The 69,566-nt window shown below is 49.0% G+C and overlaps 2 protein-coding genes across 2 annotated transcripts in view; both read left to right on the forward strand.

The window, feature by feature from the left end:
• Positions 1-3,607: 3,607 nt before the first annotated feature.
• Positions 3,608-48,357, forward strand: LOC127025368 (tetraspanin-15-like). Its single transcript, XM_050910300.1, has 8 exons — positions 3,608-3,694; positions 10,839-11,024; positions 25,202-25,276; positions 27,837-27,932; positions 32,516-32,629; positions 37,486-37,539; positions 38,108-38,224; positions 47,896-48,357. The coding sequence occupies exons 1-8, from the start codon at positions 3,608-3,610 to the stop codon at positions 48,127-48,129; spliced, it is 963 nt and encodes a 320-aa protein (XP_050766257.1). The 3' UTR covers positions 48,130-48,357.
• A 10,056-nt stretch (positions 48,358-58,413) lies between these two features.
• Positions 58,414-69,566, forward strand: part of SLC4A5 (solute carrier family 4 member 5) — a 22,432-nt gene continuing 11,279 nt past the window's right edge. The window contains exons 1-12 of the mRNA XM_050910306.1: positions 58,414-58,481; positions 61,031-61,191; positions 61,442-61,597; positions 63,213-63,308; positions 63,664-63,719; positions 65,686-65,843; positions 65,940-66,027; positions 66,199-66,353; positions 66,724-66,867; positions 67,029-67,203; positions 67,539-67,672; positions 67,788-68,059. Coding sequence (XP_050766263.1) covers positions 58,429-58,481; positions 61,031-61,191; positions 61,442-61,597; positions 63,213-63,308; positions 63,664-63,719; positions 65,686-65,843; positions 65,940-66,027; positions 66,199-66,353; positions 66,724-66,867; positions 67,029-67,203; positions 67,539-67,672; positions 67,788-68,059 — 1,648 coding nt within the window. The 5' untranslated portion in view covers positions 58,414-58,428. The remainder of the gene's footprint in view (positions 58,482-61,030; positions 61,192-61,441; positions 61,598-63,212; positions 63,309-63,663; positions 63,720-65,685; positions 65,844-65,939; positions 66,028-66,198; positions 66,354-66,723; positions 66,868-67,028; positions 67,204-67,538; positions 67,673-67,787; positions 68,060-69,566) is intronic.

Raw genomic sequence — 69,566 nt, forward strand, 5'->3', positions numbered from 1 at the left:
GTCGGGTGCCTGGGCTTGTCAAGCTCGCTGTGCCAGTGATTTGCAATTAATATGCTGGGGAGCCCCGCTCGGGGGAAGAAGTAGCATCTTTATTGAAGGTGCTTGGTATGCCGGCTGCATGCAGAGCCGACCGAAGCGCCACCCAGGGCACATTAATATCACGGCTTGGTCCCTCGGAGGGTTTAGCATGTTTTCCTGCAGCCTCAGTTTTTAGTTTTACTGGGTTATTATAGGAAACTTTCTGCCTGTAAAGCCTGGGGTGTTTTGTGGGGTGGGAAGGGAATCCCCATCCTCTGGGCATTGGAGGGGGACAGGGCTCTGCCGGTGGACAATCTCCCTCCAGCAGCAGCGTCACCCCCTCAAATGGCCGCAAACCCCCAAACTTTGGCTGCTGGTTGACGTCCAGTGGTTTGAACGGTCCCTCTTGGTCCCGAGCGTTAAACGCCCGCTGAGTCACTTCTTCCTGCAGTTAATGATTGCCTGGGCCTGATGCTGCCAGAAGCGGTGTCGTGTTAATGATTAAAACCCATAAATAAAGGCTCGCTCATTCCCCATGTGCGAAGCCGCTCTACGACCTTCCCCTAGCTTCAGCAGCATTGCCAGAGGGGAAAAAAATATTCAGGAATAAACCCCACCCTGTTCCTATCGCCCTTCTTGGTCCCTCCGTACCCCGAGAGCATCGCGCTGAAGCAATGTTAAACAGAGCAAAGTTTCAAGTCCTGTTTAAATTTGGACCGCAGAATTTATTCAATGCCATGTTAAGCTTTTTAAAAGCTGTGCCTGCCTCTCCCTCATGTCCAGCAGGGCTTGTGCATTATCTATCCATTACGGTAATGTTAGTATAAATAAATGGATGATTTAAGGTTGACTCCTGTCTGCTCATCTCTGAGTGCATCTCTATAGATGCAAGCAGCAGAGCATCCGTATGCATTTGCGCCGCCGGAAAAGCGCTTATTCTTTATCATCTCTTTTGCAGAAAGGAAAGCACAGTATAACATTTTATTCGCTTGGGAAAAAAAAAAAAGGAAAATTTAAAGATCTCTGGACGTCTAGTGAAGGGGTTTGAGCTTGCTGGGGAAAATGCTGAATTCCTGCTGGTGCACACGAGGGTGGGAGCTGGGAGAGGGACCTGCCGCTGCTTTTGCAGATGTGCTTTCGTTCGAATTAAGGAATTTTTAAGGGGAATAAAAATCATTCCCGATTCACATGTGGGACTGCTGTGTCCCTGCGCCAGCAATCCTCCCGGGCCAAGGTCCGAGTGACAGCGAAAATCAGCGCCATGGAAAGTAAATCTCTCTTTTCTTGAGTGCGTTAACGGTGGTGTATAGAAGTAGCCGGAGAGTTTTATTGCTGTTCCCATCCCTGCAGGCACAAATCCGTTTTTTTAGCAATGAGTTGTATGGCATAATTAACCGCTTGTGGAATATCGGGTGTTAATTACTGGCTGATGGGGAAATGGTGCTGGGGAAGAGCCTGCAACATGCTCGCAGTGTTCTGGCCTGATTTATACTGCCGAAGGTTTGGGGTTTGCCTGTGATTCAGTGGAGAAGGGGAGAGAGCCTGAAATTACTGGTAAAACCTAGGATGAACCAAAGTTTTACAGTGAATCATTCTCTTAAATGTGGCTTCGAATTAAAGTGGAAATTTTAGGCAACGTTGAGCGTTATCTATGGACCTGATGGTTTAAGTCTGGTTTAAATCTGCTGCTTCAGACATCTCTTAGCTGTGTCACAGCCTGATTTTGTAGGGGAATACTGCTTCTCCCTTGCTCTTTTGCACGCTACGTTGACTTCTGAATTAAAGCAAAGAAAGCATATTATATAAATAGGTGAATGCACAGAGGGTTAGTCACCAAGTGCCAAGATTTCTCTGTGCCACAAGTTGAAAATAAGCCCTGCGATCCCTGTGCCGGTGCACAGTCAAACCTGATAGAGGTTAGAAAACCAAGAGAAAAGTCATGGGGGCAAGGGGGTATTTTTTTTGTTTTTTTAATTGACTGTTCTCCTGGCTGCAGCATCCTTCAAAAAGGAAAGAAAGGGTGGAGGAAATACATCATACATCTCCCCAAATGTCTCTTGCTCAATGCTGGGTTTTGGGGTTTCTTATTCCAAGCGAAGGCTGGTAAAAAGAAATGCTCTGTGCTGGCGATGCTATTGCTGTTTTCTTCCTTTGCACGGGTGTTCACAGTGCCAGCTTCGTTGGGTGTTAGCAAAATGGAAAGCGCTGGTATAAACCAGGCTCCAACACACTAAAAGTTCATTTTTGTAAAAAAATCAGGAGAAAAGTTGACTGCTCTCTTTGCTTGTTCAGCCTGATCACAGCCAGACCGTTATCATATCCTGAAGCGTAATATCCTCAGCGTTTGGGATCTGCTGGCCATTGATAATCATATAACTCTCATCCCATCTCTGCTCTCACCCTTGCAGCTTATATACTAAAAGGAAAGGGATACGATCTCTTCTGCTGCGCCGAATTACTCTATGTCTGCTAAGAGCCGGGTAAATACAGCTCCCACGTCTTTGGGTGCAGCCCTGAGTCGCTGTTATTTCTTCAAACCTTGCTTTAAATTCTCCATTTGGCTGCCCCAGAGAGAAGCAGCATCTTCCTCCCAAGAGCTGGGGTTTTTAAACATTTCCCAGGCCACGAGCCGCATCGCAGGCGATGCCCCTTTTTCTTCCCATCTCTGATCTGCAACGAGTCAAGCTGCAGAAATGAAGGGTGCTCCTCTTTGCTGGGTGCTCCTCTTTGCTGGTGCTCTTTGCTGGGTGCTTCTCTGCATCATCGGAGACTGACTGCAGACACAGCTTTTCCAAGCTTCTCTTTTTGCTCTTTTTATTAAACATCAGGTTTACGCTCTCTACTACTACCACGTTTGTACGGCCGCACAAATGCTTCCAGGAGCCATGCGGTCTCCCGGTGCCAGTTTCTTGCTCCCCATGCCTTTTCCTTCAAGCGTTAAACCTCACCGAGTCTAGGTGTAATAATTTCTCTTTCCTTCTTCCTATTCACACAAGCTCCGGGCAGCTCAAGGTGGTATTGAAAGGGAGGTGTTGCTCGCAGTAGCAAGCTACGACAGGTAAATCTGGACATCGCTCTCCGGTCCTGGGCTCCGAGCGACCGCCCTGGGGGTCATCTGTCCCTGTTCTTGCTAGATTTTGGGGCTGCCGCTTTGCCCTTTGCTGCTGCAGGAGAGCTCCCGGGATGGCTGCAGGATTGCAACGAGCTCTTTCAGCAAGCCGGCAAGGGCAGGAGGCCCTGATTGCAACACGTTTGCTGTTAAAAATTTGCTAGAGATCCACCCGTGCACCAATTTTGGGAATAATAGTTGGAGCAAATCCACTTCAACAGAGCTTTGCTGTTGCTCTCGGCAGCAAAACCAAGCAAGAAACTCAGTAAAGGGTTAACGCCGGCCGCTTGTGCCGCTGCTGCCTTCCCTCTAATTGCTCTCTGCTCCTGCCAGGCGGAAGTTGGAGCGAGCAGTTCAAGTTCAAGGCTTGCCTGTGTGCATGTGTACGCTTTTTCGGCTCGGCGGCGGAGGGCAGGAGCCGGCCGGAGCAGGGAGGGTCCGGCGGGCAGCGAGCAAACCCCTCTCACCGGAGCTACGAGGATGGCTCAAGCCTCCGAGTGCCGAAATTCCCACCTCTATTACTACAGCATCAAATTTGCTCTGTCCACCTATGCCACCCTCTTCTCGGTAGGTGCTCCGGTTGCTTTTCTGACCTTCCCGGTGTTTCCCCCCCCCCACCGTACCACCCCTGTGGGTTGGATTTTACTTTTCAGTGTCAAAATTTCCCCTTCCAAGGCATCAAATCCTTGCGGTAAAACCTGGTGCCGCGAAGCCCCTCGTGCTTGGCGCTAGCTGGGTCCAAAATGGGCAATCTTGGGCAAAACGGCGGGTTTTGGTGGGTTTAAGAGCACCTCCCTGGGACTGCCCTTCCCCAGAACCGCTCTTGCAAATCCCTCATGGCAGCGAGTCGCATTTTGAGGCATTTGGAGCATAAACATGGAAATTTAATGTTTTCACTGCACAAGTGCCCGTCGGGCAATGTTGCCAGCCGGATCCTGCCCGCCCGTCTCGGCTCTTGCCTTTACGTCGTTCAATAGGGACAAGCCATGAAAGCAGACAGCGAGTGGCAGGTATTTTAGCCAGGTTGGTTATTTTAAGAGTTAAAAATAAAGCTTGTTTTTAAGCAGTTTTGAATCGTTGAGGCAGCTACGATCGGGGCGAGGCTTCCCCGGCACCTGGGAGGTGCAAGCACGTGTCGGAGCAGGGGAGGGGGAAGCAAGAAATTCCCCATCCCTTTAGGGTCTGTGCATCCTCAATTAATGCACGAGATACGAAGTGAGCACCTTCCTGGGGTTAATCTTGCATAATCCAGTCCATGTTTACAGATATTTCCTCCTGAGGTTTAAATAATCCTCTTTGCCCTGTGCACGGCTGCCTGCTGGGCGTGTATAGTGGTATGCATATCTAATTGTATAGGTGTAATTGCGGAAATATCTGCGCGAGTTCCCCGGCAGGCTGTGAACGGTAAACGGGGTTACAAGCAGAGTTTGAAAATGCTTTTCGGTTCCTTATTTTTTTTGTTTTTAATGAACGAGCTCATTGGGAGGGCAGCGCTCACCCTTGCTAGCTAGGGACGGTGAAGCCTGTTGTCTCACTGCGCCGAATGACTTGTGCCCACCCCAGGGCATGAATGAAAATAAGAAAAAGGGTTTTTTTTTTGTAGAATATCTCACTGGTTTCCTTGTGGCCTGCTGGGTAGGAAGGCTCCCGAGGGGGAGAGGAAACTCGGGGTGGCTGGGACCCTCCCACTGCACCCAGCGAGACCAAAAAAATCCAGATTTCTTAACCCCTTTGTGGCTGCGGTTTGAGGTTTTGGGTAAGGAGAGTGCAATATTTGTGCTTGCAAAATTAATCTGCGGGAAAACTTAAAGAGCTGAGTTTTGCTCGCTTTGAGGTTTCCCCAAATGTCTTTGAGCAGCTGGAGGGATGGGGAGGAGGTGCAGGTTTCTTTCTCCCAATTAATCTGAACCTAGGTCGGGGCCGCGCTTTGCAAACGTAGATTAACGATGGGATGAACCAGCACAATCTCGATGCCGGATGCTTATTAATTGCTAGGGCACTTTGTGGGGCTTAGTGGGGCATCCTGGCAAGTCCGCCAGCAAGAAGAGACTCGGTAATTTCCCGGCGAGTGGAAAATAGCTGCAAAAAAAGCCACTTTGAATCGCTCCGACCCAGCCTGCCTTCAGCCCTGGGACGGTCCTTACGCGGGGACGTTGCCCCATCGAATCCATACAGATCGCGTGGCTCCTGCGAGCTTTTCAGCCGCCTGACCTACTTCTGGCCTCATTTGCACATCTCGCCGCCGTATTAATTCAACGATGCTGCCGGACCCTTCAAAGCCTCGTTAACCAGACGTGACCGGGGCTGGGTTTCACTGTGGCCGACTGCGCTCTGTAAAAAACGATTGTGTAGGAACTTCTTGCTCCCATTGCGTGAAGGCTTTGAAAATTTAACCGCCCTGAGTAAAAATTCAGTGGAATAAGATTTGAGTTGGTTCACCATGAAGGATTGAGATGGTTTGGGGTGAGAAGTATCACCGTTTTCTAGCGTAGGGTTGTCCCAGCCTGCAGAAAACTGGATCTAGTGCTGCTAGATCCTTTCCAGTGCTTTCCTGTAATGAAAGCACTTATTTATAGGTGGGAAAATCAGTAAAGGAACGTGGCATAAGCTGGAGAGTGGCTTTAAACCAAACATGGAGCAAAGGGCAGAGGTTTGAGCATCGCAGATTGGAGCGGCTGGTTTTATGCAGATAGACTTAATCCTCGTTGTCGAGGATTCAGCGGAGCATAGATTTGAAGTTTTGTTCTCAAAAAGAAACGCTTCCTTCCTTTTCTTTCTTTTCCCATAAAATTGAAAACTGCTATTTTAATTGACCCTTATAAAAGCGTATTTTTTTACATTCCTATGTACCGTTGGCAGTTAAGCATTATACGACGTATTTAATTGCTATATTATTAATCCCGTGATTCTATCTCTTAATGACTGAAAGCATTCAGCACTTTGTATATCACGGTTTCTCTCCTGCACATTACAATAAAACCTTCTGAGGAGGACCTGACAGGTCTTCAAAAGCTGGGAAGAACGATTCTGCTGTGAGCTGGGGATTTGAAAAACAAGAGTTTTGCCCTTAGTTTTGCACCTCTGGTCATCTTGGATGGAGAATGAAGTGATGCCCCGTTCCCTTTGCTCCTCCCCGGACCAGTGCTCTGACTCACGTAATCTGGCTGCTGGGGTCTGCGTGGGCTTGAAGCCACCGTCATCGTGACTTTTCGGTGTTCCCGAATGAGGAGAAATTACTGCCTTGCGTTAGCGCGGTGTTGACTCATCCAATTAATGCCGTTCACCCTGGAACGAGCCCTGTCTGCTGCTTGGCCCTTGGCAGTCTTCGAGGTCGCGCTGCTTCGGCCGTGTTAACGTCCCCTTGGATTCGTGGTACCCGTTTGCTCTGCATGTGGCTGAGAGTAACTCCTGTTACTTGGGTCTTTTGGGTCTTGGACAAGGAGAATGTGGCATCTTTTAGGTGTTTAGTGGGATTTTTAGGACAGGGTAGGACCTTGTGTGTCTCTTAGCACTGGTAGGACTACGCACGTCTCTTGTTAGCATCGGGTGGCTGCCTCTGTGCCAAAGCCAAGTCATGCAAGGATGGAGAAGCAATCACAAGCACCAGAGAGCCCGTGGCTCAAAGAGAGCTTTGCAAACTCCCTGTCTCACCTGTGGGTTAGCTGCGAGCTCAAGCCACCCGTTTGGCACCCCCCAAAGCCTGCCAGCATCGTCAGAGCTGTGTGTTATATTATTTTCTGTTCATTAATTGCCTTTCATCCCACTTCTTGACCTCCAGGTCTCTAAATGACTCCGCGATCAGTGGGACAGTGATTTCCACCAGGGATTTCTACCTTTAGCTCTTCTCCCTCCCAGGTCCCCACCTCGCCCCCAGCTCTTTCCTTGCCCATTAGATGGAGCAATGCCTGGAGAGGAAAACCCTGTTATCCCACTAAGAAGACGCGAGGTTGGAGTGAAACAGCTTTGGAAATGGGCTGCAACGGTGGGGAAGGAGCTCAGACAGATCTGCAGCTCCTCGTCACCCGGAGAAAAGCGCTCTTCAGATTGTCAGGTTTTGTAGCATCCCCCCAAGGATTGAACTTCCCTGGTTTGTGCTCCGTCGAGTTGTTTGCTTCTTGGTGTCAGAGCCGATTCGAGGGGGCCGCACAAAAGCCTTATCACAGCATGGTGCAACGTGTCAGGTCTTCCCATCTCCGTCGGGCAACAGCCCCATGTTTAACTGTGGTTTCGGAGGCTGCTAAAATCCTGGCTGGGGGAAAGGGTTGGTCATAGCAACTTGTATTGGGCTGAGAAATTCAAGTTTGCAATTTTATCTATCCAGGAGTGTGGGAGGGAAGGAGGAGAGCACGTCACGGGGGTCCTTTTTGGGGTGGCGATGGAGGTTGGACACCCCGGAGCGGCTGCTCACTGCCCTCCATCCCCTGCCCACTCAGCTCCTACAAACTCCAAGAAGCACTAAAATCAAGCAGGGCTGAAATTAAAACCGAAGGTGATTTCTTCCCAGCTTGTAAGAGGAGAATTGATGCAGGACGCCTTCACCGCAAGGTCTGGCGGAGTTACAGCTACCCCCTTGGCTTTCCCCGTGGTGGTGGTTTGATCGCGTGGTTGTTATCATATAGAAACGGGGTAATCATCTTCTCGTTAGAGGGTAAGTGCAGATTTGCTTTTTCTCTTAGATGCATTGCAGAGCAGTTGTAATTACCAGCTGCTGTCTATCCTGGTGTTTGCACTGTTATTAAGGTGATCACCGGGCAATTAATATGTAACTACAGAGGATTTACCAGGAAAGCTTCATTATGTGCCTTACCGTGTCATCGAGTGTGGGTGGTAGAAAAGGGTTGTGATGCCAGGAATCAAAAATATCTGTGCTGATTGAGTTCGTATGGCAAAACCATCCCCCCCCCCAGACACACACAGTGATGGAAACCAGGGCAGCCAGGCTTTGCAAGGGGTGATGCAAACTTTTCCTGCTGCTTTTGATGCTCATCTCCGGCCGAAGAGGGATGGGATGATCAGGTTTTTGATGAAATACATGATCGTTCCCCTTGCAGTTTTTTACGGTGCTGCATAGGTCCTGGCAAAGACTTTGATGTCGCCGGTTTGCTCCGAATCCAGCATTTTTTCCCAGAAATGACGCTTTTCAGGGAATGCTGCTCTTTCTCCCCAGCTATTTTCCATCCAAATCCCTCTGCCACCCATCTTGCAAAAGCATCACTCCCTGCTGATCCTTCCAAAACTCGTTATATTCCAGCGAGCCTTCCTTTGCAATCTGCCTTTGCTGGGAGATGTGCCAATATATCCGTTCCCTTCCTCGAGGTGTGTGTTGCTTTGCAAGATGCTTTCTTGTGCTTTAAGCTGCTTTGAGTAGAAGCAACTCTGTTTGTTTGTTTGTTTGTTTTAAATTGGAGGGTGCTTTTTAGCCGGTGGGCTGTGGAGACGGGCTGGGGTCCGGCCTGCAGCACTAACCCTGAGCAAAGCAGGTTGCAAGGGGCTGGGTGACCTTTTAAACTAGGAGCTAAGCAAGGAGAGAACCAAGAAATTCAGGTGGATCGACTCAATATTGGCTTGTTAGTCCCAGGGACTAGTTTGAGTTGCTTGGGCATACGTAGCACGCAGCCTTTTTAAGCCGTGAAACCCCAAAAAAGCCATGAAACCCCCAAAAAGCCATGAAACCCCAAAAAAGCCATGCAGCATGGCTTGGGCTGCCAGCAGTATCTCCCCATGCCGTGCAGCGCCTTTTCCCCGTTGCACTTGCATTTCCCCGTTGCATTTGCATGGCAAATAAGCGGTGCATGCCCCCCCTGCAAAAAAGAGGGGTGTTATGCATGGCACTGGTGGGGGTTTTCCCTGCCAAAGGGATGGCCGTGGCGGTGCTGGGAGGAAGGACCAGCATCGCTCTGCAGCAGCCTCGTGCGTGCCACGTGCTTTACATTTTTCAAGGATGCTTTGCAGCCCTGGAAAAGCTATTTTTAAGCAATGCACATATCCATCCTGAAAACCTTCCTCGATTTCTCTCCCTTGCTAGCAGGTGAAGCCCATCCTATGCACACTGCTTCCTCAGCCCCTCGAGCATCCAGCCCTCGAACCCCCTCCCGGATTTGCTCCGTGCACTTTCCGCGATCTCTTCCCTCACTCGTATCGCGGATGGATTAATTAAAATGGAGAAAGTGGTTCTGATTGGCACGCGGGAGGAACGGCGGGGATTCGCGGGGGACGCATGGTGTGCGTTAATGTCTACCCCCCGCCTTCGAAGCCAAATGTATTTCCTGGGACACCGTATAAGAGATAAACATTAAATCAAACCTAATCCCAGCGCACCAACCTGACGCTTAAAATAGAGTATAAAGATGAAACTGTGATTAAAAGCCTGTTATCAGAAATAGGCCTGCCTGTTTAATCTCAAATAACTAAAGTATCTGTAAAATAGCAGGAGTCTAAATTTCACTTTCCGAGAGATTTCAATTCCTTTATAGATGAGATGGAGCCTGGAAGCAGACAGTGATTGATAGACATAAACTAGCTACAGAAATGCACCAGAAATAGTGTCCAGGCAGAGTAGAGAAGAAAAAAATCAACACCCCAAAAAAGCAAAGACTGTGCTTGAAAATTCAGGATTGAATTGTCGGCGTGAATTAGCAGGAAGAGTTTGAGTGAACTCATTAGGAGCAATGAAGCCTCTTGGAAAGGTGAAAGTGATGGAAAAGGAGTGAAAAAAGGAGGGTTTTTTCTCCTCTTTGGAGATGTAGGTTTTTGAGCGTGGGGGTTTTCCCCCAGGAGCCTCCTGCAGTGATTTGGGATGGGGAGGGCTGCAAAAAACAACGTGAAAAGGGCTCCGGATGCTCCTCGGTTTCCTCACTGACCTTTTCAGGTGTCAGCTCGGTGCTGGCTGAGAAGCCACTCGCCTCTGGCTGCGCCGCGGGGCCGACGGGCACGATGCGAACGGCTCCTGACAGCACAAAACGCTTGGGATCGCGTTGCTGGCTTTGATGTTGAAGGAGCTGAAGGGATGCAAACAGCCCTTTTCGGAGCCCTGCTTTATCCCGGCATCATTAGGCTCTCTTTTTCAATTAGAGCTGTTTCATTGAAGGAGGAAAGAGGGGAGGAAGGTTGTCATAAATAATCCGTTGCTTTTCTTTATGGCACTTTTCATCCAGGGATCAAAAGCGCTTTGTAAGGGTGCAGTGAGCTTCATTTCTAATCGTCGGTGCTGGCGTGCAAAGAGAGGGCAAGTGGCTCGCCGTGGGTTTGGGTGCAAGTCGGTGCTTGTGTAAAAATGATGGAGTGCAAGGAGTCGTTTTGGGGATCGTGCTGTCTAAGGGTGGAGTTTGGGAGGGTGGGCTGCTGGTGTTAATGACTGTCAGCCTCTGGATCTATCAAACCCAAGGCAAGGGCCAAGCTGAGCATCCAGACAGACCGTAAAGATACAAGCAGGGAGGGGAGAGGAAAAAACCTAGCAAAACCTAGCTTAAAGCTGTCCAACTAGATTGATCACGCTGCAATTATACGTCCCCTTCCCAGCCAGAGGAAGAGCAGCCCAGCCTTGAGCAAAGGGGATGTGCCGAGCGCTGACGGCACTGTTTGGGATTGGATGTGAAATGTCCCGGAGTTGGGTGGGTTTTCCTTGGCCGTCTAGGACGTCTTCCACCTCTCCCTCAAAGCCTATGCTTTTTCCCCGTTGGCATCTGAATCCCATCCCGTGCTTCCCTTGCAGATCCTCGGCCTCGTGATCCTGTGCGTTGGGATTTACGCCGAAGTGGAGAGGCAAAAGCACAAAACCTTGGAAGGGATCTTCCTGGCTCCGGCCATCATCCTCCTCCTGCTGGGCTTCACCATGTTTGGCGTCTCCTTCGTTGGCATGGTGGGGAGCCTCAGGGACAACCGGACGCTGCTGAAGACGGTAAGGCCGTTACCGCGCTCTCCGTGCAGCCCTCGGGTGGTCTGGGTGATCTCAAGGAAGAAAATTAATGTGTTAATTGTAATAATTGACTAACGGGTCATCACCACGACTTACAGCAATGGTGTGCGCCTTCCTGGATTTAAATGCTTGCATGATGTGACTGCTCGGCGTTTTCAGCTCAGCCATGAAGTCAGTGGAGGGGTAATGGGGAGAGGATTTATTTAAATTGCAGAGCTGGCACCCTGATTTCCCTGTTGTCCACGGCTGAATGCCTCCCAACATCTGCGGGAAGCACTGCTGCCTTCCTCCTAGGATAACAAGGGAGTTATTTTGGGGGCTGAGATCCCATCTCTGGTGGAGCAAAATCTCCACCGTTAAGTTTGTTTGAGCCGTGATGATGTCAATAGAAAATAGCTTCGTTTCCTTTTGCAAGGGAGTTCTTAGCAGAGGGAAAAATTACCTTTGAAGTCCAAACGGGAGGAGATCCAGGACGCTAGGGCAAAGCTGTTCGTTCCTAACCTGCTTTCCAGGGGTTTTGTCGGTGTGTTGAGCATCCGACCACCCGTCCTCCCTGCAGCTCATCGCCTGCCCTTGCTCTGGGGTAACACCTCTGCCTCCAGTGAGGAGCAGGAGGCTGCAGGGGTTTATAAGCTGAATTATGAGCCATTCCCTCCATTCAGATGGGGGCGAAGCTCTTCCATCACCCTCGGCCAGGGCCAACGTCTATCGGTGAGCTCCGTGACAGCTCTGTCGGCTCTTCGGCTGCGTCCGATGCTCCTTCAGTGAAGAAGTTGCTTTCGGATGAATAATCCGTGCTGGTCCACGGAGCTTTCCTGCTGGCGCGCGTGCGTGCCTTGCATGCTAACGATTTGCATAACACCTTCATCTCCCACTGGTTTGGGTTGATTGGTTTATTAAAATCAAACGCTCTGGGTAGCTAGCGCTCACTTGTACTGGGTTGCAATGTTGCTTTTAAAAATTGCTCAGCGTTCGCATTTCCAATTAATACAGATGGGAGCCTGGATCAGAAAGCCAATACTGTCTTTGCTTCTGCACGAGCAGATGAAATTGTCATTGCTTTTCGATACGTCTGGGTTTGTGCCGCCTGCGATAGGTGGTTGTTTGCGTTGCACTTAAAAAGGTTGCAGGGATCAAAGCTGTGCAGCGAGTGAGCAGAAGAGGAGGTTTCCCATCAGATCTCTATTGCGGTGAGATACCGTCTGCTCTGTTTGAGAGCTGCCTCCTAACCCCGGGTGCTCGGAGGAGTCTCTGAGTGGCCAGAGACATCCCGTCAAGTGATATCGTGGTGTTTAAATAGCCCTGATAGCTTGCTTGCTTAAAAATTAATTTTTAATTAATTCCCTATCAACTGACTTTTTTCTTTCTGTTTGGATGCTAAATGATAACAGTGGGCATTTGCCTGGACTCGGTTATACCTCTAACGTATAACCCTCTTCTTCCTGTCCATCAAAGCAGCTGGGAAAGCTCTGTATTTCTTTACAATCTAAGCTTAGAAAACATTTTCCTGCCAAAGCTGAAGTTGTGGAGGACATGTCATCTTTTTCGTTTGTCTGCTTTTAAAGCTATACAGTATTGTGTTCATTCCATCTAGGCTTATTCCAAAGAAGGATAAGTACTTCACATTTCTGATAATGTTTTCCTTTCTGTGCTAATACTCGTGAATCACGGTTAATACTCTGTTTCCACAACCCGGACCGAATTTGGAAGTGGAAAATTGACACATCAGAGGGTAGGAAATCTCATCCTTGGAGCGACCCAGAGCAACAGAAACCCCAGTTCATTAACTGTATTTCACAGGTTGTCGGCTGAATCAATTCTGCAATGGGCACAGCTGAGAAAAAGAAATAATCCTGCCCATTTGGGCTGGCTTTGTCTCCCCGTGGATATAAGCAGCTTCACGCCTGCCATGTGGAATAAATAAAGCAATACCCGTGCAAGTCATCAAGCACGATAACACTTGCATCCCTTTTGGCTAGGATATAAGAAAGGGGATGTTTGTCTCGTGTGTTGAAATACGTTGTATTTCTGGGTGGTGGGTTTTTAAGGTTACTCAAGGCTCCTCGCCTGCCTTTAGTTGGCTGCAGAGCAGCACAATTGGCCCAATACTGCATATAATTATCTATTTTTCCGGGAGCAGATGAATGAAGTGATATTTCATAGAATCGTTTAGGTTGGAAAGGACCTTTAAGATCATCGAGACCAACTGTTAACACTGCCAAGTCCACCACTAAACCATGGATCCACTAAACCGCTATCCATTTCTGATAATGGATCCAGCCTAATTCCCAGTCCTGGACCTGAAACGCTGTCTCCCCCACGGATATATTCAGCTTGATGGGCATCAGCACGAGGAGGAGAGTACAACAGCAGTGAGGCATTTTGGAAATACTCTCGATGACGAGAGGAATAAGGGTGTTCCTTGCGCACGCGTTGCACAGTCGCACAAATACGGGAGGTATTTGTGGTCTGCACGGAGGCGAAAATCGTAATGCCGCCTCTTCTTGTAAGAAATAGGATTGCAGGCTCATAGTGGACAAAAAATGCGCTTAAAGAGCATCTCTAAGAGCCCAGGCCACGAGCATGGGTTTGCATGTCCACCTCCGGCTTGCTCTGCCACCTTGGATGAGCCATGGAGGACTTGCCCACTCAAAGGGGTTGCAGGTCTGTATGGGAGCAACCTTGGATTAGTGTTTTCCTGGTGGAGATGCAGCTTATCCCAGCAAAAATGCTTTATCCTTGTGTCTTAAAACAGTTCCTCAGTGAGACTGGGCTGCACTGGAAAGACCGTTGCTGCTGGCGTGGTTTTATGGCGCTGAATTACTTGATACTTTGGTCATATTGGCAAAACCATGCGGCCAAGCCTGGACTTCTCCATTGTGTTTACGTTGGAATTGTCTGCGAAATGCATTAGCATTTCCATCCGTCACCCAAAAGTGGGTGCTCGTACCAGGAATTCATAGAGGGTTTTACTGCGGGATGTCCTCTCTTGTGCGGCAGCCTCTCCAGGCATGGGAGACTGGGGGTTACTTTCATTTGTAGAATTTGTTTCACACCGGTTTTCTGGTGAATTTTACCGGGAAAACTCTTGAAAAGACATTATTAGGTAGTGGGTTTTGTAATCTCTTCACCTTGAGGGGGAATCTGGTGGTGCAGGGACCACAGAGGAGGAAGCTCTGCCTTATGAGCCCCAAAACCAGGCTCAGGACAGACCCTGGAGATTGTATCATGAGACGGCATAAAAATGCATATATTGATGCTGATGGAAAATCAGTGCATGAATCCCTTTGGGCTCTGAGGAGCTTGTGTGTGCAGATGTGCTGCAGCTGCTCGAACGCCTGCACATGCGTTTTCAGGGAACCCGAGCTAACGATGAGCACAAAACCGCCCCGAACTTCAAATCACTAATAAAAATTGACTTGTCTCTTCATCTCAAAATATGTCTTGTTAATCTGGAGAGCGGGCAATAAATTCCTCTCTATTTAGGAGAAAATATTTCAATGCCCTGCAAAAATTCATCAGATAGCACTTGACATTAATAACCATTTTTCTTTACACGAAATGCGGTGGGTGTAGGTGAGGGTGAGTACGTGCTCGTTAAATCCTCATTCATCTCAGTCGCTTACTGCTGACAGATGGATTTTTATTTTCCTTAGCCCCCTGGAGAAAAAAGTCAACCAACATTTCTCTTAGGCAAAACAGTTAGGGAAGCCACCCAGCTCCTAAATCTGCTACTTGATATATTATACCAATAACCCCCTTGCAAGGTACCACAAATTACATTTTGGTTTTAATCTTTTCCTTATCACTCTTATTCTCTCCAGTCATTACCTGTAATTGTCATGCACAACCACACAACTCTTACCCATGTGTAAGCCAGATTATCGTGTCTTTAATGACTTCTCTAATAACCCGAGCAAAGTCTATTCAATAAAGCCACCGCCTGCTTGCAATTCTCAGCTCAAGTTTATTAGAAAAATTACAGGCAAGACTTGGGGATTTTAGCTGCTGGCGTGTGTAATCGGTGTTATGAAGACTTGTATTTAATAGATGGGTTAAGAGTTTCTATTTGGAAATCATGTTTCTTCTGTCACCATTAACATTTGCAAGGCTTGAAGAACTGCAGGTTGCCTGATGAAGATGGCTTGCCTTTGCTTTGAGGGAGTTCAGGGTGATTTAGCGAATAGGCTGTAAAAATCAATATTTCTCTTGCTCGGTTAGAGGGCTGGGGGGAGCTGGGATGGTTTGCTTTAGGAACTGGAAATGCAATGGGACAGGCTGCTCCGGCAGTCGGGTTTTGCAGTTGAATATGCCCAAATTGGCTCCTCTTCATGGCTTTTTTAGAGCTGTTTTTGCTAGAAACGTATCATATCTTACTCAGCGTCTCCTACCTGGGGGCTTGGGACCCGTGCGTTCATCCCACGGATATTTTACCTTCCAAAAAGTCAGTAAAGCCCTGAATTTTCAGAGGCGGTTTCGATACAGTTGCATTTATTTTATGCAGAACGAGAGAGAGATGAGGGTCCAGACAGGCCAAGAAATTCAACTTTCCCATTTTTCTTTTCCATTTGGTGAGCTTTTTGGGTTCCTCCTTTCCTGCCTTGGCTTTGCCAAAATTTGTCACCCAAGGCAGGATTTGACCTTGGGTTTGTGGCGGCGAGAGATCAGCTGCTGCCGCAGCTCTTTTGGCCTTTTACGGGTGTTTTACATATATAAAAATATATAACGAGCATAAATATTTATGTATATAAATACTTTTATATATATATATCTAAATGTATATTTATATCTATACTACTATTTCCAAATGTCAGCAACAGCAAGATGTGAAAAGCAAACTCCGGCGACCACCACCAGCTTCGCCATTTATTTTATTTGCAATTTTGTATTTTTACTCTCAAGGTCGACCCACGATGCGACTTCCCGAGCTGGGCTTGAAATGTGCCTTCCCTCTCCCTCTCCAGCCCCTGATTGCACGCGTAAATAGAGAGATTGAATGCTGGAAAATGGCAGATATGTCAGGTTTGAAGAGGGGAGCGAGTACGGCTGCGGGGAAATGGTTGGCAATCACAGAGCTATTGTGTGGATGGAGAATTGTCCTTCTCCTGGGAAGATAAATTCCCCCTCGAAGAGAGTCAGCTACTACAGTGATTTGAAGCTTGGGGGCCCTGAATAAAAGCAATCAGAATAACGCACGTGTGAAGGAGCACTTCGAGGTCTGAGCGCGTCCAAGCAGCTGGGGTTTTTTCCGATCGTGCGGAGAAAGGGGCAAAAATTAACGCGAAAAACCTCTATTACAGCCGTGACGTATAAAGCATCCCTCTGCCGCATCGCCAGCGCTAATTCATTACCCTATAGCAGCCACTTAAAATCAGTTGTAAGTCAGAGGAGGTGAAAATACCAGTAAGTAGCACCTTCCCCTTATTTTTCTTCTGCGATGGAAGAATTGGGTGAAATAGCTTAAAAGAGTTAATGTTTTGTGGGTGCATTGCTTGCAGTTAAAGCACCTGGATGTTCGACTCGGGTGAATTCCTCGTGGTTTCATGGTGCTGGAAAAGCTCTTGGTTGAGAGCAGAGGATTTGGACAGGGTAACCAGCTTATCCATTTACCCCAGGGTACGCTCGCCTCCAGGCCAGCCAAAAGAAATAGTCCCTTGAATATTTGCAGTAGAGAGGCAAATTTTCAAGACCAGAGGGCTTGGAAAAGGCGTTGGGATGAACCGAAAGGCTCGGCGTGATCCCCTGAGCATGGTGACCTCGGTGGTTGGAGGAATTTGGGGTGAATTTGGCCTGGCCTGGGTTTGCGAAGTTTGCAGCTGATGGCTGGAGGTGGGTTTTTCTGGCCCTGCAAAATGCAGGAGGGAGAACCGGGCGGTTTAGTACGCAGTGAAAAAAATGGGCTATTTATGGGCAATATGGAGATTCCCTTCCAGAAAAAATTAAACCAATGTCCAGCTGAAATGGGATTTGACCAGCATCTCCTTTAGGCTGGTTTTTGGCTATTTCTGCCCTCTTAGAGGATGAGGAAGGGGAAACAGTTGCCCCTTCTGCTCTAGCCACAGCAGGAGACCCTGCCGTGTGGTTTTTCCCATCGGTGAGATGCAGCTTTTGGAGAAGCGGTCGCAGGTTTTGGTTGCAAAAGATGCAGGCTTTGGAGGTCAGGTCATCCGACCTCCACCAAAGCGTGCCGTATTATAAACCGGGGCAGCATCGATGGCTGGGATGTGGCAGCTCTCGGTGGCTCTGGCAGTGTGGTGTGATGGATATCGCACATCAAGTGCGGCAGAAAACGTGATGGATAAAAGGCTCCTTCTGGTTACAGGTTTGCATGAGAAATGAAGCTGCATTTCTGTGTTTGAACTCATCTAGGGTTATAACTGCTGCTGCGAGGGAGGTCACCAGGCTTTTTTCCGCTTGCTTTTGTCTGCTTGCAGGGAAATTTTAGGTTAATTAGAGGCTGCTTTGTGCAAAGCGTCACTGCAAAACCCCATTTCTTTTTATGCTTCCTGGGGTCCGGGGTCCGCTGCCCCGGGGGGGCAGCTCCCTGCATCCGCAATGAAGAGTTTTCTCTGGATATTCCAATATCAGCAGGTTTCGACGGTGCTGCTTTAACTCTCCAAAAAACAAATTCCTGATAATTAGCACACAAATAGAGCCCGCTGGAAAAAAGCGATTGAAGAAACTCCTTCCTGCCGAGGTTTGCTCGGGGATCTGCATATATTTCTTTTTTCTTCTTAAGCCCGCTGATTATATAGCACGCTCTGATTACAGGCTCTCTAAACAAAAACACCACTTTCTTGATTTTTTTTTTTCTGCTTAGCCGCGCCAAGGGGTGGATAAATGAGGAGGGCCTGACATTTGCGCAGCGGCAAGCGTTTGGGATTGCCGGGGGAGCCGAAAACATCCCGGACTCAGGAGCAAAGGCTTCGAGCCAAAGGAGGAGAGTCCCAGCTTTGTGCTAGGGACCGGATCCGATGCGAAAGGGCTTTGGAGCGGGCAGGTACCGATGCTTCCCGTGGGCAGCCTTTCATGCTCCCTATTTGCATAACGAGCATCCGCAGCCTTCTCCGGGGTGGGACGGACCTGCAAACCCTCTGAACACCCAAATCCCCCCAAAATACAGTGAGAAAAAGCCTTGCAGGGACCCTCCAGCACTTTTTACCCAGCTCTCTGCGTCTAATTTGTTCTCCTTTAAATCTGTGGTTTTCAACCCTTTTTAATTATTATTATTTCATTTGCTTGAGACAAAGTAGGAAACCCCAGGGCGGCAGAAGGAGCTTTGTGCAAGAAATTGTGGCCGATCTCCTCCGTTAAGGGTTGCTCACCTCTTGGCTGGGGCTTTTTAATCACCGCAACGTGCTTTACAATGGGGATTTGCTTGGCCCAGGTTTGGCTCTGAGGGAGAAGAGGGGGCTGGAGCCCTGGGGGAATTAATGATTTTTTTTGCCACGCTAATTATTGGCACTTTCACGCTGAATTTCTTGCAGTGTCCCCATTCACCATCTTTCTAGGAGCAGTTGGGGAAGGTTTTGCGAGGTGCAAAAAGCATACTTTATACTTTCCGAGCTTCATACATTGAGCATCGCCAGCAAACTCCCAGCACGTTGCATTTCTTTCCTTGGTGCTCACCCCGTTCTTTTTTAATCTCATCGCTAAATTAGCCATTGCAATAATAACAGCCATCCTTGCAGTGCATTAGTGGGGCTTCACGGCTTCTGGAAAGCCCAGTAAAGGGCTGACGTTACAAAATCCTTCCAAAAATCCTCCAAGCGTGGATTATTTATGGACATCTCTGGAGGGAGTTACATTCTCAATATGAATTTTTAATAAATAAAAGTTATATCTCATGCTGCGTTTTTACTCCCTAAAGAGAACTGCTGGTGGTTCCCCAGCATCCCTCAAAGTCGATGCTACCCATTGCACGATGAAAGGATGCTGGTGAGTGCCCGAATAAGACCGAGGAGAGGTTTTTGCAAAGTCTGAGATGACATTAATAGCGTCCAAGCGGTTTAATCTGCGTTAGGAGTTTCCAGTGAATTGCCTGGTGCTTATTAAAGAATCGAGCTGATTGCGCAGTTTTCCTGCTTGGGGGGAAAGCAACAGGTACGGAGATCTTTTGGAAAGAGGTGAAATTTGATTGCTTGGCCCTCAAACTCTGAAATAAATTAGATTTGGAAGGAGCCATTGCTCATGGAACTGGATGGAGGGGGGGTGTCTAAGAGGCGACATCCATCCCTGTTCATAAAAACCTCCTTTTCTTTGGGTTTTTGGGAATGTGAGCATGTTCTAGCTGCAGCATCCGTCCTGGTCTTGAGATGGGAGCGGAGGGTAGCAGGGCTATAGCCAAGGAAGTGTTAACAGCAGCTGAAAATGGGCCCAGCTGCAGGCTTTAAAAGCCCGAAAGGGAAAAAAAGGGGGGGTTCTGGCAGGTCTGGGGAGCAGATTTGGTCTTCAAAGGGGCAGAGCGGGCATCTGTGGGACTTGGTGGAGGTAGGGCTGCTACTTGAGGCGTGGAGGACGGACCACACTGCATGCCCGGGGCTCTCAGGGAATCCCAGTCTATTATTTGCAAGGCTACTGGCTCTTTTGGGATTAAAACCAGGCTTCTTGGTTATTTAGCTTCCGAAGCATAAAGGAAAAGTGTATTTTGACTCGAGGCATGACGAATGCATGAATGAAACCCAGGTAGGGGTAATGAGCCCCAGCCTGGGTGGATGGGCAGGAGGGGCACGTTGCATGCTCCCTAAATAAAATCACATGGTTTGCATGAATAAAAGTGTCCTGGGCGGAGAGGGTTATTGCTGTATCGCTGAAACAGAAGCTGCTCTGCCATGTCTCTTCATCTGGGCTTTGTTGTCCTCATTTTATCTGTGTAGGAGACATTCCTGACAGATTTTGGGGTGGTGGTTGTTTTTTTTTTTTCTTCAAAGCAACTATGAAAGCTGTTTCTACGTGGGAATAAACAATTATTTCGGTTTTCAGAGGAAGGGCTGCATGCAACTGTCTTTCAGAAAAAAAGCAAACCCTTAGAAAGGGCCACTCTGCGTGGGAGAAAGCTCGAACATGTCATTAGGAAGAAACGGTTCTTTAAAAGAATTACTTAAAGTTTCAAGTTGAGGACAAAAGCAACCGGATTCAGGTTTCTGTGCTCACGTGAAACCGTGGACTCCTCCGTGGCTTGTCTTGAGGAGGCAGAGGAGGCAGCAGGCACTTGCTAAGGGGATGATTTAGTGGCCTCCCAGGTAGAGCGAAAGATTTGTTTATGGCACACCTCTGCATCGGGCGCATTTCACGCGGCTGCACGTTCGATCTGTTCCCATTTATCAAGAGGGAACAACCAGTTCCCTCTCCGGATGCCTAAAAATATGGTGAAACCTGGAGACCGCCATCCTGTAAACTCCTGTGCATGCAAAACTGGGGGGATTCATGTTTTATAGGAAGAGAAATTAAATTGCACAGGTTTCTTTTCATCTTGGGGATGGGAAATCCAGATTTTCCATCCCTTGACGACCTGTCACCACTTTTATATTAATAGGTCCAAACCCTTTTCTTGCATTGGCTTCAGTGCGGCTGACTTAGCTCCTTCGTTGGAGAAGCAGCTATAGAAATGGATAAAAATAAGAAGTTGGGGGGTTATTTGCATGAATGCAGAATGTACCTGTTCCCACAGGGGTTTAATGGTGACTGTAGAGCCTGGAATGAGGATAAATTATCTCCACCCTTTGCAGAGGGGGTTCAAGCCCCTCCATTCCTCCTCCGTTCGCTTCTATAGGGTCTCGTTATATGGGGCTTGTAGAGTCTTGCTTGTAGTGAGCAAAAAACCCACTCAATTTCTTAAATTGGGCAGCTGTTTATGATCTGCCTGTACTATTTTAATGTTAAGTTCATCAAGAGGGCAGAAGGATTCAGGAGCAGCATCTTCAGCCTCAGCTTTCCCAGTATCCTGCTGCAAAGTACCCAGGAATCTATTTATACGTTTATTTCTCTTCTTTTTGGCTTGTATCGTGGGCTCTCTAGAAATTATCATCCTCGTTATCACTCTTATTATGTCGTCCTTTCCTGTGGCTGAGCTGAAGTAGGACATGGATCATCAAGAAGCAAATATTTTCCCTTATCAGCCTCCGGGTGCCACATGGGAAACTCCTGGCACCGGGTAGAAAGGAAGGCTTTTTGGAGATTTTCTTTTTTTTAACTTTTTTTCCCTGCAGCTGTGGCAGCCTGTCGCTCTCCCCGGCCACGCTGTGAGATCGCAGCAGCGTTTCGCAGACGGAGGCTGCTCGTATTAAATAAACATCACAGATTTCTCTGGTGCTTTCGCGTTGCTCCAGGAGCTCTTCCATCCTACCGGCTGCAACTCCTCCTTTCCCTGCCTCATCCCTGGCAAACAGGGCATCCCTCTCCTATCCAAAATCCCGTTGGAGTCACGCTCGGGCTTGGCACGTCTGAACCTCCCGTGCCCAGAGGAGTCTCAAGTGCATCTGAGCTCAGGAGCGATGCTCAGCCTGTATCCATGGCTCAAGGCTCCTTCCCTGGCCTGACTCCCGAATAAATCCCTGCGTGGTTTATTCATCCCTCAGCCTCGGTGACCCATCCCTGAGCCGTGTTCATCCTTCCTGCCGGGTGAGGACACGTTCGAGCTGGAACTTGGCGGCGGCTGCACGCTGCTCGTGGTCTGGAAATGAAGCAGCAGCAGGTTTGCGCCTCTCCATCAGCCAGACCCACGGCTGGAAACATTGCCTCTGGACCAGCTCAGTATTTCAGGTGGTTTTTAAGCTTCTGGGAGGTGAAACTTGACGGCAAGATATCCTATCTGGCGTACAGAGGTGGCAGAAAACCAAATACCCAGAGGACATATGGGAAGGGATCGCTCCAAGCAACCTATATATTGCGTATGTAAAATGACCCTAATGAAGGGGGTTATTCCCCAAACTGGAAGGAGACCTGTCTTCAAACCTGAGGCCGAGTGCGGTCCCTGGGTGCTTTCCTTCTGCGCTCGACTGGGCTTCGGGGGAGATTAACGATGAATAAAACGGCACTGGAGAGTTGTTAGAGGACGGAAGGAGCAGCTTGGAGCTCTGCTGATCATGGAACGGGGGCGATTAATCTTTTTGTCAAGGTATTTGAGGGAATTAAGCAGTATAATTTATTGTGAACTTTTGGATTGATGAGCTCTTTAAACGGAGCTGGCTGCAGTGAGTGTTAATTTAATAAGAATTGAGCAACTTTTCCCCGATCCAGCTGTCTTGAGCATGATGGAGGTTTTACTGGGGAGTTTTTCTCCGCGAAAGCTGGGCTTTGCTTTGCGCTTTGTGATGGGTGAGATGCATGGGCACCTTCCCGGTCCCTCCTCTGCAGCGTTTGCTCTTCTCGGGGATGCGAGCAGTGAAGCCCGGCCGGAGGGTCACGCCGTGCAGGCATGGCCGCTCACTCGCGTGCCACCACTTCCACGCAAAAGGTGAATTTTTGCAAAAATTGGGGGAAAAACCAGCTCCTCAGCATACTGCTTTGTGATTTTATTTTTTTTTGAACTTGCTTTGTGATTTTGAACTTGCTGCAAACTTATGGCAGCTCAAGGCAGGGTTAAATGCTGTTTAATGTGGATTTTTGCTCTTTATTTTGCTTCTGGAGTCTTTTTACGGAACAAAATGCTGATTTATTCGGTCCGGCAGACAGCAAGGGCTGCAGTGCACTAGTTAAAAGGGACGATCATGGATGTTGCCAGCAGTTTCGCTCCAAAATGTGCATTACAGTTACCAGTGGTTACTGCAATCCTTGTGAATGCAGAAAAAGTGCCACTTTCTGCTATGTCGATGCAGCCAGCAAGGGTTTGCCTGCTGCGTTCGGCCGTTATTTGGGGGAAGAAGAGCTGGTTTTCGCTCGGGCTGCACAATTTTCAAGGCTTGTGCTGGAAGACCCGGGTTTGTGGTTGCTTTTCTTGCAAATCCTCTGTAAATTATAAGGGAGGTTGTGGGCTTTCTGAAGGCGAGGTTATGTATTGCGGGGTGTCCAGGGGGAGCTGGGCATCGTCTGTGTGACTTCCCAGGTTTGCAGTTTCCCTCTCGCAAGGAATTGCGATCAGTATCTGCCGTGTCTGTCTTCCCAATTAATGCTGGCACTTTTCCCCCATTTACAAAGACCATGAGCTAAGCTCTTTTTTGGGCTTGCTCTCTTGGAAACGGTGAGTTTTGCTACCTGTGAACCTCATCTGACGGAGCATTTGAAAGCCACATTCAGTCATCGTTTTTCTAATAGCCAGGCACGGCCGGCATCCCATGGACTTCTGCACAACATGCCCGCGTTTGTTTATAAATCAGATATCAAACTTGGATATTAAATATTAGCCTTGATTTCAGTACGCACGGAGCAGGCTGAGTTGTATTGCGTAATCCTTGCCTTTTAGATCTTGACTTGACAAACTGTACAGCAGAAATTGAGATTGAAAGAAGGAAATAGAGTGCGGGACAAAGTTGGTGCATGGCGTGCAATGGCCAAAGCACTAGAAAGAGCAGAAAAACCTTCTAGCAACCTGCACGAGGGGTCTCTTGGGTTAAAATTCTTGATTTCTGGGAAGAGCTGCGGGGTTGGTGCTTTCAGAGGAGCCTTCCATCGGTTTGGCAAGAAGAAAGGCTCTGCGTGCCACATCCTGCTGATTTTTAGGCGTTTCTTGGTGCGCTGGTCTGACCACGAACACAGCGGTGGTCGCCACTTGGACTTTGAAGCCACGGTCTTTTGTTTCTGCTCACAGCGGGGTTGGTAAGAGTTTGCACTTTTTCCTGGTAAACAGAGGACAAAGCACTCTCTTTTTTTTATTTTTTCCTTGGGTTTTAACTAAGGTTGAAGAACAAAATTATTTCCAAAATTGAATTTCTCTTTCTTGCTGCTTGCTGCAGCATTGCGAGATCTAGATGTGCCCAGCTTGGTAAAACCATGAACTGTGCTGCCTTGGGCTTCCTCCCGAAGCAACCCCATTTTGTATCTGTTTAGATGCGTGCAGCGTTTTGCATATCATCTCTGCCTACGAGATAACAGGTGCTTGGTTAATTGTATTCCTTAATTATGGGATTCCTTGCCTAATTATACCTGGCCTGTTACGAGCTGATTTAGCTGGTGATGGAAGCAGTGCTGCTCCTCCAGTGGGGCCACGCTAGCTGGCTCTTAGCAAATAGGCACGGTGCAAAACTCGTCGGTGGGTGGCTAATTAAAAACCTCGACGGTTTGGGGCATCAAGTGGTGTTTTGCTGCAACGGCGCTTTGGTTTTGTCGAGCTTGGGAAATAATTTCTGGGCACGCGGGTCCTGTGCAACCTGCCTTTGTAAACAGGCTGTTCTAATAAACCAATGGTCAAAGTGAATATCGTGGTGACAAATTACCTCTCCCTCCCCTTTTTTTTTTTTAAACTTGCTTTTGGATTTTTAGCTAGTTACCATGGAAACTTTCTACCTTCCTTTTTCTGGCGAGTCTCCAAAGTCACTGATGGAGGTAGCCTCGGGGAGACGAGTGCGAGCTGAGCAGAGCTTTGCTCTCCATCCTCTGCAAAGTTGGATGCGACGCCCGATGGGACCTCTCAGATAGGGACCAAAGCATTAGGAGACCGATGGGTGTGGGCTGCAAGAACATCAGACCTTCTAGTTTAAGTCGGTTGCTCCATCGGGACATTGATTTCCAGCCTAAATTTGTTGCCACAATCAGTTCTGGCAGAGGTGTGAGTTATTGCCCGTACTCTGGGGGATGGATGATCCTCCATCGCATGCCCTGCTTGGAAACATCGGTGTTCAACCAAGCGCCAGCATCCCATCACAGAGGGATGCTGCACACCTTATAGCTACCCAGAGATGACACTTGCTCCCGCTGCATCCATTTTACCCGTTTCCCCATGCAGAATTTGGCCATTAAAATTGCATCTGGTTTCTTTTTTCAGTCCCTCCTTCCTTCCTTCCTCCTTGCCACACTTTCTACAAGGGAGAAAACTGCTTTCCCTGTTAGGACCGAGATCTTTGGAAAAGATTTGCAGCTCCCTGGGGAGCTCGTAATGAAATGATCTGATTTCTAAGTGTTTCAAAGCAGCTCTTGGTTTCCAGGTCTCCCTTGTTGCGGTTAACCGCTGACAGATGACACAGCCTGGCTTGAAGCAGGGCTAATCCTTCCCTTTCTCTTTTCAGTTCTTCTGGGTCCTTCTGGTGATCTTCCTCACAGAGCTGCTGCTGATATTCATCGAAATCATCTTTGAAAACAAGGTGGGTGCGATCGGGAGGCCTTTGGATGCTGCACAGTGACAAACTGCAGCCCCACGTGTCATCGGGGAGGAAAATCCTCAAGTATCTGCTAGCGTCCGCCCTGAAAATGGCAAGTTTTCATTGCTCTTGCTCTTCTGGGACTGCCCGTCGTGCTCCAGAGCTGCGGTGGATCTCCAGCACCACCCAGAGCACCCGCTGCAGCTGCAGCTCCCTGTGCAGACTCGCAGCCAAAAACCTGTGGGTTTTTTTTTTTTTCTTGAGGACTCATTAAGCTCCTCGCCTCAATTACGTTAACTGCTGGCTTGCATTTGCAAGGACAGGTTTGAGTTATAGCTGAGCCGGCGAGATGGTAAATGCTTCCAACGGATGTCCTTTCTGGCCTCCCGCCTTCTGCTGAAGAAACCCTGCCGTTTTCAATTTAATCTTACCCTTGCAATCGATCAAACGATTAAATAGCTAATCTCAATCTCTGCTGGCTCAATGACTGCACAAGGCAGGAGGACAACATCTGCAATACCTTCGTACGGGCTCTAAAAATCGATTCCCCTCTGCACAAGCAGCTTGATGTTTTCAAACCCATCAAGGTTGGGTTGGGAGTTATGTGCTGGGGAGCCTCAGAGTTGAAGGGAGGCGATGGGGGAGGACATTGCCTTTTGGATGCTGCAGCCAACTCCATCCAGCAGCTTCCCAGAGCTCTCCGAAACCCTCTGATCCCTGAAAAATGCGGTGCGCCGGTGGAGAGGTGTGCTTCTCCGAGGAAAATCAAATTGCTTGAGTCCTTCCCACGAATAGAAAATCAATATGTGCTGCCACGTAGAGGCTGTATTTTTGTGAAATTCAGCATGAAATCCTCTACTTTGCTCCACTTTTGAGCCTCAGTGATGGTGCTCAGCACCATCCTGCACTGCAGGGATGCAGCGGGGAAACGCTGGTACCATCGGAAGAGGGGACTGCAGCCTCACGATTCAACTGGATTGAGTAGAAACCATTAGCGCCTAAAGTGTCCCTTAATTTAAATTTAACAGGCAATATCAAAACCTAATTAAAAATCAAACAATGAGGGAGAGAGAAAAGAGAGATCCGACAAGCGATGAATCCACTTGACCTAAAATTGTTTGGAGGCACAAATCTGCATTTGGAACAATGGTTGTTTATTAAACTTGTTAAAAACATATTTAATTGGATTTTGTATTAAATCAGCAGGGATGAGGAATGAATTTAGTGGCCTCGAAGCTACTGAACATTGAAATGGGCTCTGTTGATATGCAAATGGGTTTTTGGAGATTATTGGAGATAATGGGTTTGGCGTCCTTGAAGGGAAGGGAGTGGAGAGGTCTCATAACCAGAACTTAATGATTTAACCCTGCAACATTTATCTCCCACCTTAAAATCAAGATTTAATTACAGAGGCTGCCTCCGGGCTGGCATCTTCTCGGAGGGCAATAGGATCATGGGGTGAGCCTATCTGGGGGAAAACAAGCAGAAAATGGTAAAACCCGGGCATTGCCCGTTGTGTTTGGTCTTAGCGGTGGGCAAACCGGGAATTAACATTTTAATAAACTTCCACATGAGCAATTTCTTAAAGGTTTTTTCAGATCCCTTTGCCTGATCTCTTGCTGTCGGCAGGCTTTGTTTGCCGCTCTGACGTGCCTTCATTTCTCCTTTTTTCACGTTCTTCTCCATGTTCCCGGTTTGCCCAACCTCTAATTTTCATGTCAGAGTGAATTATGACAAACAACATTTTCTCCCCCCCCCCTTTCCCCTGCTTCTAACTCAGAAAAAAGTTCCTTTTTCCTTCACTAATATTTCTGCTTGGTGGTTTGTCAGGAGTCAAACAGCAAACCTGCGCCGGGCTCTGCGTAGGACATTTCGAGCCTCTGCTCCCAGCTCACTAATAAGCTTCCCAGGCATCTGTAAAATACATTTTCGATTCAATTAGTGTTTAATGTGAAGTGCCTGACGCGTCAAAGTGTCCTCGGAGCTACGGCTGAAGGAGCAGCAGGGAGAGCCCCAGCCCGGCCGCACCGTTCCCTTTCAGGGCACGATTGAATTGCTGAATGATTTGTTGGGATTAGGATGGATTGAGGGCTCTGATGAGGTCTCTGCTCCTGCACGTAGCTCATCCCACGGATAAATCACCGTGCAGCCGGCGGTGTTGGCTGCCACAGCCCGTTTCGCCTCCTCCAGCCCCTCCTAATGCAGCAGAAAGCTCTCTGCCAGTGGTTAAAATCAAGTTAGTCAATGGGATTGGAGAGCTTGAGGGAGCTTTCGAAGAAGTCACCTTAATAATTAAATTTAATAGGAAAAATCAGGTGGGTAAAGGTGCGTGGGTCTGCTTGCATGTGCCGGAAACGGAGAGGTGCTATGGGATGCTGCTAACCCTGAGAGCTCAAAAAGGGTGAATTTTACACCACGAAATAGGCTTGTGCCAGCATGCGGGTTAAATTCTTGCTCCGGTAACAGCTGGCAATGCTTGCTATGAAAAAATTTCCATGTTTTGCAATATTTTCCTGGTGCCTTTTCCACGTGTGAGCCATGGTTTTGGTTTTTCTGTCCCCAGATGAATGCGGTTTTCCACTCCAACATCCAAGAGGGCATCAGACACTATTACGATGACCTTGACTTCAAGAACATCTTGGATTTTGTACAAGTAAAGGTTCGGTTTTGGAGGGGGGGGTGGCATCAGGGAGGTCTGGTTGTGAAGTTTTTCAAGGAGTGGTTAACTCCGTGCCTCATTGAAGCAGAAGCGTTAGTTTTCCCTGTATTTTTAGAGTTTATTCCCATCCCTAGGGTGCCTTGCTTGATCCATCTTGAATATCTTGATCTTTCTGGGTTTGCACTGCTCTTTTTGCACAGTTTTGCGTTGCGCTGCTCTCCAAGCCCACCCCACTGGTGGTTTTGGTGAGTTATTCTGTCGTCTGTGTGCCCTACAAGGAGCATCTTCTGCTCCACACCACGGCGTGGACCATACCAGGATATTTATATTTCCCAATCTTGATGGGAAACCAGTGCCTAACGCCTGAAAGCTTTTTGATAGCTACCGCAACCTGTGTAGAGAGAGATGGAGGAATAAACCAACATGTACAAAAGCTGCTTCAGGGCTGCAACGACCCTTCGATAGGCCACCTTAGGTAAGTCTCTTTACTTGAGGTGTCACCAGTAGCTGGCCAAGCCTTTGACTCAACGGGAAAGTTGCAGATAAGATGTTTTCACGGAGTAGCTGGAAGGAGAGAAGAGCTCCAGCCTCTCCATGGGCAGCACCGGGAGCAAGCTGCTCCTGGGACTGGCGAGAGCTGTGTCCAGTCCAATACTGGGGCTTGGCATAGTCTGCTTTAATTTTTTTTAGGTGTGTGGTTGCATATTCTGTCTCATATCTAATGCTTAGAGCCTGCCAGGAGTTGGCAGGATCCGTCCCCTATCCTCAAGCCAACCTGCAGGTCGATAAAACCATCCTTGCAACTCTTATGTTTTTTTAACCAAGCTTTTGATACACTGCTGCTCTTGCCTTGTATTTTATGCACAACGTAGTTTCTTTGAGGTACTAAATATTAAATTAAGTATTAAATTAAAACGCCTTCCTCATTCCTGCCATTGGGCCCGGCTAGATGTGGTTCCCTTTTGTCTCTCGAAACCCAACGTAGCCGTGCTTCAGCAAAGCAATGATGCATCCCCCCAAGTACCCCGAAAAGCCAAATAAAGTCAGAATTTGAAGTTATTATCCACGCCGTTAAGCGCGTGGCCGGTCCGGACAAGCTTGGTTGGCTCTAACGTATCATTTGGTTTTTCCAGTACTGGTGAGAAGCCGTTCCTGGGAATTTGGGGGATGTAGGTTTGCTCATGTTTTGAGTGAGGATATTTGGTTTACCCGTTAGTTGTGTTATTGCGGGAGGGAAGCACTTGGCTCGAAGCATTTGGCAAATGAAAAAAAAAAAAACGTGGAAAAAACCTAAAACTTGAGATCTAGGAGAGAAATTGCAGTGATGTTACCTCTCCTGGGTTGGTTTTGGAGAGCAGAGCCAGGCTTTGCCAGCAAAGCTGCTTTCAGATGAACTTTGAATGTTCTCACCTCAGCCTGATTTCTCTCCTTTCATTATGGGCTGGAGCGTCATAAATATTTGAATCTTATCTCTCGCTTTGAAGAAAAGGAAACTGTGAAGCTCCTTCTTCTTTGATGTAGCTGGAATTTAAGGCCGGCGGTGCCCTCCACGCTCCCCTCTCTTGGCTTAAATACCTGTTTTTGACTCTTGGAGTCATCATTACTGAGCCGAGCGCATTAATAAGACTGGGAGCCTTCTGAAGGTCTCGAGAAACGACTGATTCTGAGAAAGATCTGAATCTTTTTCCAATTTTACACTAACCTCTCTAAGAGGATGCTGTAATTCAGACCTCTCTGTATGAATGATAAATGGATGCTGCCGCGAGCGGTCGGAAAGTCCATGTTGGAGCCATCCTCAACGAGCCTTGGCAGGGAGGTTAGACCACAAATCTCCAGATAAAGCAGATGTATTTGCGGGAAGGTTTCTGTATCTCCAAACAAGCAAGCATCAAGCACTTATCATATAATCGCCTTCCATTTTTACAACGTTTTTCCCATCTACTTCTTCCCTTGACTTTTTATTGAAAGTTTTCAGGGGGAGGTCTTCATCTCAAAGTCTCTCACTGTACAAAAAGAAGTTGTGGCCACTTACAGCGTTGCTGATAAGTCTTTAATATTTGCACATTTTATCTTGTAGCGAGAGAAGGAGCTTTGCAAGAACATGCAGCTCATTGCTCTGAGCTTTTATGTTAGTGTGTGATTTCCAAACCAGGAACAGCAGCAATGTCAGCGGTTGAAAGGCAGGGTTGCCTCGTCCTGAGGGTAGGAGCGGGGAGAAGCAACGCAGAGGAATAACTGCTTTTAGGAGAAGGGAAATTGGTTTGATGGGACCTGAGCAGCCCGGTTCACTTTGAGAGGATGAAAACTTGCAGTCAGTCTGGAAGGATTGCACCCAGACCTGCTTTTTTGATAAAACACAAGCTCAGAGCAGCCTGTTATCATCATTTAGTGGTTATTCTTGCCATTTTCCCTATTAAAAACCTTGTCTATGCATAGGTTAGCTGGCACACGGCTTACTTAGGTCAGGCAAAACCACACTACGCTCCTGAGGATTTGAATTTTGCTTAAACCCTCTCTCAAGCGATGCTTTAAACTAGAGCCAGCTGCCTTCACACCCTTAAACCAGTATCATACAGTAAAAATAACAATTATGGTCTGAAGTGCCAGGCATTAATATTTTACATTACCAGGATGATGGCGCAAATAATGCGGTTTTACCTGTCAACACCTACTCCCTCTGGCTGCCTGTGAGCAAGTAGATATGGAAATAAATTGCCCTAAAGAAAATAATACTTCTATGTTATTATCACTCATTTTTGCTGAACTACTGCCCTTTGCAGCCCTTGGACGCGAGGCTGGAGACCGCGATGACTCAAAAGCCCAGGTTTGCTCCAAGTCAGTGACTGCAGCTATCTGCCGCTCCTCGCTTTATCTTTTTTTAATGGTTTGCTGAGTACAGGTGGAAGAGGAGAGTTCAAACTGCTTTGCTGAGCACAGGATTTGAACTTCAAAGAGCTGCCGGGGCTGCGGTTCTTGCTCAAACCTGAGCAGCTCCAAACTCGAAGTAAGGCTCGGAGGGATGAGGGTGTTGCGCTTGCAAACCTCCTCCTTTCTTCTTGGGGAAGATTAAAGGCAGCTTTCACCAGCGTGGCTCGTTCGAGCGTGTTGCTTCGAGGGCGATGGTTTTAGCCCTAATGAGCCCGCATCTCACGGGCTCCTCGGTGGTGGTCCTCGACACGGAGAGCTCCTCAGATGTGACCTGCGAGGCTCTCTTTGGTTTTTCTGCTTGTTATGCTTCTCTAAGCTCTGAGAGCCTGCATGAAAGTAAAACCCACACCGAAGTCTGTCTCAGCTTGTGAGAAATAAATCCAGGCACAACAGTAGTTTGGGCTAAACCTCTCTTTGCAGAGAAGAAAGCACCCCGGTGAGGCTTCCCGGCAGCTAGTAACCCTCATTATAAGGATTTTGTACCAATTTTTGCACAGTTATAAAAACAAATGGAAAAAAACTTCTTTGCAGCACGGGAATATCAAATGGGTAGCAATAGCCAATATCCCTTTAGGTGTTTTCCTCCCCCTCTTTCTAGGCAACTTTTGCAAGCTGGTCTCCCTCACCGATACGGGTAGGATTAAAGGCAATAGAGGAATTAAAGGTAGGAAGTTAGAAAATGGTTGTAAACCTGTGGGTTGGCTGCTCCTGACCATATCTGCCCATTTTGGCATGGGAGGAGGCCAGGAGGACCCCAAGAGCTGGTGGCTTTTCCTAATTCAGTTGGCCAAGTATTGCCACCGACCCATCAGCGGGAGGGGGAGCAGATGCACGCAGGGTTAAACCTCTCCCGACAACTGCTTCTTGAAGAGTGTGGTGCTTAAAGAAATGGGGAAAACCTGTTTTTTAATGTCTTATCAAGCACACGCACCTCTCCTGCCCACTTCAGGCTTTTCTTTCCGGTGGAGAAATTTAAAGATTCAAGCTTGTTTACTGAGAGAAGGGATGACTTGGTATATAATAAGCCCACTTCTATTCTGTGGAGAACAGAAAATGACTTTCATTAAACTTTTTTTTTTTTTCCATTGTGCGAACAGAAGAAAAAAGAAGCTTTTTTCCTTTGTAGCTGTAGCATTTGATCTCTAATTTAACTTGACGGGAAGAGAAATCCCTGTTAGACTGCGGAGCCTTATTAGCATTTCGTCGAATGGCACCAACTAGCCGAGTTGCCTTCAAGAGCCAAGAAATACATTCATTCAAGGCGCTGAAAGAGCCATCTCTCCTGCGTGCCCCAGGAATAAGATGGATTAGTCACCTGTAATTAAATCAGTGAAGCATGAATGAGCCTGATCTTTCCTAGGCTCGTGAAAGCAAGGGTGCCTCCAATACATGCGTGTACGCATCTAAAACTGCCGCACGCCTCTAAAATTGAGCTAAACGGGGTTAAACACCCACTTTTCTTTTTTTATACGGTGTCTTCAACTTCCTATTTAGGGTTCTGGAAAGCAGAAAATAATTGGGGCTCTCAATGCTGGTGTTGCAAAGCAGCGTTGGAGATGCAGGGCAAGGCTGGAGGGGAGGTGCGTCGATGGGCTGGAGATGTCGAGGTTTGTTCAGCTGCACGTCTCATCCTTTCCTTTTCTTCCTTTTGGCAGTTTTCTTGCTGCGGTGGCGATGAGTACCGAGACTGGGAGGTTAACCAGTACCACTCCTGCAACGGCAGCGGGCCGCTGGCATGCGGGGTGCCCTACACGTGCTGTATCAGGAAGGTAAGGCAGACAAGGCACGGGAAGTGCCTTTATTTCAGTCAATATTTCAGCAAAACACCCTCTCCCACCTGGTTATTACTGCATATTTCGGTGCTATAGGGTTTCTTGTAAACTGCATTGCCATCTTGCAAAGTGGTTCGAGACAGCATCAGCGTGAGACACTAAAGAAACTGAAATATATATAGATATATATGGGCTACCCTGTATTTTAGTAGGCTCTGCTGTTCTAACGTAGAATAAATACCAAAGCACTGGGCTATTAATTGCATTTGTATCGTGCCGAAGAGTTGTTAGAAATGCTGAGTTCCTGTTTTTCAACCTAATGTGCGATATAAAATGGTTTGGAGGATCGTTTTGCAAGGAAATAGTGGCATCTTAAAAGGACTTGGCCGCATCTCAGCACGGATCCGAATGAGCTGCTGTCCTCCGCTTCCCTGCCCAAGAGGACCCGTTTCTCAGCCGGCCGCTGCGGGGTTTAGCGGCGTATGGGGATCACGTTTGCTGGTGTCTGCTCCTAACGAGGAGGGTTTTGAGGGTTTTGCTGAAAATGGGGCCAGGAGAGGTAGTTGAATAAAGAGCCGCCCTTGTGCAATGGAATAAGAAAAGTCTCGTGAGCAACTGCCCTTGCAAGGCTGCATTTCCGACACGCTGCGAGTTGGGTCGAACGGAGATGGAGAGAGGGGAGAGTGGATTTGCGGAGCCATTAGGGTCTCTTGTGCTGATTTTCGGAGCTGAAAATCAAGTCACCCCCCCACACACACAGCGCTTCTCTGCTGAGACTAAGCTAAGTGCTCTGACACCGTCTTGTTTAATACAACCATCCGCCTCGTTGCAACCAATCTAACACATGCTGTTGGTAAAAAACCAGCAGCTGGGCCAAGGCAGGGGGAAAAAAGTGCAAATATTCCTGGTTGCTGTGGCCAGGAATGCTATAAATGTTGCTAAAAAGGATTTGCTAAGCATAATCCTGGTAGGAAAACCTCCTCGAGGTTCAGAGCATCAGGAGTTGTCAGCGTTGCCTCTGAACCCTGGCCGTGCCCCAGGCTTTACTAATTGCACGAGGAAAATACATCATCAATCTCATATTGTTGTTGGATTTTTAATGGAAAAAGAGGGAAATCTGAGGGGTTTTAATTGTCAGTGGCAGTCTGACATGCAAATCAGCTGCAAAAATAATTGTCATCTCTAATCAAGGCGTTGATTAAGAATCCTAAAGCTCCCGAAGATGGAATTAGAAATTCATGTGTTGTCCTTTTATATTACAAGTGAGGATGTGTTGGAGAGAGTCAAGTGCGTTTTTCAGTATTTTTACACTCTCCGCGGTTTTGGGTGACAATTTGGCAAACAACAGACCTCAGCGCAGCAGGCGGCATTGGAGGTATAAGAAATCACAGATGATTAATATAGTAGGGTAAGAAATAAGGCAACTTTTTGGCTTCCCGTTGCAACGAGCTGGGTCTGGAGGATGCTCTAGCGAAGGACTAGAGCAGCCAGCCAGCCTGGGAAGGAAAGTCCACAGTAAATCCTCTACATTTTTTTCAAGAATTAAAGCCCGTGAAGGTGGTTCTGACAGCTGGAGCGGTTTTATGGGAAGCGAGACCTCGCCAAATGCATCTAAATCTCCATGAGAAATGAAACGTGTGCTTGGGGAGAACAGTAACCAGGTAGATAGGTGGAGCCTCATTTTTCAGAGATCTGATTTTTGGCACCGCAGGGCACTTTTGGTTAAGAAATCAGCCCGACGCCGTATCAATTATTAATTACGAGAGCCAGCTCCCTTGGGAGTTTTCTGCTGTCTGCGACATAAAACAAGCTAATAAAAATTTAGTTTAAACAACAGAGTGAACCCCCCCAATTGCGTTTCCCGTAAGCTCCAGCACGTCTATTCGTAGCTATTTGCTGAAATTACAAAGCTGCCACGGGGTGTTTTCCTTGTGGGCTGAGAAGGTGGGAGAAGCACCTCTGCACCTTGGGATGAAGAAGGTACCTGTGTGTGGTACTCTGGACATACCTAGTTGGGTCTTAGCGACGTGCAAGCCCCGCTGAAAACCCTTTCCACCAAAATATGTTACTTGAGGGCTGAAGAGAAGATCATGCGTTGGCCCTGCAGCCGGAGGGATAACCAGGGACCACCCGGGCACGTGTATGAATTCTTCTGCGTTGGGTAGAGATGAACACCGTCTCTCTGCTGTGAAATAACCTTTTTATCAACCAGTTATAAATCCACCACTTAATAGGACAAGAAACCCTTCTCTTCTTCTGTCCTTCTCTATTTGTGCCTTTAGGAACGAAAGATGGAGAGCAAAGTGTCCTTTTGTCTTAGAGGACCTTTGAGATTTAAGTAGAGAGGTACCAGAAGATGTCATTTGGAAATGTAATATTGTGGAAAGAACAAAAGATGCTGATAGAAGCGAGCTTGTCTGCAGGAAGGAACATGAAACATGGATTAGGGAGTTGATTGCAACGTGTTTTCAACTTGTCATTAAATACAGCCATAAAACCATCCTGTTTTCCAAGAAAAGACTATTTCTATTACAAGACCCTCCAAGAGCTTTGTGTTGCATGCCCTGGGGCATCTTCCAGGGCAGGCTGAGTTGCAGTAATGAGAGCAGACGTCCTCCAAAAATGCTCTGGCTATTTTGAAGAGCCTCATCTCTGTGGTCGTAGACCTTAAAGTCTTCCCAGGAAGAAGGAATGGGCAAATATGCACCTCCCTGAGGGTGTGAGACCGGATCCTCATCTCTAAGTGTTTTTCTAAATGGTTTTCCAAGGCACTTGTGCCTTCTCCCGGGAAGCCGTAGTGTAGCTGTGCCTCTGCCAAGCGCAGTGTCTCCGAACCCCTTGTGAAGTGTCACCGCTGACGTTTGGCACTGGTTTTGGGGAGAAAAGCAGTTGGTTAAATAAAAAGTGCAAGGATTGCAGTCTTCTGCCCTCGGTAGGTTTTAAACGTCTGTGTGTGTTGCTCTTTTGTGATCCCTGAAGGCATCAAAATGCATTCTGGAAGAATAAAGGCTTCTGCCTGGTTTTATGTGAGAAATTTCAGTTCAGCTCTGACCTTCTCTTCCATGCAAGACCCTGACAAAAGTCAATCAAGGCTAAAACCTCACTTCTCTATCTTCCACGCTTCTCCCAAATACAAGGTGTTGAGGGAATTACTCAAAGAGACGGGCAGGACTGGAGACGATTGAGAAACCCTTGGTTACTTGACGCAAGAAGGAAGAAAAGTGGTGATGAATTTGTGCCGTAGCCAGATGCGCTCAAATGATGAGCCGGATAGAAAGCAATGTTGTTTCACCGGCCAGGGTCCTGTGATGTCCACAGAAGTGAGCCTGAAAAGCAAGGACAACTGAAAGCTGTCAAGAAAAACGGTTTGTTTTTTCAATATAAACCAAATAGACAGCTCCTTGGTCGTGTACAGGTTCCTTTATACCACTATAGGCGACAACATCTACCTTAAGGGGAATTTGCGACGCTCTTACGCTGAAGGCTTCCCATTTCATGGTCCCAACCCTGGATGAGAGCTCTCTCAGCGATGCTGATGGGTGCTTTGCTGCTGATCTCCAGCTTTCCCTGCAAGGCTGTCATATGCGCAGGGACTAATTAGTCTCCTTAACTATGCCCAGTTTGTAAATAGTGTCTTGAAGCGGTGAGAGGCGGGATTTTTGATAGCACTGTGAGTAATGTGGTAGGTACAGAAGCTCTTGGTAGGGTAGCGCTGGAGTAATTTCCCTGCCAGTTAGAGGAGGAACAAGTTGCAGCTTTATGGCTAGAGTCTGTCCGGAGGTGCACATTTCTTTTATGCTGTGTCTTGCAGGAAAGCATAATTTACATCTAAATGTGCACATTTCTCTTTTTCATCTCTGCGCCTCCGAAGCACGGGATGTGTTTGTTTTGTTGTCCAGGAGCTTTTAGTGGTTGTCAAAGCCATCTTTCTGAAAGCAGAATAATTTCAGCACGTTATTAGTTTATGGGCACAAGGGCCCTTTAGAAATACATGGTGTTATGGAAGCTGCTGTTTGATCCATGAAACGAGCCAAAAAAAAACCGTCAGAAGATCAATCCCAAGAGGTGCTAAGTACCCAACTAGCTCAGGATGTGCCGGAGCTACTCGCCAGCTTTGCTTTTTTTGGGATGAGCAAGAATCAGTTTTGTAACCCAAAATGTACCACTTTCCATCCTGACAGAAGCAGAGGAATTAGGTTTGATTTTATTTTATAAAGGTCCTGAACAGCAGCGTTTGGCTGGGATTTCTCACATTAGCTCTTGAAACATTTTTGTTGGACAACAAAGATCTAGGCTGAGTCTAAAACCCTTACATTTCTCCTCAAAGTGGTGGAAGACTTTGGGGAAATCCCCCCTTGGTTTCTGGAGAGCCCAATACATTTAACCTCTGTGAAATTGCCTTTATTATGAAGGAGAGACACGACTGAAGGTGTTAAAAAAGGTGGCTGGAATTAAACAAGGAGAAAATCAAGGGAACATTTTGAAAGAGCTGCTTTGCTAAATGCTGGCGTGACACGGAGGTGGTCCCAGCTCAAATCACTGGAAAAGCATTGGGGGGACCAAAGCATCCTCCGAAACAGTGGAAACCAGAGAGAAAAGTAGTTTAAAAAAAAAAAAATAATTAAAAACCCCAACAACTTATTGCCAACATGCATGGTTTCAGCATTGCATTTGGGCAAAAAGGAGCCCGCGGTAGCCAAGTGAGGTTTGAGGGTAGCTGCTTGCCTTGTGCTACGCTGAATGGTCGAGGCGACTGGGCGAGCTCTTTTCTTTCTTCTTTTTTGTTCTTATTTCTTGTATTTCCCCTTTGGCTTCCTCTGAGCTAAGTCTGTTCACCGATTCTCTGTTCACAGGTCCCTGGAGAAGTCATTAACACCCTGTGTGGATACAGGACGCTCGATAAAGAGGTAACATTGGCTTTTTTCCTTCGTACATACGAGATTTGCTTCTCCTTCCCCAAACCCCCTAAAACAAAACAGTTATCTGCAGGTTAGCTCTTCCCCACCAAGGGTGGCTGTTGCTGCAGCTGTATATAAATTGATTTTTATGGCTTTTCCCTGGCATCTCAGGCCGTTGCTCAGGCTCGCAGAGCGCGGGCAGGCTCGTGACATGTTTGGGTAGTCGCTGTAGGCTTTGGCACGGTCTTTCTGGATCAGCCCGGGGAAATACTGGTCCTGAGTTGTGTTTTGAGGCTTGGTGGTAGGAGAGAAGCTGATTTTGAGGCCTTTGGGGGTGACCGCAGGGCTGTATCGCAGCAGAGAGCTGCAGTATCTCCGTGCATGCGGTCCGTAGCTCCCAGGGACAGTTTTTTGGCAAGAAAACCCAGGGAAAGGTCCCATCCAAGAAATCAATTCCCAAACACTTCTCACGCCACTTCTTTGGCTTGCGAGAAGGAGCAAACGCAAGAAATAACATCTCCCCCCAAACCCAACATCTCAATGAAAACCGCGATGCTTCTCTCCGCTCTTCTTCCAGCGCCTGGAGCTGCTCAACATCATCCACGTGCGAGGCTGCATCCACGCCGTCGGACTCTGGCTCAAAGACAACTTCGGGGCCACTTTGGGCATCGTTTGCTCCCTGCTGCTTCCACAGGTATTTGGTGGATCCGGTCGGCGTCCTCTCGGCTTCTTTCACACTGCTGGAGGAGGAAAATAATTCATTTTTAGTTATTTTTTTTCCCCTCCATTTACATCTGAGATTTGTGTCTTGGGCGGCAAACGTCACAGCGCTTTCTAGAGCATCCTTAGCAAAATTAACAGTTGACGACTGCGGTGCTGGCTGTCTCGTAACGCACTCCTGCAATCTAATTGCTGATCGAGTAATAGCATCTGAAAGCAAGGCATGCATATGTTAGCACAGCAAATCCTTTTATATTTGTTTTTTACAGCTCTCTTCAAATAGAGCATAAATATTAACCAAAATAAACCATAATCTTAAATTTAGCAGGATTTGCCATGCCTCATGAAATCCATTTCCCATTAATGATGCCTGAGGATCCAAGCAACTTCCCAGCGCAGGTAATTAAGCTCTTCATCACAGATGCTCGATACGGAGAGAAATTTTGGGTTGCAGCTGGGGCTATCCCTTTGCAACACTGTTGGCACTGTGCTAGCAAGGAGGTGAATATCTCTCTTAGATCTTTCCAGAATTATTTTTGACAAAACTTTGATGATTTCATGTTGATTTGATCCTTTTTTTTTAATTCCTTTCGAGGCTCACAAGCAAAAGCTTTCTTTTTATCTCATTGGATGTAACGTTGGGTTTGCCGCTGGAGGTATTTGGTGATGCTTTCCACATACGGGGTTTTATCTAAATGGGAATGAAATTATTTTATTTTCTTATGTGTTTCCACTTGCGGTTAAAGCTGGAATAGTGGTTGAATAAAGCAGAAGCTGTTGGGGAAATATGTGGCGCATTGAGCTGATTTTTCAAAGGATGGACTTTCCTCTCGAGCTCTCAGATGGTCCAAATGAAAAACCGAGACGGGGGAAGCAGTTTGTGCCCAATCTTAGCTGTGATGCTCCACGTTTCTAAAGTGCTTTCTCCACAGCGTGCAAATGAGCAATGGACTTCTGCTGTGCTACCGCCAGGAAACGCAACGGGCACAGAAATGGGGTGAGAAAGTGCCGTAATAGAGGCGACCGCTTCCATCTGCCTCGCAGGATGTTGAGAGCCCATTCCGGGAGCCGCCTGTTGCGTTACCCATTAACCTGCCAACACGATGCTCTTAATTGGGAAGGATGGGGAGAAAAACCAGAGATGGTGCTAAGGATTGCTGAGCCTTGATGAATATCAAGTGCTTTTGAGCAAGCGTTGTGATTTTTCTATCGTGCCGTTAAATGCTCTTCAGATGAAGAACCCTGTTCTTCCCATCTGCTCACGGTTTCCAGGTTTTAAATATAGATCGGATTTGAATCTGTCAAGTTTTGGAGAGAATTAAGTTATAAATGGCCATCTGTGTTGCCAGGAGCTGTCAGCCCAGAAACAGCTTCATCCCCAGCAGCTGCCAGCAGAAAGCTGGGGTGAGAATATTGTCCTTGAGTTGCCGATCCAAGGGGGAAAGGCTTGGCACTGTTGACGTGGGGAGGTGACAGTGCCTTGAACTTTGGGAAGAGTGAATGTATTGACCTGTCCCATCTTTGGCCTTTGGGTATTTGTCATGTCCCGCACAGGACGTGTGCCTCTCCGTGGAGCTGCAAACCACCTTGGTGGAAAACTTGCAGGATGCTGGGGAGAAGGTTGGGATCGTGATCCACATCCCGAGTCCAGCTTTGGGTTTTGCCCAATGTTCCTCAAAGTGTTGCTCTTCCTTAGGATCAAACTTCAGCCTCGTCTGTGATGACGAGCAGCTCGAGGGCTCAAAGGCTGGCGATTTGAGCTCGGCTGATGTTCATCATCCGGGGGCCTGAGATTTGTGCTTGGATTTGGGGTAAGCAACCGGCTCTTCTTGTGCAGAAAGAAGGACCCAAGAAAAGTTTTGGCTGATATAGAGCGCCCATGCCGAGTGGGCAATTATTGCTCTCAGTGTTGTCTTTCCATCATGCTCAGGTGTGGGAAACCATCAAATTCTGGCTTTCCATCATGCGGGAAGTTATTGAATTTTTAAGTTTTCTCTGCTTTTCCCCAAATATCTGTGCGAGAGGCCAAGGGCACAGGGCAGACTGCTTGGCTTTGCTTTCTCAGGCGCGCGGGCGTCTGTCTAATTGGGTTCGGGCAAAGCTGTAAATCCGCTGGGTCCTGTTGGGTGTTGAACTGATTGAACGGGTGAGGAGGCAGGGAAAAATCCTGCCTGGGTACGTCACCGTGCGGCAGCCAGCCTCTCCCCTGGCCGGTGCAGGGCAGAGGGAGTTTGTAATTTTATGATCGCTCTTAAATCATGAATGTCTCTGCCTTAAGTAAGCCATCAAGCAATGGGAAAATTTGAGGAGTAGGGAAGTGGTTGTGTTCATTTGTCTTACTTCCTTCAGAGCGAAGCAGAAGCGCACCGACTCAATTATTTTTCTGCCTTTGCAGAGTACCTTTAATTCTCTTTTTTCTTTTTCCTATGTTTCATTCTCCGGTAACAATCCCGTCTCCTTGCCCTTCTTCTCAGCCAAGCTGCAGACCGAGGCCAAACTGTGACGCATTTCATATTGCTCTCAAAAAGATGTTTTAATTTAGTCGCTGGCAGGCAGTGGCAAATTCACGTTGTGGCCTCGTACGAGTTGTGTTTAATTATGAAGCAACCCCAGATCTTTCAGCAGGTGCAGCAAAGCACGTGATTTTGTTTTCTACTGGCTGCATCCCTACCTTCCCTGCCTCTAGCAAGATTATCCGAGGAGTTTACAGCGTGCGTAAAATGCGTTTGTGGTTAAAATAAGCCAAATAACCTCGTGCATTGCTCTTTCCCCTTTGCCATGCCCAGGTGCTCTTTCAGCAGCTTTTATACTGACCTCAGGAAAAGCATCTCGAACTTTTCCATTCCCATGTCTTTGCAGGGGATGTTTTCTGATGGTATTTCATCCTCCTTAGCAAGGTGAAGACATAGCCACTGTGATAAGGTAGAAACGAGTGCGTAAAAAAGCTCTTCAACCCCTTTTTCTCCATCCTAAAGAAGCAGAAAGTGGCACAAGTCCAATTAAAAAGACAAAAATCTCTGAACGGTCGCTGCCAAGGGTTAGTATTTATCGACTCTGCGGCGCGGCCGACTTACCATAAATTGTTGCTACCTCCGTTTCGCTTTGATATTTCATCGATCTCCAGAGCTCTACATTGGGAGCAGCTACAGAGTAATAGGGCATCAGTGTAGAGGTAGATGTTCCCTCCTAAGAGGGAACTTTTATACTCCTAAGAGTATAAATCCAGAAGATCAACTATTTCAGTCCTCGAAAATGCAGCATTAGACTTGCAACGGGCATTCTGCAGGTTGGCGTCTTCATCTCTTGGTGACAGTAATTTTAAATGTTTCCTTGCGTAAAGGGCTTTGTATTGCCAAAGTTCCCTTTTTCTTTGCAAGATTAATTTGTATTTTGTTTGCTTTTTAATATCTTAGTTGCTCCAGGGGCTGGAAGGCGGTATAGTCTCAAGTGGCTGACGCGTGCTTGATGTAGTAGTAGAAAAGGGGAATAAAAGGGATTTTTCCATCTGCAGTCCACAACCTCTATGAGAGCCTGGTCTATAAATATCAATTTATGGAAGGAAAAGCCAATAAAAGGTAAACGCTTGCTTTTTACTTGATTAGCTCTGGGAAAGCTTGAAATGATTCAACTCTTCTGTTTAGCAAGATCCAGCTTTACAGCCGTCCAAATGGGCAAGGACCTCCAGAGCCGGGCACGCGCCTGCGCAGCAGCCGGTGACGTTTGCATGGAAAAGGGTTTTCTTGCAGAAAGCTTTGCTTGCAGAAGACCCTCGTTGGGCTGATGGATTATTTTTTCCATGGCCAGAGTTGGTTTTGTCAGGACCGTGATGCAGCGGGATGCGGTTAATCATGCTGTCGCCCTGCAAGGGCTCTTGAGCATCGTTTTGTTGCTATTTTCCATCCTTGATTTTTACCTTTGTTAAGCAAAAGCCAAATTGAGCCTTGCGTGTTTGATCGCCCAGGAAAATGTGACTGGAGGAGCTGAGCTCCTTTCGAGTGCTCTGCAAGGGCCCAAAAAGCAACCTTTCCCCCCCAAATCGAGCCACCGATCGCATGCACGTGCACACATGCGTATGCACACCCCTAAGGGAAAACATCTGTGGTTTTCCAGACCTTTTTCTTGTTGTATAATAATGTGAAAATGAGCGTTTGAGCCCTTTCCTTCTTCGCTTCCAAAAATGTTCCTGACTCCGAGCGTGCTTCCTTTTGCCAGACATGGAAGAGACGAGCCATCGATCAATGAGCATTTCCCAGTGAGGAGGATATTGCAATTAGATCTCGGCCGTATCAGCCCCGTTGAGACCTATTCCTAAATTCTTCCGTTTAATCCGAAAGAACAAGTGGAGCCGCTACGAGACAGTGAGCAAAGCTGGGGCTTGGCAAGGCTGGAGCTGAGCACCGAAGAGCCTTGTAATAAATCTTACGGCACCTGCGTGAGAGACAGAAATACGTGGCTTATGTCTAGCAGAAGGCTCTGCGCTGCACCAGAACCACAGAAATTGGAGCGTAGCCTCAAATACTTGTGTATATTTAACTTCCTCAAGTGCTGGAAGAGAAGGAATAACCATCAGTTGCATGAAGGTATCCCAAACTTCCGTATTAATCTAATTTTGGTCTTGTGATGTTGGTAGGAAAGTGGTAATTAGGACCAATGCTGTCTTGTTTGAAATGGTTTTAAAAAGTCTTCGTTGGCTGCTGTCAGCTCCAAGGAGGAAGAGGGCTTTGGGCTTTGAAGGAGAGAGCAAGCGTTGATCCCAAGAAGTGCAATATTAGGGTTTATCTGAGACGGATCGTGCTGGAGAACCAGAATGCTTCGCTGCCACCACAAAAAAAGAGCGGAGAACAGATGCTGAAACCACCGGACCGTGTATTTCCAACCTCTTCTGGATATCTCTTGTAATATAAAGGTGACTGTTCATGCCTCGGAGTAATAGCAGTGGATGAAGTGAGACATTTGCTGTGTCAGGGGCAATAACTATTTCATTTCTGGGAACAGCAGCAGGATGGTGTGACCGGCCAACACCCATAGCTTAATCACGATACAGCACCCAGTTATAATTAGTGTCACTGCTCTAAGCTGGCTAGAAATAATTGCAAGTTCAGGAACAAGATAACGGGGGGTTTTAATTTGCTTTGTGAGCTTTTGCTGTTTTGCAGAGAGAAAACTCCAGGGTCTTCCAGTAGCAGGGACTTGCGGACATCCGTGGGAACCTTCTGGGATTAAATGAGCATTTATAATAGGGGCTTAAAACAGAAAAATAACGGGACTGCCCTGGCCTGGCTGCGTGTCCCCGCGTGGTTTTGCTGGGGCAGGGAGGTCCCTCTCTCGGGACTCGCGGGGACAGGAGAAATACAACCGAGGGGTTTAATTAAGCGGTGTGGGAGGATATGAAAAGCTGCAAGTGACGGATGGGTTTTATTTCCCCATCCTCCCAGGTGGCTTGTAAGCATCATACAGCCCCTGGGAGTCTGAGACAAAATCCCTGAGGATTTGTGCTTTGGAGCGCTTATTTTTTTTTTCTCTCTGATGGACATAAATTTCCTCTAGCTGCTTGGATGGGGTTGGATGGGAGAATTTATGGCTGGCCCTCGCTGACAGCAGACGTCCCGCTCACCCTTTTGCTGATTGCAAATGAAGACGCAGAAGTTCCTTATCCTAAATCGGATAGGTTTGCGGCAGATTTCAGCCGTGGCTTTCCAGAGGAGTCCCAAGACGCTGCCGAGAGATGGAGATCAAGGTCTTCAGCTGCAAAATGCCAGTTTGGATCAGCTCGAGGCCGCCGAGCTGCTACTGGGAGGAGCTGGAGAGGTGGGACATGGCAGCAGACATCTGCCCCCCATTCTGTTTTGCTGTGCATTACATATTTAACTTTTTCTTTAAAAAAAAAAAAAAACCAACACATCAAACCAAAGCAATAGGATATCTCCTTCCTGGTGCAGCGTCGTGTGCTTAGTGGGTTAAAATACAATAATCCAGGTATCTGCGTGGCCATAGCGATTATCATTGCTTCTAACGGTGATGCTTTGGTTTTGCAAAGATTCCCTTCTTGATTCGTGCTCAAGGTGGCCGGGGAGCAGAGGGGCGAGGCGGGCAGCATGCCCTGGCAGGGAGGAAAACACGTGCGAAGGGAAGGATGCAGGAAGGATATGCCTGTGCCAGCCTTTGCACACTCCCTCCTGCAGTGTCCGGATGGGAAGCGAGGCAATAATTCTCAAATAACGTCATCTGCAGGGTGGGTTTTTTCCATAGCTGTCACCCCGAGGGATCCCTGACTTTGAGTGCCACCAAATTACAAATAGCAATGCAAATTGCCATATATATAGTGCAATTGCTATTGCAATATCATTACAAAAATTATATATATGTATAAAATACTGTGAATTCCCGACGGGTCTGCAAGCTTCATTGATTCCCTCGATATGCAAAGGTCTTTGGATTTATTTTATGCACGCAACTGCTCTTGCACACTGTAAGAGCAGCTACGCGATGATGTTGTACCCCTGTGCAAACCCTGTGCATTTAAATCCCCCAGCAAAAAGCGGCAGACTAGAGACCTCCCCAGGCAGCGGGGTTTCTGTACTTCGCTAAACGCCAGCCAGAAAAAAGAGGCGATTTTCTAACTTTAAATGACCCGCAAGCAGTAACTCCCAAGCAGTTCTCCCCTTGCTCTGTGGTGATTACCATCACGGGGAGGGGAAGTCAGGGAGAAAAGCAGCTTTTTCATTTTTTTAGCCTCATATTTGATACATTTTGTTAACACGCTCCTCTGCAATACCGCCTGCCTTCATATTGCAATGCAGTAAAATCAGCGCTCCCGTTAGAAGTCTCTTTACTTCTGGAAAACATGGTGCCCTTGGTGCCGGGGATATTGAATGCATCTATATTCCTGACAGCTTTTTCTGTTTTCATTAAGCGAAAGAGGATATTTAGAGGCGAGCTGGAATGGAAGCTGGCTCATAACTCAGAGGAGAGCGAAGGCTGCGGGATGCAGGCTGCTGACGGAGGACTTGGGGTACTTTTATTCCATTCAAGAAATCCCCAGTTTAACCGGCACGCTGCGTCCAGCGGTACCTCGGACGTGACATTGCCGTCAGGAGAGAGGAGCGGGAGGGAAGATGTCCCCAAACCTGGCTGGTTTTGCAGAATTGGATTCATTTGCATTGAATTTATTGTAAACACAAATCTTTTCTGAGCTCCTGTTTGGTTTAGGGAGGAGAAAATGACATGCTTGCCTTAAAATTTGTCGTTTCAAAGGCTTTTGCTCGCTTGGTCCTTTCACTGTATCAGCAGCGGGATTTTAATCTGCCCAGTGATGACATGCTAATAGAAGTAAATAAAGCTAAAGCTTGACATACATTTAAATATTATTTTAAAACTTTTTAAATCCTTAAAGGCTCTGCTGTTGAATATGGATTAGCACAATCTTCTTATCCGCATCCGCATGGAAGCAGTTGCTCGGGCTCTGCCTACAGTTCATGGAGAGACAGAGGCATCTCCAAGCATCGCCCAACCAGCCTTGGCCTCCTGCATCCCTGCCTGGAGGTTTCTGCAGCTTTTGGGGACAAAAGAGGGGAGAGAGATGGGACAGGAGAGCAGGAACCCGGCAGTCGTTTCCATGACAAAGTCTTTGCTTTTGTTATTTTTGCTTCGCCGCCGAAAGCAAGCTCCATCCCAGGTGACCACGAGGTCGCCCAGCCCAATTTTGGTCCTGCGCACGTTCTCGGGGAGCGAATGCATCTCACGCAGTTTGAGTCAGGGATGAATGCCGGCTCCGTATGCAGGCTCAAATAATTTCGTAGAGGATTTGGGAAGGGGTTGCCTGCTGAGACGGATGTATAATATGCAGCGCAGCAGTGAATATTTTGAGGGCAGCAGGGAGCGACGCAGATACATACACAAACGTTACCGGGGCTATAAGATAACCTGATTTCAGGCCATTTGGATAACAAAAGGAGATGCTGAGATGTTTCCAGACTTCAGTTTTCCTTTCAGCATCTGCAGTCGTCTTTCCCAGCAAAGAACCCTAATGGCACGAATCCAGCATTTCTGTAATTCCTGCAGTCGGGAAAGCCCTGCTAGCTGTAACCACGCAGCAGCCTCTGGCACCTCATCTGTTCTGGCGGTGATTAATCCTGTTATCAGTAATGAAGTGGAACGTCAAATAATCAGGAATGCTCTTTGAGGATCGGTGGGTGCGATTAGGAAAGTGGGAACGGGGCACGCTTCAACTGAGGCCTTCAGGGAAGGGCTCTCCGTGTTGGGAGAGCATCTCAAAGGACGTGTTCTTCCGCTTGTTCTGCCTTGTTGAAAGAAGAGCTGTCGATCCGGGGGGGGTTCCCTCAGGATCCACCCCCGGGTGAATTTGGGAAGGCAAAATAAACACTGAGCTGTTTGGGGGCGGCTTCTGTGCAAGGCAGAAGCTGCTGGTGCGGATGGCAGGGTATTTCTCCGTCTCTGAAAGGCAAATTAATAAACCCTGGTGACATTTGTGTTTGCCCGTCTGCTTTCAGCTCGCTGGGTGACACTTACCCGATTTGCTTTTCTCCTGTAGAGTTTTTGCCTCCGTTTTCCGCAGCCTCCTCTGGGCAAACGCTTTTCCCTTTCCACTATGGGATAAAAGGGTCCCTAATTTAAGGTGCAGTACAACCCTTTGTTCTTATCCCCATTTATCTTTCTCTTAATGTTCCCGCTTTCCAGACTATTTAATGGATCGATAAGGACCCAGAGAAATGATTAATAACATTTTTCGGCTCCAAAACCAATGCGCCGCAATAGTGCGGGAGATTCCAGCTGATGGATGATACGGGTGCAACTGGGTTATTTATTGACTCTTTGTTGCAAGGAATGATTGTGCAGAAAAACATGTTAACTACCAGCCTCGAAATTGAGAGGAGAAGCCCTGAGGCTCAAGACAGTCTCGCCCTTCTCCATCCCGTCTCGCGCATTGAAAATATCTATAAAACCGCACTGTTTGTATCCCGGTGCTGACCCCAAAGCGTCTGGGGCTCAGAGGGAATAAACCTTATTTCTACGGAGCAATAGTCAAGGTGGGTAAAGGGTTAGTACCAAAGATGCAGTCTGTGCGGAGGATGCTCTGATTGCCCCCGTGCCCCTCGTCAGCGTCTGGCCTGCAAACAGCTCCTCGCGACGGCTTATCGCCTCGTGTTCGTAGCCAGTGTAGCACCGCAAAGGAAACATCAGGTGAAATCAAAGCAATGTGCTTGAAATCTTGCGCTGATGCAAATGCTTCCCCCCCCTCCCCTTCTCCTAAAGATTTAAAGCGTGTTTTTTAATTCCCTGACAGCCAGCAGGGAAATGGGAAATAACCTGCATGGCACCATGCTTGCAGCAATATCTTAATTTTAGCAAGAGCCCGGACCTCTGCCTCTCTCTTTGCAACGCTCGTGGTGACGTCCAACTAATCCGCGTCCCTCTGTCAGGGCTGACGTGGGAAGTCGTGAGATGGAGGTGGCCATTAATGAGTTTAACAAGGAGCCTGTTGCTTTGGCAGAAGATTTTACTGGATATTGTCCTCTCTTGTCTTGTGGCCGGGTTTGGAAGTTCGGGCGACAGCATCCCTTGCAGGAGAAGACCTTCAGGAAAGGTTTGCGTGACTGGAGTAGTTTTAATGCTCGTGTTTTGCAGGTGATCGGCCTCGTGATGGCTTGGCTGTATTGGCAAAAGCTCAACGAGATCTACTCCAAGCTGGACACCGTTGACTTCAAGATCCTGGAGATGCAGGATTTCAGCTTCGGGGCAGTGGATCTGAGCGGCGCGGGCTGGTGCTGGTGCTTGCCCAAGGAAGGGGGCTACATTCCCGTCAATGCTGAGGATGAGGAAGAAGAAGAGGAAGACGCCATCTGCCACAGCAAAGTGTGAGAAGATGGAGGACTGAAAGGCAGCTTGGAGCAAAGCTCTTAGGGAGGCGGCGGACGTTGAATGTGGAAGCAGTACGGTTTATCTTCTCAGTTTCAGGAGATACTTTGGGGGAAACTGTAAAGTAACACTGGAAGGTTATAAAAACGCAATGCACTGGGCGGGCCCGTGAGCTCCCTGGGGTCCTTTTGCTACCTTGGCGTTTTGAAGCGTTTGTACATCTTATTGGGTTTGGGGGGGGTTTTTTTACACAATAAATGTGACTTCTGTTGTGTTTTGCAAAGCCGCTTCCACTCGCTGCATGCCAGTCGGGCCATCGGGGAGGGAAGTGGCACCATCGTCATTGCGCTTTGTGGTATCTTTATAGTTAGATTTAGCCTGATCTCCTGAAAAATAGTGGCTTTATGGTAGATCCCCGGATGTCCCCAGACCCGAGGTGTGCCTGGGCCCCAGAAAGACATAGCTAAAGGAAAAAACGGAGCAGCTTGCTCCGCAGAGCCTTTCCAAAGGGCTTTTCCAGGAATCAAATCCCCAAGGAGGCACAACTTCCACCTCCTGGAGCAAGATGGATGTTTGGGCAAGGCTTGCACAGGGGGAAAGCACCCATTTCTGAAGGTTTCCAGCTCTTCCCATTTAACTACGGCTTCAGTTTTTATCCCCAGGCAAGGAAAAGGAAAGCCCAGCAATTTTTAAAACAAAGACAGCTTTGTTGCGGCAACGTGCTACCCCTGGGGATGGTGTAACTCCCCTCTGCTTGGAGACCAACCTCTAATGACCAGGTAAGGAATTACCTTTTACAATATTTCTTTTTTAGCACAACTTGGCGATCCAGGCAGCAATTCCCTCCTGCATCGCTTGTGATATAGGAATTAAATAGCCGGCGTGTGTTGCATCCAACCCTGGCCCGGTAAGTTGAGCCGTGTTGGGAAACAGGCTCGCAGAGGGCAACCTCGAGCAGATGAATTGCAAAAATACGAGTGTGTTTTTATCAAAAAAAGGTCGCCGGGCTGCTCTGGCGCGGGCTCGGCAATAACCTACCGATGGCAAAGCTTCCCCCAGCGGCCATAAGTCAAATGCAGAGGAGGGAGCGTAGATCAGGGACCTGTTTTCTCTCCGAATGTACCCAAATCCCGCGGCTACCCGGGGCGCCTCTAGTTACTGCATCTATCATGCGAGAGGAATCATCTCGAAAGCGAAATGCAAAGAAAAAAAAAAAAGTCTGTTTGTTAAACGAGCAATGTATCTGCAGCGCCGCTTGGCGAAGGAAACGCTGGGTTTATTAGCAGTGTTTTTTATTAATAAGGGTATTTTGGAAATCGGAGGCTGGCTTCCTTTATTTGGATGCCCAAGCAGGGAAAGGTGGGTGAGCGACTGCTGGGCTCTGTCTCCCTCTTCTGACTGTTTCCAGGCTTTATTTTTTAACTAAATGAGAAGCAATCCCCAGCACAGGCCTGAAAAAACACTTTTTGAACTGTTTTTTTTTTCCGCAAATCACGTTGAAAATGGAGCTGTGAACCACAAGAGCTGAGCAGTGGGGTTCTTGAATTTTTTTAAAACAGTATGGCCAAAATTGGGTTGGTTTGGGGTTTTTTTTTTTTTGCAAGTGGAGAAGGTAAAACCTGCAGCCCAGGGAAATCAGGTGAGCACGATTATTTAAGGAATAACAGGGTTGCTGCCTTTACCCGGGCAGCTCGCGGGCTCCGTGGATTTTGATTTTCTTCCTTCTTCCCCCTCTCTCCAGGAAGCATTTAGTAAAACCTTAAGAAATACAAGCTGATAAATTCAACCTCCTCCTTGTATTTCCACGTGTTTGGAGAAAGAAAGTTCATTTCTATTATTTTCTCTTTATTTACAGGACAAGCAGCCACCAACATCTTTATTCCTTTTTCCTGGCTGGGCAGAGCCGCTGATGCTGGACCCCGCACAGGCAGCATTGAACGGGTCGGCTGCAAGCAGGTTTTCATGCCTGGACTAGCAGTGTTTTTCGGCCGGCGGTGAGCGATGGGAGGTGGGGAGAAGTCAATTCATGCATCAGCTTGGGCGCCCGGCTCCTCTGTTCCCACGGACAATTGGTCTGCAAATGCCTGGAAAATGGGAAAGGTAGATTTAAGCAAGAGCATGAAATCGTAAGCGCGCTTTGCAAAAGCTTTTCTCCCCGCTTACAACCGTGCCTCGTAACTCTCCTAATATACCCCTCGTAATCCTCGTATCCTCGTAAATAAAGGGGATGCCAGTAACATTCCCTAATTCACCCTAAATTTTGCATCTTGAAATGGCTGCTGCCTTGCTCCAGACCTGACCCTGCTACACATGGAAGAGCGAATCTAGTAAAACAGGAGCTGGGAAGAAAACGGGAGCAGGGATAAAGTATCAAACAGGTTTTGCTTCGCTTCTGCTGAGACTCCAGATCGTGCCATCAAATGATCTCCCCAGAGGCGAGAGAAAAGCCCCGATATCGGATGACCTTAAAGCACAAACTCTGATTTCCCAGTCCTCGTTTTTTAGCTTAACGATGAGGCCGGTTGTGACGAAGTGCCGGGCGCTGCTTTGATGCAGATTTATTGATACTCCTGTTAAAAGGCTAAGCGGAGGCGAGCAAGCCAGGCGTTAAATAGAAGCAGACAGCTCAGGAAGCCAAGCGGGCATACTCGTGTGACCGAGCGCTTGGTTTTCGTGAAATCAAATTTATGGATGTTCAAGACGTTAAAAGCAAAACGTGGAAATTGCAAAATAATTTGGTGTGCAACCCTTATCAAACACACACCCCCCGCCCGCAGGCTGTATTTGATGGCCCAGGGGCTGATCCTATCGTTCCCAGGGGTTTTAGGAGCTTTCTCACTGATGGTGGTGCTTCTCTGCACCTCCCTGAAGAATTTCCTTCCATTCCTTAAGATCAGATGTACATGATATTGCACAGAGCAAAAAAATAAAAGCAGTTGTCCTCCCAAATCTCTAGCGATCGAGCCAAAACTGATACAAAAAAAAAAACCAACAACCCCAGAAGACGCAGATCCTGCAAGTTGGGCATGGGCAACTTGAATTTTCCTACATCCCGATGGTCTGATATCTAGAGACCATCACTGCGCAAGACCAGGTCTCCGTTGGCTTGAATGTCCCATCCTCTCCGGACATCTATTTGCATCCCGTGATGCCTTTCTGCTCCCAAAGTCAATCAGCGTCGCCCAAAATACATTTTAACCTGGGAGCTACAGAGCGTTTGGCAGTAGGCATCGATACGATGGTTGCAAGAGCAGCTTTATCTCAAGGCAATCTGGGCTCCCGCACCCACCGGCGCCCGTGACTTTATTCTGCGGCCCCGTCCTCCAATTTCTGAGCGGTTTTGGGGAGCTCAAGGTGAGTTTATTAATGGTAAAACTTGTTTTTGTGGAACTGAGAGCTGGTGGGGGTAGTGGGGTTTAATTGGCAAAGATAACAGCGCTCTTCTTCTCCTCCCCTTATTTCTAGTGCGCTTGCAGTCGTGTTTCCCAACAGTTGTAGTCTGCGTTGTGCTTGTGTTTGTATGCAAGGATTTGGGGGAAAAAGCTTTATATGTAGAAAATTAGAGGGAAAATATCCTAGGCTATATGACTCTCATAAATCAGCCATAATCAATCAAGACCTTTCATGTATCAGTGCATCTAACAAAGCATGGGTTTAGCAGCAGATGGGTTATTTTTGCTGCCCAACGGAGCTGGGGTAGAGCTCTCGCCAGCCAAACTAGATTGGAAAAAAAAAAGAAATCATATTTCTTCCCAATATAGCCCCGGCTGAAGGGCTGCCTATCCCCGTCCATCATCTGGGGCCCCCGACCTAGCGCTGAAGCTCGTGGGGAAATCTCTTGTGGGGTTTGTGGCACTTTATCTGTTAGAAGGTACCGGGTCGTTTTTAGAGCAAAAATATTTATGCCTGCAGCTGGGTGGGTATTCCACTGTTTCTCCTGCCAGCACCAGCTTCCTAAAATCCTCAGAATTAGCCCCATAATGTTATTCCCAGGAAGCCAAGGCTTGTGACTGATGTTATCCCTTAATTCGCCCAGATTTGGGGCACGGTTGTCCATCCAGAGGTGTTTGCCCCTAAAATAAATTGGTTCCTGCACCCGTGCAAAAAGTGTTGAGTGAAGGTGGTCCAAAAAGAAACCCAAACCTCCAAAATCCCAAATCTGTTAAATCAAGAGGTGTCTTCAAATAGCGACTGGGTTGAGGCTGGAGCCCGTATCGGGCTAGAGGTGGTCTTTGCCTTGGGGAAAAATGGGTCAATAATTCGGCAACCCAAGCAGAGCCGACCTGGCCAGCCTGGACCCGTCCAGCTATTGAGGTGCACACCCCGTTGGCTTTATATTTTTAACCTCTTTGGCTTGAATTGAGATTTTTCTTCCCTAAAATAGATGGCTAATGATACGATACTGCCATGGATGCAAGCAGCCGGAACGGGGGACACGGAGAGGCTGGCTCTCCGACCGTTCTCAAAGTGACTTTGGGAGGCATCGACCGGGCTGCCATGAATAGTAACCGTTCTCCCGTCCAAGTCAAGTGTGAAAGGCAATCACTGGAGGTCAGATAATTAGGAGATTAATTAGCATCCGTGGCAAAATCCAAAGAAAGTCGTATGGCGAATAAACCAGCAGGTTTGAAAGAAGATATCTGGAAGCGGCAGCGTGTGTGCGGTGTGAAACCTGTGCTTAGGAGATGGGGAAAAACGAACGCTGCTTCTGCAAAACCCCTTTTAGCTGTGCAGGTCCCCCCCGAAAATTAAACGAGTGCTTGTTGCCAGCAAGCAACCCCTGTTAACTGAACTTGTGTCCGTAATCGTACCAGCAAATCTCTGTAATAATCTCTTACGCTTCACTTACGCCTTCCTTTGAGCAGCAGAAATAAGAGACCGGAGACGTAACCCCGGAGAAATTTATCCGGATTTTCTTAAATATGGGGAGAGCGGAGGTGGAGCGCGGGCAGGGCTGGCGCAGAGCGAGGCAGGGCTGAGAGCTTGCCGAGGCGAGACGCGGGTGCTTGCAGGAGGTGCCGGAGGGTCCTCGGTGCATCCGCGGGGAAGGTCTCGGCTCCCCGGTGCATCCTCGCCCCAGCCGGGAAGGACCCTGTGATTTCACTGGGACCACGCGTGAAAGATTCCCATAGTGGGGAGCACCCGGCGGGCGTGCAAAGAGGCTGTTCCCCTGCCCAGCACCCTTTAAAATCTCTCTCCTTTCTCCTCCCCGCGGCTCAGCTCTCTCCAAGCGGCGGGACCATGCTGGAGGATGAGGATGGGATGAGCGAGAGGGGGCTCAGCAGCTCGAGGAGGAGATACGACGATGAGGAAGGTGAGCGAAACCTCGGGGACGCCCCAAATGGCAGCGGGGTCTTCTCTGCCGGCTGAGGCGTCAGATCTCCCGGCGCTCGGCTCGGCACATCCCATGTACGACGTGGGAAAAGCTCCTGGGGGTGCTTTAAGCCTGGTGGGAAGAAGGCAAATATCTCCCTGGCTTTTTTTTTTTTTATTTAACAAGTGAGAAACACCCAGCTCTGCTCTCTAAAGCTGCTTTTTTTTCCCTCCCACCCCTCTAGATTACCACTCCATCTACATCGGGGTGCCGGTGCCCCGGGGCTACCGGAGGAAACGGCGTCGGCGAAGATCTGCCTCCAGCCGAGACAGGACGAGCGAGAGCGAGCGGCACTACGAGCGCCAGGATCGCTCCGACACCGATGACGGCGGCCACGGCTGCTACGAGAGCGGCAACGACAACGCCAGCAGGACCAGTGAGTCGTCCTCGGGCTTCCCAAAAAAGCAGGAGGGGTTTTGCAGCATCATTTAATCCAGGATTAAATCGCCCCCGTGCTTGATCCGGCGTTTGCGTTTGGCACTGCTTTTCCCGACTCTTCCCAGGTTTATTTTTCCCTGTGGATGTCTCTGAGAGCCGGGCGCAGGGTGTGAAATGGGATTTGAGGCTGCTTAGGTGATGGGTGGGCTAAAAAGAGGTTGTCTTTGCCCTTGGGAGGTTGCTAACGAGGAAATCCGGGTACAGCGGCATCCCGGGGGTGCAGACATCCTCTAGGCATCACACCTTGTTCCCGACAGGCTTTTGCCCGAGGCTTTGCCCCGTCTCGTTAAATCTCCTTAGCGAAGATTAAAATTTTGCACAGCAAAGTAGCTGTCGATCTCTTGGGTTGGGGTTGTTTTTTTTTTTTCTTCCACTCCCCCTATAGAAATTTGCATTTGGTTTTATGGCGAGCAGACCATTTCGCGGCTCAGCAGAGCGGGCAGGGGCTCGGCTTTGCTTTTCCCTACGGAAGGAAAAGTTTTCCTTTTTTTTTTTTTTTGGTTTTTTTTGCACGGGAAGAGGTTTTTTATTTGCAGCGGGCTTTGCTCGCAGCTCCTTCATGCCTTCGGTGGCAGCACGAGCGGGACCACGTCCCCTCCTTTCTGCAGGCGGTAAATGCCACCGGGATATAACACTGGGCTGGTTTGGGGGGGCAAAGTCATTTTATGGAGGAAAAACTCCCCAAAAAACCTCAACTCTGTAGCAGCCCTGCTTTCCTCCGGGAAATCTCCCTCATTTGGGTGATTTTTTTTTTTCCCCAGAAAAAAAATCTCTGCCCTGAGCTTGGAGGGGGTTTTCCCACTTCGCTCCGGGTGGGAAAGAAAAACCCTCCGCAAAATAACCCCAAACCTTTGATTTCTGTCCTCCCCCCTCTCCTTCCCTCCCCTTTTCTCGCTCACTCCATCCCGCTGCCACCCAAAGCGCTCACCTCTCCTACACGCATCCCGTTTGATTTGGTAACTTCCCGTCATGAGAGCTAAAGGGAAAGGAAAGTGCTTTATATTCTCTATAATCTGCTCCTTAAGCCCTGGGAGTTTAACAAGCCTGAGTGGATAAAGGAGGAAGTTTGGGGGTTTGGTTTTGGTTTGGTGTTTTTTTTTTTTGTACCGTGCAGCGAAGGTTTGGTTTAGCCAGGAAGAAATGGGGGAAAAAATGGAAACGATTCCAGGTAGGTTATTTCCATCGCTCTTTGGCGTCCGCGGCGGGGGGAGCTGGAAGGGAAGCAAGGCTCCATTTTTTTCGGCTTCGCTTTTCCCTTGTAAAAGCAACTTGGGAGCCTGCCTGGGGTCGGGTTGAGCGCTTGCTCAGGGCACCGAGCTCCAAAGCTCACCCCAAAAATATAAGGTGGAGGGGGGACGGGACTCTATCAGCTTGCACTGCTCCCCAGCAGCGGGGAAGCAGAAGAGATGATCTTTGGAAGGAGAAAAGTCTCCCAGAGCTGGGGATTTCTTGAACAGGAATGGAGCATCTAATCCTATGGGATGTGCACCCCAATCTCCTCTTTCTTTTTGGGGAGGGGACCCTTCTGAGCCGTGAAACCCCGGGGAAAGGCTGTCGCATATTCAGAAGGACCACGACAGCGGATGGGTAATGTGCCGGAGCCTTAAATAAGGCTTAGTCCCGCTGCCCAGCCGGATTGTAAACCCCGGGCGGCACCGCGGTCCCCTGTCCCCCATTTTATCACCTTTTTTATTGTACTTAAAGCCAGAGCGGGGTTTTTGGTTTGGAAAAGCGTCGCTAGGCGAGGTTTTACTGCTGGATCAAAGTTGGGGTGTGAAGGGCTTTGTGCAGCTCCAATTAAAGGAGGTATAAATCGGTGCGACTGGTCTGTCCTGTCCCATTACCCACGGAAATGTAGGTTCTTGTGTACGTAAAATTATCCTATAGTATCACCAGCGTTAATGCCGAGCTAATTCTGCGGCTGTGGGCTCAATTCGGACCCACTGTGGCTGAAATCGCGGTGGAGGTTTGATGGGCGTGAAGCAGGGATTGCAGCTGCGAGTGGTTTCCCATCGTAAAAGCCGGTTCGGGGAGGTACGGATCTGCTCTGGGCACCCGTTGAACTGCGTCTTGCAAGAAATAGGTGCCGATTTTGGGGTGGCTTTGTGGGTTTTGGCCAGTGTCGTCACAGCAGTTTTACTCTTGCGTTCCCCAGAGGTGCCAAACCCTAGACGCTGCTATCCAGTATATCCTCCCAAGCGAATACCTGCTGCTTCCCGGGATTAATTTAGGTGCTGGATCAGATTTCCAGGAGAAAAAATAAATACTGGGAGCTGGGTTGTAACCGCATGCGGGGCTGGGTGCTTTCCCAGGCACGAAAGGGTCCTCCACGTGAATAAACCCCATGAATTTTGGCTGCGCGGCCAAGCCCCGGCGTTGTTGGTTTAGCAGCCGGCTCTTTGCTCGGGTCAGCGAGCGGCAGGGCGAGGAGGCGGCCGCCGGCGGGAAGCACACGTTACGCGTGGAGAAATGGGTTTATTCCTTAAACTGGGGGAGGATGGGGGAAAAAGCTTAAAAAAAACAAACCCCAAAAAGCTCTTTACGTGCAAGCTTTCCTTTATCTTTTGTGGTTTAAGTGGTTGAAGTGTGTCACAGCCCTGACACCCCAAAACGAGTCGCTGGGGGGACCCTCCGGCAGGACGAAGCAGGAGGGACCCGTTCTTAAGCACCGGAGAGGGAATTTAGGCAGAGCTGGGAGCAGCAACTACGGAGTCGAGGATTTGCAAAGCTCTAACCCCTCCGCCCCACCTCCTGCAACATTGCAAATCCCCCCTTTTTTTTTTACGAATGCATCCGGAGATCCCACCCGAGGCAGGTATTTGCAGCAAAATCCCTTTTTTTTTTTTTTTTTCTGTGGTCCGGCTCGTCGCATTTGCAGTGAATTTGGGGTTTTGCAGGCAATTTAAGGTTTGGGCTGCAGAGCAAAGCAGACGGCGCGAGGCCGGGGGCTGCTGGTATCGCGCCGGTTTCATCCCCTCTTACGCGAACAGCACTTAGGCTTAAAGAGCCTGAAGTCCTCCAGGCATGTAGCCCAGCTCTAAAATTAACAGGAATATTAATAATCATAATAATGAAGGTTATGGAAGTGGAAGGAGGACTTGACAACAGGGCTTTAGTCCTGGTGGTGGGGCTTAAAGGGCTTAAGCGGTTAAGCAGGCTCAGCCTAGAGCGCAAGGGACATCCTATTCTTACACGGCCGCCACGACTTGGGTTTCGTCTCCTTTGGGTGGGGGGAGAGGCCAATATTCCTGGTTTTTCCTCCGCTTGCGCACGGCGACTTAATTACCTGCTTTTTTGGGTACCCTGTTACCCAACTTTCTTATTCCCGAGTTTGAGAACAGGAGGATTCTGCTAACAAAGACATTTTCCGAGCTGGATTAACTCCTGCTGTATTAGGAGAGGGCTAAGACCCACGATTTTATTAAAAATATCCCATTTCCACGGAGCCTGGCGTAGGGCTGATTTTAACCTCTTGTTTCAATAACGGGGCAACTGGGGAGCGGTCCCATCCGTGCCACGTCCAGGTTCATACCCAGGTGTTTGATTCCTCCCTGCAACCAAAATTACGAGGCTTCGCTAGAAAAAGCACGTGAAGATGGAGAGGGTTAAAAGAAAACCAAGCCTGGCTTTTTTTTTTCGGGAGGAGAGGGCAGGTCCGTTACACTCCCGTGGCTGCGGGGAATGCACCAAAGATGAAAAACCCTTTTCCCATCAGTCAGGAGGTTTGCAGGCAGGCGACGTGTCGCCGCTCTCCTTCCCGAAACGCACCGCGGGGAGCAGGAGGCAATAAGTGCTCTTCCCCAGCCTGGTCGGTTATTTGCAGCGAGAAGCTGGATTTTTCCTGCAGAAATGGTAAAGTTTGTATTATTCCCCTCCAACGATACACGTTCCCCTCGGGGATCCAGTGGGAAAACGGGCGCCGAGCACTCGTGCATCCCGATGCGCAGCGCCAGAGGCCGTAAGGATTTGGTTGCTGATGGCAGGCGGCTCTAACCCAGCAAAACCAGGCTCCGTGGGAGGGAAAAATGTGGGATACCCCATGGAAGCAGGGCGCATAATGGTCCTGGAAGGGGAATTTGCCTATATTGTATATAGAGGTGGCCGCATTCCTCGATTCCCAGCCCGGACCTATATATTCCCCTCCTGGCTGCTACGCAGCCTCCGCTCATCCTTTCCGCCAGCATCCCGTATCTCTTTACACAGGGATTTTGGGACAGGATTACTTAGAGTTTCCCCACTCCTCAACGTCTCTCACCTTAAACATTTTCCTCAAAATCTCCTTTTTTTTACCCCAGGCTCCTAAATAGCCCTACAGATCCCTTTTTACCCCTCTGGGGCTTTCCGTATGGGAACGGTGCGGGATCATTTTGTCTCCGGCTGATGGTAAACCTGTCTTTTTTCCACCCTCGGCAGTGTCGCCGGCTGCCGAACGCCTCCGCTACATCTTGGGGGAAGACGATGAGCCTCCCAACCCCACGCTCTTCACGGAGATGGACACGCTGCAGCACGACGGCGAGGAGATGGAGTGGAAAGAGTCGGCCAGGTGAGGAGTGAGGGGAGATGCTTTGGGTTGAAAATGTGTCGGGTAAAGATTCCCCCCTTCAATATCCCTGGGTGGAAATGGGGTCAGGGAATGAGCATCGTTTTTAAGGAGGTTAAAAAAGCCATGCCCGAATTAGGGAAATGCAAAAAACACAGCGGTTTGGGGGGCTTTGCATGGCGGCTGCAGGTTGCCGAGGAGGAGGAAGGGAGGAAGATTTCCCATCTTGTCCCGCGTCTCCCCAGGTTGGGAGCCGGGGCTTTTCCCGTTCCCAGTTGCAGCATGAGAGCAAAGCCCTGCAGAAAGGGCTGGGGTGGGGGGTGGGGGTGTGAAAAAAACAGGGTAACATGCTGGGAAACTGGAGAATTAGAGCAGAGCGCTGGGAAATGGGGATAGGTGACGTAAAGAACGTTTTCCCAAGTCTCCCCCCCCCCCCCACTTTTGCTGGCCAGGCCAAGAGTTAAACTTCTCCTACTCCTCCAGCAATAATAATAAAACCCCACTCGCTACATCTTTAATAAAAGTATTAGAGGAGTTGCAAGTGGCATTCGCTTTATTGAATTTAGGAGCTTATCCAAGGGAAAAATCTCAAATCCAAGTGGGATTTTCTCTTCCTCGCCTCAGCTGTGTAAGGGCTAATAGGGTTGGGGGCTTTGGGGGGAGCTTTGGGAAGGGAGTCAGGGATGCTGAAAGCATCCCAAGCTCTTTCCTTTCAGTAGCGCATGCGGGATTTCCGAGTCCGGGTGCGGAGGTTTGCCCGAGGGATGGGGAGAGAGCAGGATCAGGCCTTGCGGGTGCTCATCCCATCTCTTGGGCTGGTTATTGGCATCCCCAAAAATCTGGAAAGCCCTTAAGCGTCCTCCTCGTTGCCAGCCCTGCTCAAAACACAGCAGCCCAGGGATGCTGTTGCTAAAATCCTTTATTTTTCCTCCCTCAGTTTTGCATAGGTCCATATCTACTCATCCCTCCCCGCTCCCCAAAAAGCTCGGAAGGCAAAAAAAATCAGCGCTTGCGTTGGGATTTGCATCAGGGAGGGCTTGAGATGAAGCTTTCCAAATTCCCCCTGGGATGTTGGAGGTTTCTCAAGTCCCGGATTTCCGCTCTCCGGCGAGGAGCGGTACAGCCTCTTGAGCCACAGGAGAGCAGCTCCTTGGTGGGAGCGGCGCTACCTGCGGCTAAATCCGCAATAAATGGAAAAAAATGGAAATAAAGAAGCCGAGCGCAGCAGGGGGATGGGGTTTGGCTGTAGCCTTGGCGAAAGCGCCGTGGGCTGCCGGTCCCAGGGCAAAGGCGTCGCTGGAAACGTGCCTCGAGTCCCGCACGCCGCCCCGAGCTGCCGCCCCGTGTGCGCGCTAACCCACTTTCGGCAGGAAAACGGAGCAAAAAAGAAACGAAAAGCGACCTAATCGGCTTTGGGCGAGCACCGACGGGGCTTAGTGGGTGCTCCGGCGGGAAGCTTGAATTTCCTCCCAATAAAAGCAGCGTTGTTTAAAGGGCTGGAGAAAGGGTTTCTGCGAAGAGATCAGGGTGGGGAGCTTTAGAGCGATGGGCACTAGGGCCAAATTTTATATTTTTGGATGTGCTAGGGTTTTGTCCCCAGCACAGACTATTCCTGGCACTCCCAGATAATGTTGTGGGGCTTTTTTAATAGGGACACCCAGCTTTTGCTCTTTGCAGCAGGATTTTAGTGCAACCCCCTGCAGCCGATATAATCCCAGGCTTTCCCCACCCTTCCCCTGCAGCGTTCGGGAGCCGTCGGCTCTTTCCAAAAACCCTTCTCCTCCTACATCCTTTCCGTCTGTGCCCTCTGCGGTGGCAGGAGCCCAAATCCCAGTTGTACCAGTTAAAAGTTGTAAGGTTAAGCCCTGCGAAGGCTAATCCACAGAGCCTGCAAACCTCCTGTAAAGGAAAAGCAGCTTTCTTCCCCAAATCGACGTCTTGCCGAGAGCTGCCCGCCCTCCCCAGAGCCCGAGCCCCGTTCCCGGGGAGCTGGGAGAGATCAGCTGCCGTTCCCGAATTTGCTCTGAAGTCTTTGGTTTGTAAAATTAAGGAAAGGAGGTGGAAGGGCTGATTTCCCAGGGCTTGCGAACCCTCTCGTCTCCCACCGTGGGAATGAAGCGCCCAGGTTGAAGTCTGAGCATTGCTAAGGAACTAAAAAGACATTTGCAATGCCTGGGTTTTTGCTTTCCTGCGTGCACGGCTGGGCCACGCGGGTGCGGATCCTGGCCAAGGCAAGGTCAGCTCCATGGGAAAACCTCCCGAATCTCGCAGGAGCAATCTGAGGAGGGTGAAATCTGCAGGGTTGAGTTCAGTGGTGGAGCCGAGAGATTTTGCTCTGCTCTGCAACCGCGCAAGCAGCGCTTTGTCTAATGACGTTACTTGATTTCTCCATTCCCGTCCTGAACAACAAGCAAAAACTTTGCAAGATGAATTAACTGAGGCTTGCAAAGCCGCCTGCAGAAGGCAAACTCCGCAGGAAAAGCAATTCTCTTATTCTCTTCTCGTACACCATCCCCGCTCCCCTGTCCCCATGGCTGCCGCTCTCGTTTCAGGTGGATAAAGTTTGAAGAAAAGGTGGAGGAAGGCGGGGAGAGGTGGAGCAAGCCCCACGTGTCCACGTTGTCTTTGCACAGCCTGTTTGAGCTACGGACGTGTCTACAGACGGGAACGGTGCTCCTGGACTTAGACGGCTACTCTTTGCCCCAAATTATAGGTAGGAGCCGGCAGGTATCAGTGGTTTCGGATGGATTTTTCCCCATGTCCTAAAGTGTAGGGAACAGATTTAAATGCATTTACTTGCTACATGCAAATATAAACCAACTTGCACGGGAATAAGCAAGGACAAGAGTTGAGAGCCTGACTTATTGAACCTGAACTTGGTTCAATAAGTGTTGCTGTCTTGAGCTTTCTGGGAAGGTTTGCGGTGGGGTGACCCACGCACCTCCCTCGTTCGGTGCTTGCAGACGATGTCATTGAGAAGCAGATCGAGGATGGTCTGCTCAAGCCGGAGCTGCGGGAGAAGATTAGCTACGTGCTCCTCAGGAAGCACCGTCACCAAACCAAGAAGCCAATCCACCGGTCCTTGGCCGACATCGGCAAGTCCGTCTCCTCCAACACAAGTGAGTCCTTGGGGTCCAACCTGCGCCCGGTTGCATCCTTGAGTCTTTGATGAGCAAGCCCGGGGGAGGAAGATCTCAGGAGAGGGAAAGGGGGAAACCCAACTGTTTGGAGCACCCAACTATTTGCTGCATTGAGAAAGACCCTAAAAGCTCTGCCGCTGGTGGCTTTAAGGGTAGGGGGGGTCATTGGGAGCCAGAAGTCAAGGAGATGGCTGCTGAGATGGACAAGGGCGTTGTGTGAGGGACAAGGGCGTTGTGTGAGGGACAACGGCGTTGGCAGTCACTTGGCCAAGGGACTTTCTGGCAGAGCAGCCTACAGACAAATCCAGTCTGCTCCGCGGTTGAACCTGCCTATTTTTGAGCCATTATAAAAGGGGATTTGTTTGTTTTCACGCTAGATTATTTACTTAGGTTTAAAGAGAGGTCATTTGGTGGAGCCCGGGATTTGCCGGGCTTCGGCTGCTCCCAGGGTAGACAAGAAACAGCAGCGCCCAAGCTCAAAGTGCACATGGAAGAGGCCGTCAATAAGCAATATTCCCACCCCGTGGGCATCCCCAGGTTTCAAAGCAGCCGTCATCCACGTCGGAGGATTAGATATTTGAGCTAACGTTTGCCCAGAAGCTCTCAAAACGGAGCACAGCTTGGAAATGTTGTGGTTAGTCCCTGTAGATAGGGAAAATAGGGGCATCTTTCGTGTTTCTAGTTCCTTGCCGAGACAATGGCATTGCTTTGAGTTCGCAAATAGGGACACCAAGGAAAAGATGGTCGCTGGCCGGAGCAGAGGCGTCCCTCGCATTTCTTGTGCCAATGGCAACTCCGTGATATTGGAATAAATACCACCAGCACATTGAAAATAGGGTCGTGCCCAGTGGGAATTTCATCATTATTTTTTAGTGAGTTTAACAAAAAAAAAACCAAAACCCCATGAGGATAGATGCTGTGGTTGCAGCTGGTGTTTCAGAGAGATGCAGAGCAGCTCCACAAAACTGGTCCGGATGGTTTTTCCCAAGGAAAACACAGTTTGGGGAATGCAGGAGGTTTTCTGAGAAAATGCTGGGCTTAACACAGAAAAGGGAAGTCTTTATAGAGAAGTAATTCAGTTTAAACACCTGAGATGAAAAATGGGACTCGTCACCAGTTTAGGGAGGGGAAACATTCACGGGAAACATTCACGTGAAACTTGGTGGTGGCCAACGTAAATATTTTGAAGTTCATGGCAAATTTCAAGTGTCCATTTCTTCGGAGAGTTATGAGATTAAAAAGCCAAATAAAGGGTTGGGTCTCCCTAAGTAACAGAAATTGCCCTTCTGAACCCATTTATAGCCTGAAAGAGAGCATTGGTGGGGCGTGGGGTGGTGCAGGCTCCTTGCACGGAGCCTCTGCAGCGGGGAGACTTGGGTTAAGGCAGTTTATTCTTTGCTAATGGGACAATGACTATGGGTGGGATAAAAGCGCAAATGAGAGTGGGAGGAAAAAGCAAATTGCTGGGGTTATCAGCGCTGGAAGGGTCACGTCTGTGCTGGGCAGCCGATTTTCAGCCCGGCCTCTTGCCTTCAGCATCGCCCAACGGTTCCCCATGGCATCTGCATCTCCTCTAACCGCTCCTTTCCCCCAGCCCGCAGCCCCGTCCGGAGCCCGGCCGCCGGCGCCGCCTTCCACCGCTCCACCGAGGACCTGCGGATGCGGCAGAGCGCGAGCTACGGCCGCCTGCGTAAGCCGGGGAGGGCGGCGGGGAGGCAGAAACGGTCCGAAAAGAAGCAGGGAGGTGGGGTGGTAAAAAATCAAGTTGCAACGTGAGAGCGGGCGATTGCAATTACAAGGAGATCCCACCACAGCCATGAATGAGATGTGGTTTGTGTAACCACAGGGTGACTGATGTCAGAAAAACTCACATTCTTGGGGTTTCATCTTATTGCACCTGGTTTGCAAGCCCAGCTACAATAAATAATGGGATTTTTTCTTTGCACTGAAGTCCTCCCACCACGTTTGCTCCTTGCACGTGGGGCTGAAATTCGGCTGCGCATCACGGAGCGGTTTTCTCACCTTCTCTCTCTTATCTCCATCAGGTCACGCGCAGAGTCGGAGCATGAACGACATCTCGGATACGCCGAGCACCGACCAGGTAATCACCCCTGAAAACCTCAGTGCAATGCTGTGAGGAGCATCTCCGACGCGACCCGCGATGGGGCAGGGGCTCTGTGGTTGTAAAGGTCCACGTGAGCCTTGTGCGGCTTCACTTGGTCGATAACCACACAAATTCCTAATTAGGGAAATTAATACATGTATTGATCCCTGCTAACTCATGGGGAAGCTGTCCCAGAAGTAATACCTGTGCTTGCAAATTGAGCACAGAATTAGGGACGTGCGAGGATGCTGATGTAGCTTGAGGTCCTTAGGGTGGAGAAAAAAATTCCTTAAAATCTTTAGGCGGGAAAGGAAAGGTGCTTGGAAAAGTGCGGGGATCCTAAAAGAGCCTTTGCTTGGCTGGGTAAGGGCAGGTTGCAGGGGGGTAAATCCCAGCCAAGCGCTTGGGTCTGCAAACGTGAATACGGTTCTCGAGATAACGGTCTGTAAATACAGAGGCAGGTTCTGTTTTTCCCTCCGTTTGCAGCGTGATGGACGTGGGTTTCTTAATGCAAAGCTCGGCTGAGAATCCGTCGGGGCTTTTCCCCCCTGATTTGCTTTGCACGGGAGAGCCGGGAAGGAGGTCAGGCTGCTCGGGCAGTTCGTGGGCAGATCTCTGCTTGGCGATGCGATGGATCAGGAGGGTTTTGTGCCATTCTTTTGCTGGATGTCCCGTCCCCATCCCGGCATCGAGGCTGTTTAGCTGGGAACTGTTGATGCATCATATGGGCTTTGCTTTTTTTCTGTTTGTGCGTGATTTCAGCATAAACCTAGGGGAAAATTAAATGCGGCGCGGATTTGTAGAGGACAGTATGGGATAACAGCTTGCTTTTCCCCAGGGCCATCCTTCCTGGGCTTACCTGGGGTGATGCAGTTTAGGGGAAAGCGAAGGATGGAAATCCGTGTGTTGCTGGGAGCCACGGGACAGGCATGCCACGATATCAGGGAGGCAGAAGGCACCTTCCAGGGCACCCTCCTAAATCGGAGCTGCAATAAAGCACGCCAACTGACCACTGACGAACCCCGAATGTCAGCCTCTAGCAGTGGGGTGCGGAGGGTTAATCCCAAAATATGCAAAGCATTTAGGTTTAATCGCCCTATTAGGCCCACTACAAAGGGACTTTTTAAGTGTTACATGAAGCTTAGTGGTCACTGTTAACTCCTGCTCTTGCTTATTCCAAGCTGCATTGGAGGAGTTGCTTTATTTTTTTTTTTATTATTTTTTTTTTTTTTTTCCATTTGGGTTTAAAAGATTAGAAAGCGGAGAGCTTGCTGCCCGGCTCACATGCCTCCCCTCATGCTGGCATATAGATTATAATAACACCCTGCCTGGGTTGGTATTGAACCCTTTTAGACTAATAATGAAAGAGCTGCAGGGGAGAAGAGACCCCAAGGGAATAAATCCATGAACAAGGTTTCCTACTTCCATTATTTGTTCCTGCTCCAAGGATGAGACTGGGGGAAAATGAGCTACCAAAACATCCCCCGTGCACAGCGCCGAGCGGCGTTTCTGCGTTATGTGGGGTCTTGGGGGAGCCTGGGGCTGCGGGGCTGCAAACAGACTTGCAAAAACACGTGCTGGCTTGCTCCAGGATCCGTATTTTTTGGCCTAGATTTTCTGTAGGGGGATCGCAGCCGGCTTTCCTTGCACGGACCCCAGCGCTGCAAAGCACCTTTTGCAAACCGCCCAGTTGCACATTGCGTTAGGGAGCCCCGAGCGTGTGATTTTGAGTTCGTCTTGGGCTTAGCGATGGTTTTGAATAACAAAGAAATTCAGCTTTATGAATTCTTGCTGGTTTATTCTTGGATATGGCTCTTGAATCCCCACTCTGGGAGTCCCGGGACCATCAGAGATCAAGAGGTTTGAGCCTGCGGCTTCAGCTTTTGTATTCAGGGTGTGGAAAAGAGGGGGAAAAGCCAAATTTCGGCAACCGCTCCCTTCCCCACCCTCGTCTTTCCAACAGCTGAAGAACAAGTTCATCAAGAAGATCCCCAAGGATGCGGAGGCCTCCAACGTGCTGGTGGGAGAAGTGGAGTTCCTGGAGAAGCCCTTCGTGGCTTTCGTGCGGCTCCTCCAGGCGACGATGCTGGGAGGGGTGACGGAGGTGCCCGTCCCCACCAGGTGAGCGCAATTCCTTCGAGTCCGAAGCACCGAGTGGTCTCACGACATGGATGCCGGTGGTCCGAGGTTGCCAATATGGCGCCTTTCCCTTCCCAGGTTCCTCTTTATTCTCCTTGGTCCCGCGGGAAAAGCCAAATCCTACAACGAGATCGGCAGAGCCATCGCAACCCTCATGGTGGATGACGTGAGTAGATGCAACACTCGGCCCTCACCGGGATCCCCCTTGCCCAAGGAAAAAAAAGCAATTTTCATCCTCTCACCCAAACGTATGAGCTTTAAAATCCCGTAACAACGTGGGACATGTGCGTGCTGGACGCCGTTCCCAGGCTGACCCCTCTCCTCTCTTGACCCCCAGCTCTTCAGCGACGTTGCCTACAAAGCCCGCGATAGAGAAGACCTGATCGCCGGCATAGATGAGTTTCTGGATGAAGTCATCGTCCTGCCGCCCGGCGAGTGGGACCCCAACATTAGGATTGAGCCACCCAAAAAAGTGCCCTCGGCGGAGAAGAGGTAGGTGGGAGATGTGGGGCTGGTCCCAGCCCTGCGCCCATCCCCACCTCTCCTGTTTTGGAGATGCTGGAGGAGGACAGCAGCTTTTCTTGCCTTCACCCCTAGAAAGAATCTCTGCAAATTTTCCAGAAATGCTGCTTTTTCGGCAGTTTTTTAGCTCCAGATCAGCTCAGAGCCATTTCCACTCTGCAAAATCTGCATTACCTGCCTGGGTTGAGCAAATCCAGCTCTTGATCTTTCCAAATTCACCCCAAAACCCAAGCTGTAGTGCAGGCGGAGAGCTACACCGTGGCCTTGGTCGCGGTCCCTGCCTCAGGACCAGCTTGGTAGGGCGAGTGCCGTGGCCGACGCCGATGGTTCTCTCCCGCAGGAAATCCGTTTTCTCGCTGAACGAAGTGGGGCAGATGAACGGCACGGCCGGTGGGGCGGGCGCCGGGGGCGGTGGAGGAGGCAGCGACGATGGGGAGATGCCCGAAGTTCATGAAATCGGGGAAGAGCTCGCGTGGACCGGCAGGTGAGCAGCACCCCGGCACCCATCAACGTCTCCTGCTGGCTCAGCCCGTAGTCTCCTGGGGCGCGGAGGAGTGAAATCCTTTTGGACGCAGGCTTTTGCGCCGCGCCGTGTCTAGTTTGGTGGAAGGCACAGGCATCTGGTCCTTGGTGGTGTCTCCCCAGGTTTTGCGGTGGCCTCTATTTGGATATCAAGAGGAAGCTGCCCTGGTTCCCGAGCGACTTCTACGAAGGCTTTCATATCCAGTCCATCTCTGCCATCTTGTTCATCTACCTGGGCTGCATCACCAACGCCATCACGTTCGGGGGCTTGCTTGGGGACGCTACGGACAACTACCAGGTCGAGTCCAAGGAGAGGGGGTCACTTTGGCTTGGGGACAGCAAGCAGGGATGGGACGGGACGGGACGGGATGGGATGGGTTTTACCCTTCTTGTGCCACGCCAAGCTTTAACGCTGGGGATGGAAATTCATTGCCAAGTGGGACTGGCAGTCCTGAAATACCTGCAGGATGGGAAAACCCATCTCAATGGCGATGCCAGGAGCAAGGGGACGTGGTCCCAACCATCTTATATGGGTCCAAGCAGAGGTCCTTAATTCCCATCTCCATCCGGGGTGTCCGTGGGGATGTACTGTGGCACAGCGTCACCATAACGCTGGGTTTGATCCATCCCCAGGGCGTTATGGAGAGCTTCCTTGGCACGGCGATGGCAGGCTCCATGTTTTGCCTCTTCGCCGGGCAGCCGCTCATCATCCTCAGCAGCACCGGCCCCATCCTCATCTTCGAGAAGCTGCTCTTTGACTTCAGCAAGTAGGTGCTGGGTGATGCCAGGGGGAACTGGGACCCATCCATACTGGGATGGGAGCTGTCCTCCAGCCCACGGCGTGCTCTCACGGGGCTGCTCTCGCCTTGTCCCCGCTTTCAGAGGCAACGGCATCGACTACATGGAGTTTCGCCTCTGGATCGGCTTGCACTCTGCCCTACAGTGCCTTATCCTGGTGGCCACCGACGCCAGCTTCATTATAAAGTACATCACCCGCTTCACAGAAGAAGGCTTCTCCACCCTCATCAGCTTCATCTTCATCTACGACGCCATCAAGAAGATGATCGGAGCCTTTAAGTACTATCCCATCAATTCGGACTTCAAGCCGGACTACGTGACCATGTACAAGTGCGAGTGCATTGCTCCCGACCCAGGTGAGTACACGTCTTTTTCGGCGCCGGATGGGGAAGACGAAGGGAGGCGGGAGGGGGTCCCACTGCGGATAAATCCTGCTGGATCGTTGGCCGAGGACATGGAAGGAGGCAGCTACCCGGTCAGCGTGGGGTGGAGAGACCTTGTCCTCCTCCTCTGAGGGTGATTTTGGGCAAGATGGAAGTAGAGCCTTTTCCCCCATGGATGAACACGTCGGCGCTTGCTGGGACACGGCGAACGGTGCCGGAGAGCCGGGGCCTCAGCCTGGAGCAGCCAGACCTGGATGGATAAAAAGGAAATACGGGGAAAAAAAAAAAAAGACATTTTAGATCATTAATTCCAGCCTGCTGCCAATGAAAACTTATTCTCCAGAAAATACGCTGGAGGGGTTTTGCCCTCTCCGGTGTCTGGGACACCCGGGATGTCCCAGTTGGGTGTGGAAACCTCCTTGGACTGTTTTTTCTCCTCTTTCTTACTCCTTTTCAAAAAGGAGAGGCTATCGGGCTCTGAGCAGACGATCTTTTGATGGCTCCCCTGGTTTTGCTCTCGGATAGACGTACCGGATGATCCCCGGTCTGAATTGTGCAGCTCAGACGCTCCGGCGGCCGCTTGGAAAGGAGCAGAGATCTTCGCTTTGGGCTAACGGCAGCAACCGCCCGCTCTCAGACGAGCTGAATTTATTTAAAAAGTCTAAATGCTAACAATTTTGGGGAGTATCAGCTGCAGACAGAGGAGGCAGAGAGGTGTGATGGTGAAGATCTCCCGAGAAATAAAAGCATTCAAGACCTGCCACGCAACGTGTTCCCAATACATCTGTCATCGCAAGAAGAGATCTTACCTGCCGCGATGGAAATAACATTTATTTGGTTTAATTTTGTATTTTCCCTCGATTTCTGTTTATCAACCGCCCGCTGAGTGACCCGATCCCGTTGGGTTTTGAAAGCCCTGCGCGCGGTGGGGAGCACCCGGAGACGACGCAATCCTTTCAAAAACCAAAACCCTCCCAAATTTAACCTGCAGGAAAGCGAAGCCCGACGCCCGATGCAATCCCCGGCGGGCTGAAACATCCCGAACGGGACCGGGACCGCCTCCATCCACCCGCGTGTGCCGGCATCTGCCCGGCAGCACCCGCCGCCGTGGTTTAACGCAGGAGGAAGGCGAAGCCTTTAGCCTCCAGGGAGGTCTCCCCCTTTTCCAAGCCCCCATCCCGAGCAAACCCCGGGCGACCGAGAGGCATTTGCACCCCAAAAACCTGAAGCCTCTTTGCAACCCAGCCCCATTCCTCGCCCTCGCTGTCCCGGGCACCCAAGGCAGCGGTGTCCGCGTTGGATTTTCCATTCCTCTAGATATTGAGAAATTATGTTTATTCCCCCTACATCCTTTTTTTTTTTTTTTAATCTTTTTTTTTTAATTAGTTCTGATTTTTGATTATTATAACTGATTTGTACCATATTTGTCTCTGCTGCACACATCAATTTGGGCTGATTTCAATCTCAAGTGAGTATCACC

Source organism: Gymnogyps californianus, chromosome 23 (assembly GCF_018139145.2).
Source record: "Gymnogyps californianus isolate 813 chromosome 23, ASM1813914v2, whole genome shotgun sequence".
NCBI classification, from domain to species: domain Eukaryota; kingdom Metazoa; phylum Chordata; class Aves; order Accipitriformes; family Cathartidae; genus Gymnogyps; species Gymnogyps californianus.

What these genes read in the sequence shown, in the direction of transcription:
- LOC127025368 (XM_050910300.1), top strand. Translation starts at nt 3,608, where the DNA reads ATGGCTCAAGCCTCCGAGTGCCGAAATTCCCACCTCTATTACTACAGC. An exon ending in AAATCATCTTTGAAAACAAG is followed by an intron (nt 25,277 to 27,836) that starts GTGGGTGCGATC and finishes TTCTGTCCCCAG; the next exon opens with ATGAATGCGGTTTTCCACTC. An exon ending in ACAGGACGCTCGATAAAGAG is followed by an intron (nt 37,540 to 38,107) that starts GTAACATTGGCT and finishes CTCTTCTTCCAG; the next exon opens with CGCCTGGAGCTGCTCAACAT.